Below are 72,089 nucleotides of genomic sequence, written 5' to 3' on the forward strand. Positions count from 1 at the left end.
AGAGGCAGGGCCACGACACCGGCAACACACACCAGACTTCTACCCAGAGGGCTATAAGATGAGAGATCAGCATAGGGGGTGGGGGCATTCGCATATGCAAGCGCCGTCTCTCACCCCATGTCACATGTGCGACGGGTACATATTCCATCCCGAGGTGGCAAAAAAACCCCCAAAAACAGGCGGAACATCTTGATCTACGAGTCAAAAAGCGGCAAAAATAAACAGTGGCGAAACGAAGCCTCTTCATCTGAGACCCATTCATCTTTCTGTCTGAGCGGGCCGCTCTATCTCTGTGCGCGTTTAGCGGGATACGAGTTTAATGAAAAATCGAGCTCAGAGAGGGAGAGCAGGAGAGAAAGACTGGGATAGAAGTGATCCCTTCATTTCCTGCAACAGCTGACACCAGTTAGCGCAAGAGGCCCGCTACCCCCTGAGAGAAAGAAGAGAGGGAAAGAAATAAAAGGAACAGAGACGGAGAAAAGATGAGATTTTCTTCTCACAAATGGCCTTACCTGTGATGTTTTCTCTGTTTTGGAGGAAGAAAAAGTTTCTGAGCGCCGAAATTTCCCTCGTCGCTCACCATTATTCCACTCACTCTTTCTTTCTTTTTCTTTCTTTCCCTCTCTCACTCCCTCTCTTTCTCTAGCTGAACTGAAGATTGGAGCAGGAGGGAGGGAACTAGAGAAAGAATAGAGAGAGAGGGAGGGAGGGAGCAAGCACAGGGAGAGAGAGACACTGAGAATATAGGGAAAGGGAGGGCAGAGAATAAAAAGAGGCATGAACACATGAAAATATGATGTGTTTGGCTTACATTCGATACCGCCTGGCTAGCGCAGCGGCCACAACAGAGAGAGACGAGGAAGAAAACAGAGAGAAGGAGGAACGAGAATGACAGAAGGCAAAGGAATCGGGGAGATGTTAAGTGGAGAGGAGAGAAAAGGGGGGACACAGGGAGACTGCAGTGGAGGAGACCTCCGACAGGCCACTTTGATGGGCTCTAATAAGCGACAGACAAAATTTCACATGCACTTTACTTTCACACATTATATTGTCTCCTGTCCGACTTCACAATCATTTCACGGCTTAACACACTTGAAATTCTTTAGGTAGTCTATTTTAAATTTGACGTTTGCTAGCTTGGCAAATGTCGGCATCCCGATGTGCCCGCAACACACTCATGGCGGTGTCCCTCATATGGAAATGGTGTTAGACTTCCCTCTCCTGGACATAAGCAGCCATTTAACTTATAGTACCGATTCATATTCTTCACCTCTAGATTATTTTTGGTCCATTTTGCTTGCCGTACTTCACTAAGAGAAGCTGCAGTGCTGTGTTAGGCAGACACACTCCTACTCTCTCGACACTATCCATCTGCATTCTCATGATTTATATCTGTGTAAATAATACAATATCTCAGGTACCAGTATTAGCCAACAGAGGGCCCCCAACTGCACTTTATCATTCAGGTGAAGGTCACACACACACACCCCCCTAAAAAAAAATCTGAAAGACAGACCATGTGGATGATTTATAATATCTTACTCAAAGGCACAATGGGGAAAGAGCAAGACTGTGATGTCTCAGTTCTCATTCATTCATGCACACACAAACTAAATTAGAAATGTAATAGTTTAAAATTTTCTTTGAATTACTTTGGACTAATAGATATAATAATAAAATTCAAAATAAAACACTCTCTCGAACAGTTAAATATTTTGAATTAGCCAGTACAGATAAATAAGGACAAAATTCAGTCAGATGTCATACACTACTGTTCAAAATTTTAGGGACAGTAATATTTTTTTGAAAGAAATTGATAGTTTTAATCAGCAAGAACAAAAGTGACAGTAAAGGCATTTACAATGTTACAAAAAAAATTGAATTTCAAATAAATGCTGCTCTATTTGAACTATTCATCAAATAATCCTGAAACAAATGTATCATAGTTTCCACAAAAATATTAAGCAGCACAACTTTTCCACATCGATAATAATAAGAAATGTTTTCTGAGCACCAAACCAATTTTAATCAGGGACGTGCACAGACATTTGGGGGGGCAGGGGCTCAAGTGGGTAAAAAGGGCACTTCTCATAATTATTTATTTAAAAAAATAATAAACCCTTAAATATATTAAGACAACTCTGACTTCCTTACCAATTTATTTTAATTCCCTCACACTCACGCAATTGTTTTATTCTTAATTTCTACAAAATAATCAATTACTATATCAATTTACTTTATCAATACTATTTTCAAGTAGCTATATATATATTTATAATAAATGAAAATAAATATTTTTTTTTCCCCTGAAATGTTATAATTACATTATATATTATAACAAATGCCTGCAGAGGGCACCAAAAGCCTGCTGATTTTTGTTGTTACACAGCACAGCACAGCACAGCACAGCACGATCAAATCCACAATTAAAGCCAACCACCATAATTAAAAAATGTATTATTAGTTAAATAATAATATTCATCCACTTCTTTATGATAGAAATGCTACAGCCACTGTAATTTTTTCAACAAGAATTTATGGACATCAAACATGTAAAGACAGAGCGAGGGTTTAAACTTTTATTGATGTATTATCCTGTGTAAGTGTAGATTTAAGAATAGCATTATGTAATGCTGTATTATGATTTTTTAATAGTTTTAATAAATCATGCATCCTTAGAAAACTGTCTAATAATGTGGTTCATAGATGCTCCGCTTCTGGTATTGAGAGCCCTACAGATATCTTTAACATGGTTCAAAACGCAATGCATAGCACATTTAAATAATTGAAATTATAATATGACAAATTACATTAGTATCAAATCAGGCAGAAGCGTTGATGGTGGTCAAACTATTAACGCGGCGTTAAACGTATAAATAATCTCACCCTTAAATAGCCAAAAATTTGTGAACATGCATAGGCTACCTGAAAGAAATGCATGGGATAGATCCATCTAGGGCTTTTTCTTTTTCGTTTCTCATCGGCAGACAGCAGTTGTATTTTCCCGGGAATAGTTATCAAAAGTTTTCAGCCAGCAGTAAACATGAGCATGGCGCGCGCGCGTGCGTGCGGGAATGAATGGCGTGTCGCAGAGGCAGGGCTGCTGAACTAGACAAAGCCGACCTGATATATAGTATTTATTGTTATTTTTTTTTTTTTTATTCAGTAAATATATTTGTGACAGGGAAGCTGTGCGCAAACAGGAATATTTATTCATTTATTTAAAAAAAATAAATTAAATTTTTTTTAAAAAAGCACCCCTGAAAAAAGGGCACTTTCTCTCCAGGAAAAAAAAGGGCAGGTGCTCAAGCCCCCTTTTATTTCTATGTGTGCACGTGCCTGATTTTAACGATTTCTGAAGGATCATGTGACACTGAACACTGGAGTAAGGGCTACTGAAAATTCAGCTTTGCCATCACAGGAATAAATCACATTTTACAATGTATTAAAATAGAAAACAGATGTTTTTAAATTGTAATAATATTTCACAATGTTACTGTTTTACTGTATTTTTGATCAAATAAATGCAGCCTTGGTGAGCATAAAATTCTTACCAACCCCAAACTTTTGAATGGTAGTGTAGATAAACACACAGTATCAATGCTCTTCAGTTTATAATTCCTGTAATGTTGAATAATCACTCTATCGAAACCACTCACAACACCATATAAACTGCACGGTTTGACATTTTTGATTGAGACAATTATCCTAGACATTTTTTAGCTCAGAGAATGATGTCATCAGCGAAACACATTCTCTGGTTCAAATCTCCTCCTTTAACACAAAAGCACTATTGTTTGCCAAGTGTACAAGCAGCCTTAAGGACATGACTGACAGAGAGACAAAAATAAAGAGAGAAAGAGAGCATATGAATGTCTATTACTGAGTCCAAACATCTATCAGAAATAAGGTTTTGGCAGTGAAAGGAGTGAATTAAGATGTGTATTATCTAATAATCTGAAGTTATTCATTTCACAAAAGTGCAATTTGTCATAAATATATGCAGTTTCTTAAATTTCTCAAGCTCATAATATTTCAGCAGGGTTTGACTTTGAGAACTAATTCACAAAAATAGATATTTCAGTGGTGAAAAAGTGGTCCAAATCAATCTATCTAAATCCAGATCGGTTACTCCAGAGCATTCTAAACTGTGCTAGTCTAAATGTGGTTTGGTTCTTTCAGCCTTTTTTAGCTGCAGACTTTCATTTCTGGAGCTGGTTTTTCCACACTGACGGCACAGTTTTTGGTGAATTGAGGCTGAACTCTGTACACATTTGGCTTCAGTGCACCATTTTCTCTCCCTGAGGCATTCTGGGTGGCAGAGCGCTCAAAACATTATTTATCCACACTGTGTTTCTTAAGCTGCATTAGAAGTTTGCTGACTCACATTGTTACAAAGAAGGAAACTGTATATTATGTATAATAAACTGGCTTCAAACATTTATTAAGGCTAGGCACTTAACCATATGCCATCTCAGAGGAAGCAGCCCTAACCAGACATGTGTATGGTGGAGACACCTTTTTTTTTTCCTTCTTTTTTTTTTTTTTGTGCCATTGTCAATTTTGTCCTCAGCACACAATGAGAACTATATTGCATAAGGAAATATATCGCTTTTCCACAGTCCTCATTCTAGTGAAATTATGAAACAAAATGCTAACAACCATTTAGCCCATCACCGATACACACTGACTGTAAACTGTAATTTTGATTCATTAAATAAAATCATATGGGGGTGGTTTAGAGCCCATCATACAAAAAAATAAAAATGTTACAGCTAGACCAACAAGTCATACTTAATTTTCACATGCTGATCTGTTCATTTATCTACTGACCTACAAAATCCCAAGACCAACCGGTGTAGAAATTAAGCTTTCAAATTAAGTCAAAGGTTCATTTGAGCACTTGAAATGAACTGAATTGACTGCTCCCTCAAATCACTGCTTAATGAAGTAGTTATGTGTTGAAAAATGCAACTCATTGTGCCATTGAAATTGTAGCTTAAATGATTGTTGGACATTTGTAAACTTAATGTTATTGATTACATTTCAGTTTTTACTGTATATCACTGATATTATATACATTTTTGTTTGTATTGACTATTTCTCAAAACAATTAATGAAAAAGCACATGCTAAATAATTTCTGGATAACCCTCCCTTTCAAAAGTTTTTAATGTTTTTGAAAGAAGTCTAATATGTTTACCAAGGCTGCATTTATTTGATCAAACATACAGTAAAAACAGTCAAATTGTGAAATATTATTACAATTTAAAAAACAGTTTTTCATTTTAACATATTTTAAAATGTAATTTATTTCTTTGATGGCAAAGCTGAATTTTTTTTAGCAGTCATTATGCCAGTCTTCAGTGTCACATGATCCATCAGAAATTATTCTAATATAATGGGGTGCGTTTCCCGAAAACATTGTTAGCCAACTATGTTCTGTTATCAGCATAGTTGAATGAGTCTGTTTCCCGAAACCATAGTTCCAACAAACATTCGCAAAGTTGTGTGGTTTGAACGACAGCTCTCGAGTTGTGGTTAGAAGAATAGTTTCTTGTTTGTATGAAATGCAGACTTAATAAATCCTTATCTTGAAACTTGACCTGACATTCAGTACAATCTCTATCTTTTATTTAGAATATATACAAATGTTATTTACGTCTTTTAGTTTGTGAAGAGTGCACATGTGCATACGTGCTCTAGTACGTAAGAACAAGCCTATGATTGAATCTGGAAATAAAACAAAACTGAAAAAAAGAAATTAGAAAAAGAAAATTAGTCCTCAGATGCCATGTCTATAATTTATGGCAAAGCTTTAATTCGATCTCAAACGGATTCATTAAAAGAAGCTATTACTCCACCACCTGCGTGACATCATTAACCAACGTGGTTGAATGACAAATTTGGGACAATAAGGTTTCGGGAAACAGTCGTGACTAGCTAGTTGATTTCTTCAACCATGCATCGTACTATGCAGCGAGTTACATCTTTGTACGAAAAACGCACCCCTGATATGCTTCTCAAGAAACGTTTTTTATTATCATAATCAATGTAAGAAAAGGGTTGTGCTGCCTAATATTTTTGTGGAAACCGTGATGCATCTTTTATGATTCTTTGATGAAAGGAAAGTTCAAAGCAACAGCAATTATTTGAGATATCAAATCTTTTGTAACATTAGAATTGTCTTTACTGTCATCTTATCTTACTGACCCCAAATTTTTGAACAATAATGTGAAGCGAAGTCTTCGCCATTTCGTGAGATCACAACCAGCACCTCCTCCATTTGACACAAACTGGCTATGTTTACATGCACCCAAGTAATCCATTTGTAATCGGATTGATGGCTGATTGGATTGAAAAACATTCATGTAAACACCTTAATCGATCCGACTGAGCTCGATCCGATTGGAAGGGGTGGTTTACTCCTTTTCTAATTCGATCCAACAGCAAAAAATTACCAAGTGAACGCTTGAATCCGACTACTTTCTCAATCGTATTCAGAAGTCTCTGGGGTACATGCGCAGTGCAATGTTGACACGCATTACGCAGTGTGCAAGTTCACGTCTTTAGTTGTAAAGATTTATGAATGTGTATGCCAACAGGGCAAAAATAACGACGAGCTCGGTTGGTATCACATCCAAGATTGTCTCTGCAAGTGTGACTGATATGACATCAGACGCAGAGCGTGTGTGCAAAAGTTTTAAACGGAATATATATAAACACATATAAATGGATATTTGAATCAGATTACAGTATTTAGAGTACATGTCAACAGATCTGCAATCGGATTCAATTCATTGGGATTGACGAAAATTGGCACATGTAAACATAGCCACTGCTCGATTTCCATGCACACAGACATGCTTGCACGTGTACCACTCAATCAAGCAGAAATTTACAGTAAACAATCAAAAGCACCATTGTCAAATACAACAACCACACCTAAGCAAGCACACACACCTGTGTCAGACCTCACCATGGCACACACAAACTGAAAGCACGGCACAAAGACATTGACTGGAACGACACAACATGCACACGATAGGAGTGTCATTCAAAAATATCTGCATATAGGCTGCCATGCGATCAAATATTTTGTCTGACGCAGTGACTGCAGCTGAACTGCAGATGCTGCCTCCTACAAATTGGTGGTACCAATTACTAGTTTAAATTTGCTTTTACCATCTTTTCAGGTCACCACAATATATTTTCCATGTTTTGACATCTTTTTAAAATAGACACATGCATGAACACACAACACCAAATATTTGCCCTAAAATAGCCATTGCAACAGCCTAATGTCTCCATAGTATAGCATTACGAAGCTCTTTGGTATGCATTCTGATAAAACTAAGCAAACTTGTATTAAAATACATACAAGCAGGTAGAAAGTTAAACAGATAACTAATAATCATCTACTACCATTACCTTTATGGCAGAATTTGTACCTAATCTCATTGATATCACTTTTTCACTTTTTTTCACAAAAAAAAGAAAAAAGAAGAAAGCCATTTCTCAGTTATAAATGTGTTTTCAAATGAATGATGGTCAAATAAAATCCAGAAGGAAATGGTAAAGAACATAAGGCTTTCACAGTTTCCATGTGTATTTTAAAACTTGTTTGTGGTGCAGAACACTGTAGGATACCATGTTAAACACATTGTTACAATAAATGTGTGGTCTTTTGATAGAAATTTAACATTTCTATTCTCTGTGGGGACACAATGCTGTTTTCATTAAATGCAACCACTTTCATTCTAGGCTTGCAGGGTGCTAGCAGATTCACCAAATAAAAATAATCACAGCTATGGGATAAAGCTTTAAATAGAGAGTGATTTAAAGGAATGGTTAAATTATGTACATATAGGTTCTACTGAAACTAGAGGTTTAGCAAATATGGTAGTTCTGGCTAAAAGCCTGTTCTCACCAAGAACTATATTAGTGTTCACACCAACAGATGATAACATAAGCGCATGTGGCAGCTATGCCGTCTTCCTCTGTAAATGATCCAGTTCGTTAAAGTCAACTGGCTTCTGATTGGCTGTCACGTTTTTATCTTTCATTAGCTGAAAATCATTCTGAAAGTGATTACAACAATTTCCATATTGTGTTGTAATCATTATAGTTGTGGCGCAGACTTCCCTATTTTCATAGAATTAGAGCGTTTAAAACTTTATAGTTTATAGTTCCTCCTCAGTGTTATTTGTTGTCAACACTTGCCTAAAGAAATTTCAAATTCAAAATGCTGACATTCTGTCAAACCCCTTTACATCAACAAAGACCATCATACTCCACATATAACATTTACAATCACCGTTGTACTGCTCTTTGCACGTCAGGGAAGCATGTTAGTTGCAATGCTAGTTGCATTAGCATTAGCACTGTAGCACAAGGGCGTCTGCTCGGGGAAAGCTAGGAGGCTGTACAGTTATCTCCCATGTTGTAACTCTAAACTATACAACCTACTACCTCATCCCGAGACATCGCTGTAAAACTTGAGGGGGGGAGGATAGGAGAATGTCCCCGCTGCTCACGTTTGTGCATATGCAAGTAGCAAAACCTCCTTTACTCAATGTTGAAAATAGGTGCAATCAATTCATGCTAATAAATAGATGCTAACATTCATGCAACCACCTAAAATATACTAATGGTTGATCATTTTACAGCTAAAGTGTCAACCCTGAACAGAAGTTTCTAGTCAATAGCAGTGGTTGCAGGGAAGACTGTTGCATTCACCTCGCAGACACATACCTATAGACACGAGCTTGTGCACAGAGTCACCACAAGTTCGGATCTACGGGTTTGTGGCAGCTGGCATCACTGCACTGCGTCACAGCTAGACCCACTCCACCTTTCACAGGACACCAAAAATAATATCCACTGCAACAAAAAGCTAATTCTTATGACTGTTGTTTTTCTTTTTCCTCATGTACCAATTTCAACACACTTTGACAAATCAGTTTAAAACAAAAGACAGCCATAGACGACCATGATTGGAAGTTAAGTAATTTTTTGAAAAGACATAATGGCCTCGCCAGGTAATACAGAGGAAGAAGATCATTATGTATGTCACCTGAAATTCATGAAAAGGGTAGATAGATAGAAGATAAGATTAGGAATAAACAGAGAAAGTATTGATCCTGTAAAATGAATGGCTTTTTTAAAAAAAAATATGTAAAGCATAATTACAACAGCTGCTGAACATTGAAACTATGAAAATTACCCATGTACCTTTCCACAAGTGGACAACAACATAAGCAAGTAAAATATATGTGACAGTGGAATTTATAGGGTAATAACAAAATCTGAAAAATAAATATCAGAAAAAAATACATTTGTAAATTTACTTTAATGAGCAAAGAATATTGCTAACATACAGAAATAAGTCTTATTGATTACACAAGTCAACAAATTCAACAAATTCCCAAATATCGCTGCAACTCAAGTAATTAATCAAATAATTTGATGCAGAATTATTGGGTGTGGTTCAACAAAAATGACTTGTGTGTATATTGTTTGATAACTAATTAGAGACATGACTAAAATGGGAGCTCCCACCAACAATTTTCACCTTAAATTCCTTGTATTTCAAATCAATACCGTTTAAAACATCCTTCAGAGTGAAGGTCAGTTTGAAAGACACAGGTGGTGTTTGCCGTGCCCAGATCAGACAACACCGCTACTGTTGGATCAAATATGCTGCAGTGACTGACATTTCAGAAAGCAGCATTAGCAGAAACGCTTTATTTATTTTTTATATCTACACACATTTCTTGTTTATGCAACTTAAGCGCAAGTAGAGAAATACTAAACTGTTTTTTGGGTTTTTTTTTGCAGTAATAAACCTAACATTTTCAAGTGTTTTAGTTTGTTTTAGTTAAATATACATTACGCACATTAAGTGTATTTTTTCGTTTACCCATTACTGCCATTTAATATACAGAAATAAGAAATCACAGACTGCATCAAGGGCTTTCCCAGTCTGCACTACAAGTTGTAGGTGCAACAAGCTGCAATTAGAAATGCCATGATTCATGGTACAGTGCCACTCCCTAAGGAAATCAAAGGTTATTCCAGAACAATGGAGTTAATGTTAAAGATATCTGCTTTATATACTGACCTATTTCTACAGGGAGACTCACTGTATTGTATTATGAGAAATGCCAGAGAGAAAGAAATAAGTTGTTAGTGAATCGAATCTTGAGCATACATCCAGTACACAGTCTCACATTTCAAATGTGTTTCCATGGCATCGTACGACCACTCAGAAGCCGTTGCTGTTATTTTCTTGCTGATTTTTAACCACTGGAAACAAATGAATTGAGACTTGTCAAACAGTTTGTGTACACAAATATCTGACAACAACCGAACCAGCGAAATTATTATTATTATTTTTTAAGTCATGTTAAATGTTTGACCGCAATTGACCAACATTTATTTCGGATATGACCTTAGCCTATAAAAAAAAAAGAAAAAAGGAAAGAAACAAAAATGTTTGCTTATGGAGCATAACGGAATGTGGACAACTGTGGATACGGAGACTATTTTTACAGCAATACGGACAGCTATCACAACTTTTAAACTAAAAGAAACGACAACGCGATAGTAAACAAGATGCAGGTTAAAAAACGCTCAGGAAAAGTTATGACTGAAAAAGAACTAAAAGAATGGACAGAAGAAAAAAGGGCATAGGAAAGTAGCGTACCGGTGGAGGAAGTCTGTCTATGGTGCTGACCAGTTCGATGTCCATACCAGAGTCAGCCTACACCTGGCGGCAATATGGAGTCAGGCTTAGGGTGCAGACTAGGCCAATTCTGTTGCCCGCAAAAAATCTGGAGCAGGAAAGAAAGACAGCATGTTAGAAGGAAGTATAAAAGTGCTCATTCACACGTTCAAATCATTAATACACAAACACGTCCTGACATGAAGGAAGAACACATACAGCACCTACAACCTCAAAAAAGAAGCCAAAAACGGCATCCCTAGTTCAACAAGAGCAAATCGCCAAGTCATCGACAGACAACATTGAAAAAGCCCCTGTCCCCTCTTTCGCCCTCCTGTGCGACCGGTCCTATCCGTATTTACCGTGGAAAAATGAAAATCCTCAAAAATGGGTCAGAAAAGGTTCCGTAGAAGACTGAGAAGAGAAGGCGGAAAGGTCGAATGCGGTGAGATGTGGTCGAGGAGGAGCTGCGGCACTGCCCTGGCTACAGGGAGAGTGGAATTTGTGACCATGCAAAGGAAAGGGTGGTGTTTTCTTTTTTTCTTTTCTTTTTTTTTTTTTGGCGCTTCGCTGTACTGGGGTTTTTTGGATCTCAGCAGGGTCCTTGGCTGCAGTTCTGACTCCCCTTAGTGGTGCCAAAATGTGGACGTTTCCCTTTGTCTTTAACTCCCATGAACTCCCAACAACTGAGGGGCGATTAAAAACAAGCAAGGAACGAATTGAAACAGAAACAAACTGACAGAGCAATGAAATAAAGCTATAAAAACGTTAAGAAAAAAGTTTATAATGGAGAGAAGCAGATGCAGAAAGAGGGGTAGAGCGTAGTGCAGAAAATAAAAAGCAGCTTTACGGACGACAGAACAGTCTAAAGAGTGAAGACTGAAAAGGACTGCTTTCACACCACATTACTCTTTCTGCAAATATGCCATCTCTCCGTCTACACGAGCAGCGCGCTCTCTCTTGCTCCTACTCCTCCCTCCTTCCTTCCAGTCGGCGTCCAATCCACGCCACGTAGTGAGAGAGAAAAAGAGATACACTTTTTTTCAACCTCATCAAAATGGCAGAGACAGAAAGTTGCAAGCAAGAGAGAGAAAGAGAGCGAACGAACGGGAGCACAGCTCACTGTCCTGTTCTGGAAAAAGCCACGGGCAGCGGTCTGTCTTGATTCTTTCTTTTTAAGGCACAAACTCCCTCGGATCAACAAAACGACAGCGAAAAATATTTTTGTTATGCCCCACGATCAAATATAGTGCCTGCTGCAGACGGGGAGCTGTGCCCGCCATGCTAATCGGATGCAATTAATAGCATTTTGTCTCTGTGTCTGTCCATCCATCTGTCTCTCTGCCTGTGTCTGTCTGTCTGCTTGTCTCCATATCTATTTGCTTGTTTACATGGCTGCCTAATCCAGGCATTGGCACAGTCTCTCCAATGCTCCCTGTGTGTGTGTGTGTGTGTGTGTGTGTGTGTGTGTGTGTGTGTGTGTGTGTGTGTGTGTGTGTGTGTGTGTGTGTGTGTGTGTGAGTCAGTGTGTCAGTTGGTCACAGTCTGGCTGGCGTTCCGCCGCTCCCCAGACAGTCAAACATATTTGAGTGCTATTACCTCACATTCACAGAGACTCTTTCACCTACATTATTCACCTAACAAATGTATTTTCGTTCTTCTATTTATAAATAAAACACTTTACATTTCTTTATTTCGCATCCTGACAAAAATACTTTCATGAAGAAAGGAGTGTATCCGGCATAGTTGCAGAATCACATGGGAATTACTCATGAAATGGTTCACAAGATCTCAATATGGCTTCCCTTTTATCCTTCAATGCAGCCCAACTCATCTATGGTGTGCAACATGGCAGGAGGGGAATAATTTCAGGGGTGCACATTCTGCAGCCAGCATGTGGTGCAACATCATATTCGTTCCCCAAATTTTTCCAAAGGTGCCAACGTGATGTGAACTGCATCACAAGGCAGAGATCAAAAAAGTCTAATTAATTTATAGGATCATTTTCAAGAAATATATAAATAAATAAATAATAAACATGAATTTGGATCATGTTTCAAGATAAATCTTCTACTCGACTGTCTCATGATGTCTAAAAGTGTAGAATTATATATATTTTGTATATAAATTATTAAATATACACTACAGTTTAAAAGTTTGCGGTCAGTAAGACTTTTTTATAGAAATTAATACTTTTATCAGGCAAGGCACATTAAAATGATCAAAGTGACACCCTGTAAAAAAGAATTGTTGGTTTAACTTTAAGCTTCCCAAGAATGCTTTTTCACAAGATGTAATATAAGTCTAAGGAGTCTCCTGAATGTGTCTGTGAAGTTTCAGCTCAAAATACCCCATAGATTTTTTTTATTTATTTTTTTAACTGCCTATTTTGGGGCATCATTAACTATGCACTGATTTACACTCGGCGCCGCCCCTTTAAATGGCGTGCTCCCTGCCACACGAGCTCTCGACTATATTACAGTGCATTTACAAAGTTCACACAGCTAATATAACCCTCAAATGGATCTTTACAAGATGTTCGTCATGCATGCTGCATGCATACTTTGAATTATGTGAGTAAAGTATTTATTTTGATGTTTACATTTGATTCTGAATGAATTTGAGGCTGTGATCCGTGGCTAACAGCTAATTCTACACTGTTGAAGAGATTTATAAAGAATGAAGTTGTGTTTATGCATTATACAGACTGCACATGTTTAAAAATGAAAATAGCGACGGCTCTCCGTGAATACAGTAAGAAACGATGGTAACTTTAACCACATTTAACAGTACATTAGCAACATGCTAATGAAACATTTAGAAAGACAAATATTGTCTTATGTTTACAAATATCACTAAAAATATCATGCTATCATGGATCATGTCAGTTATTATTGCTCCATCTGCCATTTTTCGCTATTGTCCTTGCTGGCTTACCTTGTCTGTGCACAGATCCAGACATGAATACTGCCTTTCCTTGTCTAATGCCTTGAACATGAGCTGGCATTATGCAAATATTGGGGTCATACATATTAATGATCCCGACTGTTATGGAACAGTCGGTGTTATGTTGAGATCCGTGTGTTTTCCGGAAGTCTTTTAAACAAATGAGATTTATATAAGAAGGAGGAAGCAATGGGGTTTGAAACTCAATGTATGTCATTTCCATGTACTGAACTCTTGTTATTCAACTATGCCAATATAAATTCAATTTTTGATTCTAGGGCACCTTTAAAAAAGTAAGTTACCTGGTTGCCTTAAAATTGGTTTAATCAACAGAAACTCAAAATATTATGTTATCGGAACCACATTATTTAAGTTGATTTGACAAAAGAAACATTTTTTTAATACTGGTTAATAAGAAATGTCTCTTGAGCAGCAAATCAACATATTAGAATGATTTCTCAAGGATCATGTGACATTGAAAACTGCAGTATCCAAACTTTTGAACAGTAGTGTATAATACTAAAAAATATAGTTAATGTTAAATAAACTAATATTAATAAATATTTCATGTGTTAAACGTCAATAAATTAGGTTGACATCTGCTCGTAAAGAATTGCAACATAATGAAATTGTCTGTAGGAGCTTATAAGAGGGTTGAGGGGGGTACAAAGTGGCTTTTTAAGTCTCTTCCACATCCTGCTCCTCTTGAATGTAAATGAGCAGATTTGACTTTCAGGTGTCTGCCAAGCCCCCTTGTCTGCCCCTTGTTTGCCCTGTGCCCGCTCTTCTTCCCTCCCCCCTCAAACCTCTTGCCTGCCTTAGCCCATGCCAAGCTTTAAGAGCAGGCCTCCAACATAAGGGTGAACAAAGAGGGCATTAGGATAGGGGGTAGTGTCCTCAGCGGCTGGTTCCAACACAGGGGAACAAAGGGGGAGAAGAGACGGATGCAAAGAGAGAGAGTGTAAGAAATATGTAACATTAACTTACTGAAAATAACAGATACATTTATAGTGTTAGCAAACTGTTTGTCTATTCCATAAACTGTCAAAATGTAGATTTTTGACCATTTTTAAACATTTTGTGTTGAAATGGCCGACAGAAACCGCTAAAAAAAGATCAGTCTGAAAAGGACCTTGTTAAAAATAAACTTCAGCCGCTCGTTTCTAACAGTGGATTCTTCAGAGGGATATGCAGAGTGGCAGGTGCTACACTCAGCCCGGAAAAGCACAAGGTTTGACAGACAGATAGGTATAGTATAGTATATATATAGATAGATTAAACACAGTGCTTGCCATATCACTTTCCTCTCATTTTGTTTGTTGCCACTACAGTTGTTTTATGTTTCTTGTAGTGTGAGACAGAGGTGCAACAAGATCTTATGACAGGGGTATGCAAGATGCCTTAGTTCTGTCATCCCTTTGTGAAGACTAAAATCTTTATTTAACAGTTATATTTAAACTGTTATGCTTATGCGCATAACAGTTTCCAAGTTAGGTCAACTTCTTTTTTTCACTTTTATCTTTTCCATTACAACAATAAATAAAAGTGCAATGACAGAACAGCCAGTTATTTATCACATAACATTAAAATTAAACACTCCCAAAAACACCTGTTAACTAGACATAGACAGGTTTAGAGAAAAGTACCATAAAATCACCTGAGGCACCCTTACCTACGTAAGTTCACCAGTGGAAAAAGCTCTGAGACACTATGGATAAATTTTAATAAAAAGCTTTGAGGCTGTATATTTATTTATATGTAATCAACTGTCATGTTAGCTTCCCCTTTAACTGTGTCCAATATTGATTTGTGAAACTCAAGATTCTTTGTTGTAATTGGTGCATGATCACTTCTATCATTCTACCCTTTCCATCCATCATCGAATGTGGAGATACTGTCACACTGAAGCAACGCCAGGTAAAATGAATAAAAGAACGAAAAAATAAGACCACCCACGGTAGTGCAGCCATAGTGAGAGAGCGCATTTAGTATAATCTGAAAACCACGGCCACCGGGGGGGAAAACAATCCATCCGTCTCCATTGACTTTGTATTGCGTGAGGCTGCCTCCTTGTCATTTCTGACTTGTTACAAAAAACAGAACAATGCCTAAAAGCTGCTGTGTGACAAGGTGTACAGCTAACAAGCTAAAAAAAAAACAGAAATAAGTTTTATAAGCTGTCGACCCCAAAAACGAATGTTTAAGGACACAAAAGTGAGACAGAGCACAACGGGTCATATTACTATAAGAAATACACTGGAGGAGAGCGTAATCGGCGACAACATATACTAAACAAACAAACAAAAACAAACCATTCATTATTTTTAATCATGTCAAAGAATTATTTCACCTCTCGCCGATTACGTTCCCCTCCATCATTTTAGAAATAACAGAGGAATGAGCCATTGCTATGCAGTTATTGAGTAGGTAGAGGATCAGAGAGAGTGTTTCTCGAAACTATATTATTGATAAAGTCACTTGAGCTTAAAGGGTCATGAAACCCCCATTTTAGCCTGGTCGTTCACACCTCTGAGCTGGAAAAACTCTGTAAAAATGGGCGTGTAAAGCTCTGGAAAAGTGGGAGTGTAGAGGGGGGGAAGAGGGGAGAGAACAACCAATGAAGCACAGACATAGAACACACTCATTATACTAATTAATGAATATGAGCATGGAGAAAAATGACAACAAACTCCCAAGCACAAGGGAGAAATGTGAAAGCATATTTAAAAGGGCTAATAATACTTTCATTACGTTTACCAACACTGCAGTCTCATGATAAACGACACATAGTTTATTTTTTTTGATCATTCTCTAAGTCTTTTGTTCATCAGAATAATCGTGTCATCGTGTTCAGATACACTTATCAGTGTCCAGTTTGCACATATATTTCATTTGAAGAGGACTTGATGAAATATGTGTTCATACACCATGCTGGTTCATGTTTGGTGCAGGAGAATGTGTGAAATATGTCTATAAATACTTTAAACACGGATGCTTTATTCTGTATGTGAGCTACAGCCTAAGCCATGTGGGTAGTGTTGTTAAACTAATCGCAGAGCTCCGCGCTGAAACCAATCATATGCGAGCTCCGCGTGTATATCATAATCTTATTTTTCATGTGTTCATATTCAAACTCCAGTTCTGACCACATTGCGGGCAAAATACAAACAACACTCATGTGCTGCTGTGCTGAGGGAAACATACACATGGCTCATGTGTCTGAATGCAGAACAGGCAGAGGTGAATGAACAGCACTTTTGTGACATTTGAATTACTGCTGTAATGTGATCTCATGCGAACATATTTTCCATTTGTGCTGGTAGCAAAACAAACCACATGCACCCAAACTTTTGCTCTGGTCGTGTCGTAGGGAAATGCATTTTTGTTTTAGCACTGAGGAAACAATATGACCCATGTCTCTGAATGAAACAGAGACAGAGGCAAGAGAAGTGATACTTCCTCATGCATAATACCGCAATTATAATCTTATGCATACTACAGTGCAGTGATTGGATTGAATGTGTTTTTTCTCATGAATAAATGCAGAAACGGTTGATGTCAGCATGTTCGACCAGCTCTCCACCAGCACTCCTGATCTTGCCGGTAGTACACAATGACGTCAGATTTTGTGACGTTGCTCCGACTTTGCTTTTCAAACCGGAAGACAGAAATTGCTCTGAAAAATGCAAAAATAACTACTGTCAAATTATAAATAAATTTAATGACTTTTTCAATGACCCCCAAATATAATAATATTGCAGGAGATATAATTCCCATCCTGAATTATAAAAGTAGCTATATTTTTTACATGTATAAAGACCCACTTATTCTGTATGAGAAAATTGCATCATGAGTATAAATAATTTTTTTTTTTTAATTAAATAACTGGCTTTTATTTTGCCACTGTACTAAAGCCAAAGCAAATTTAATAAAACATTATATGGGAATTTTTAATTTGTATTAAGTTATTTTTTCTACCTACTAGCATAAAATGAAACATATTAAATTCAGATTTATCTGTAAAGCACTTTTCACAATGAATGACCTGGAACTACTTCAGCCATGCAGTAGACTTGAAAAATAATAAATATGTCAAATTTTAAAATGTGCTGTATTTATTTATTTATTTTTATCAAAACAAATGTTACTAATAAACCAGCAACATAAAAATACTTTTTTCTTTTTTTCTTGTGGGGTAGCAGGTTGCGGGGGAGGCTTCAAGTGGCTGGGTAACAGTAAACCACTTTTTTTATTAGGACTACACCACTGATAATAAACAGCATTCGAAAGCACAAATGCCTATGACTCCATAGGGCATCATCAACCTCAACAGGAAGAACAATGTCGTCTTGTGCTCAATGGCTCCAAGCCTGTTTATGGTGACATACCGGTGAGGTCTTATTGGTTTTCAAAGAAAGAGCCTTGGCAGTGGTTCTGAAGAGTCAAATCCTCTGAAGCCAGAAGAGAGCAATATAAGAAAAAACACCCACTCAGCACAAACAAGGTAAGGAAGAGAGACAGATTAAGTGATAAAAAACAAAAATTATGAATCTGCCCATGAGACGAATAAGACAGGGGTGACCACTTGAGTCACTGAAACCTCCTGTGTCAGCTGCCATGGTCAGCAAGCAAATGACAAGCAGCATCTATTTTTTTAAAGAGGTAAAAACTTGCTTTTGCAATTCTTTTTTAATTCCCTCTCTGTCACAGAAATTAGTTTGAAGAGGTAGAAGCATTGAGTACTTCAGATTATCGGATTATTTGTTTATTATAGACAAACTCAAGTAATTCAGCATAAGGTAGAGAAAAATGCAACAATTAATTAGGAAATAACTAAATATGTAACATTAAATTTTAATTACGCATTCAGAAAACAAACTGCTCCTGCTTCAATTACCAAAAAACAGATGTTCATTTAAGAGGGAAAGAAATCTACTGAGTCTCTGAGAATTCACAGCAGGAAACCAGCTGAGTATAAAAAAAGATCTTTAAATAAAGTTGCAAGTTTCCAAGACATCAATCTAGATATTGAATCTGTGCTTCTGCAAGTCAATGAAAGTCCAGAAATTCTGTTTCAAATGGAGATTTAGTAAGATCAAAGCAAAAGTAATGTACTTATTTTATCCTGAATTCAGTAAACACATTAAATGTCACATCATATACTCATAAATATATATACACATGTATATTATGAATGAATCAACCTGGCTTTGTTGAAGTAATTTTAAATATCAATATATTAGATAAGGTAAAAATAGCTTCTTCACTTTTAACAATATAGATAGTACAATTGTTAAGAGGTTTCTAATTCCCTGTTTTTAGCTTTAGGCATCTCCGTTTTCTGTTTAATATAAAAGTATAAAAGAAAGTGATTAAACCCAACTACAGCTTCCAATATGACACAACACTTCTGAAGATAGTTGTAATTTTGTACTGGGACTGAATTTGTCCACTGCTTTTCTTCCTTTTTTTCTTTCCCATTCCAGGTCTCTCTCGTCTCTCTGTCTGATATTCTCCTCATGTGCTACTGCGGCACCCACACTACTGCATCCTCCCTATTAATCTACCACTCAGATATACAGCATGTCACTGTCTTCCATTCCCAGGATGCATTGCCACAGGCAGAACATGATTCAATGGCTGAAGATTACCATTGTAGAAAAGACTACTAATCACATTGTCATTTCAGTACCTTCAGTACTTCAGTACACGGTTTCGGTCAATAAATGTTGGTTGCTTTTCATGCTGTGCCATGTAACTGACAGGAGATTAGATCAGCAGTAAAGATACAGCACTGATCTGATTAGAGCCAGGTAAAAGTCCTATTATTACCTTTTTTTTTTAATAAACCTTCAGGACAGATGACATTGCAGCTGGTTTAAACCAACAACTCAACAAATATTTTCTGTGGGGATTATAAAGTAAGTATAATATTCCATTCAGAAAAGCCAAAAAGAGTGCCAGTAACTGAATTTGCAACCAGCACTGCAGTGTATGAAACTGTAGCTCTGTCCAAAGATCTAATAAGCTACTAATTTTTCTTGATCTTCCTGTGAAACGACAGACTTCTCTCTGGTGACGTATGCCAGATTTCTCCTATTTGTTTTTTCTTATTTGGATGAATGTCACAATATGGAAGAAATTATCTGTCGCTACTTTCCTTACATTGCAACTTGTGCTTTTTATTTTTTCTATGAGACTGTTGCAATGCATTTTGGGAACTGGGATTGCCATCTCCATCATGGATACAAATGATGCTGCCTGAAAAGTTGTCTAAAACTAGCTGAATGGGTAAAGAGGTACAATATATCCTCACCATATTGTTTCAGTGGATTGCCATGCATTTTTAGATATTTAGTAACAGTTTTGACCAATATTGTGTATTTAATCGCTTCTGCTTATTTTAGAATTTAGATCAGTATTTAGCACTAACTTTAAAGGGATAGCGATAGATTATGACAAAGATTCAACAATTTAACCAGCATTCCAGAGGTCCCTCCTCCATTATCATGAGGGCTTATTTTTTACTAATTCAAACAGTATACTTATTTCACTTTTTAAAATGAATATTTATCCATCTTTTACTTTATTTAAAGATATATTATGTAGATTGTAGATTTATAATATTGACCACTTAGCAGATATTGGCCATAATCTTAAAAATAATATGTGCTTAATTGTATACCTACCTTTTGGAACCGCCTTTGTGTCAGTAATGTAGACAACTCACTATAGAGGACACAAGAGCACGTGACTTTTCTTCACATCCAGTATGTAATGCAATATTTGCTCAATATCAATATAATCACACGATATAAAACAACAACAAAAATCTAAATCTTCCAAAGTGGCATAAACTGTTAAATCCCCTTTAGACCGAAGCAAGCAGGTGGCTAAAGAGACACAAAAATGCAGACAAAGAAAGAAAACAGCCGGAGTCCTTCTTATGAAGGCGTGAGGTTGGACCAGGAAGAAATGGGAGAGGGGGGGAACCTAATTACGATATTAATCAAGCTTTAATTTCAATTCATCTCCAGTAACCGTCACACACGCTCACTAATCAGAGGAGCAAGTAACACAGCCAACTACACAGTATTAACACATCTCAGCCCCTCGGCAGGATGGAAAGAAAGGGAGAAAGGGGCTGATGAAGAAATGCATACTGTCTCAGTGAAATCAAACTGACTGATGCCTCTCATCCAACCAGAAAATCAGCACAGCACTGACAGAGAAAAGAAGAGAGGGGGGTTCAGATATGTGGCGTGTGCCAAAGAAGGGAAGGGGTTGGTTGTATACTGTGGTGAATATCTGAAAAGGATGCATCGCGAGGAGGAACTCTGAGTGCATTATTCAACAGACATTTATCTTCAAAACCACTATAGCTGTAGGAAAACCTTTTCAGTTACATCTTCATTGAATTCTGAAACTGTCTTTATAACAGCGCCAACTGCAAGAGCTTTTATTCAATGTTCTTTTATCCTTTTGCTATACCACTGAGATTATTATTATTATTGCACAATTATACACATAAGACATTATTATGATTATATTATGATTTTACCTGTGCTTTGGCAATAAATAACAGCTTGAATTGAAATAAAAAGAAAGAGAGAAAAAGGGGTTAGAGACAGACAGAGAAAGCTGAGTAGGTGGTTGCTGGGACTCAAGGGGACACAATCTACTAATTCATCTCATGCCAGTTCCTTTTCCAGCGGCCGTAAAAAAGATGTCTCAGTAAATTTTAATAATAATATAAAAAGCCCCTCTGGCCTCAAACTCTGGCCTCCCTTCTCCCCTCTCTCTTTAGAGCAGGGGCTTGAGTTCAACTCAGATTTGGAGAGAAAAAGAGTTCAGGAATGCTCATTGTGTGAGGTAAGTGCCTCTCACTCTTGCATGCTTGCATTCTTACTCTCTCTAGTTCTGTTTTTCCCTCGTCGCTTAATGTTTTCTTCTCTTTACCTTCTAACACCGTATCTACCCTTTATCAGTGCCCCATCTCTATTTTTTGGTCTCTCTCTTTCGATTTCTTTTGTCTGCATCTCCGTCTCATCCTTCTCTCTCTCTCTCTGTCATTCTCAGAAACGAACTCACTTTCTCTCCATGCTCTTTTCCTCTTTAATTTACTCCGGAGGAGAGCGGAGGGGGCAGCGCCATGGTTACCTGGCGTTGTGCCATCTCATTACACCGCCAATTGATTCTGGAGCACCGCCACGTCCGTTACCCCTTTTCCCTCCCCTCCTTCAGTCCTCATTCACCACCTCCCCTCCTCTCCTCTACCCCCAACAGTCAACCTCCCATTATGCTGCTGAGACTGTCTGCAGTGTGGTCTGAATACTGAGCACCATCTCACATAGACACAGACCTACATGCACACATGCTCATAAAAACTAAGCTATTGGACCACTTTACTAATTGGGAAGCTCAGAATCTGTTAGATCGTTAAATCTGCTGAGTCACGCACGTGAAGTGGCGTCTACGCATCTACCTGCGGTGATGCCGCAAAGTGTTTGGTTCGAAACATGTTCAGCATGGCTCATAGGCCACTTAATCTAATTTAACGTTGGATTCTGCGCTCTCGTCCAATCAAACAGAAGCTAACTGATCATGTGACTGCTGGTCTGGTAACATAGCATGACTACCAACCTGTCAAGCTCTCTCACGCTCTAAAACTCCTTCAAACATGGCCATGTTCTCTGTCTCAGGTACCGCACACTGTTTTGTCGGCTCTGACAATGCGATGTGTTATCATTAAACTGCGAGTTTTTATACAATATACGACAGAAGATTTGTTTGCTACTTTTTTATACAAATTTAAAATATGAAAACTATTTAAAACAGTAATAATAAAAATAATTATTCAAAAAACATGAAAGTGTGTGTTTGTGTGTATATATATATATATATATATATATATATATATATATATATATATATATATATATATATATATATATATATATATATACAGAGAATATTTGTAGAATATGTGTGTATATTATATATATACACACACACACACACTCCACAGAGAGAATATTTGTAGAATATATAGAAATGTATATTCTCTGCAGAAAAATTGTAATAATTTGATAAAAATCGTTTTCTATATAATTATAATAATAATACATTTCTAAAAGACCTGAGACTATAGTCATTCATTTTAAAATACATATAATAAAACAAAAAGTATTGTATATTTATTCTAAAAATGTATTATAGAGAGATAGACAGATATACAGAGACAGATTGATGGATAGAGATTGATCAATTAATGGATAGACGAATAGAGGGATTCAATATGGGCCAGAAAAAAATTAAAATCGCAATAATTCATTTTTACTAGTACCATTAAAATCATTTTTAACATGTACACTACGAAAACAAGTAGCCACTCTAATTCTCACAATCACAAAAACATGTCTAAACAGCTTTCTGTACCGCTGTCAGAGGCATTACACTATATAACTATATTGTGGAGAGAGCAGTAGAGCTGTAGATCCTGAGCTGAGGCTGAAGTGGGCCTCCCCCAGATCGTGGCCCCTTTCCTGTGCTCAGCTCGGGTTGTCTGAGGACACGGTGAACCAGGCCACCCGATATGAAGGAGAGGGCCCTGCTAAGGGGCCTGTGAGGGACGCAGCGCCACATCTGGAACTCTAGGAATCCTGCTCGGCATGATGGAAAGAGGAGGGGAAGGACGGGGCGCTTACTGGTGTCCAAAGGAGCAGGATTGGGCAGTGTGGATGGATGAAGGGGGGTTAGAGAATGGGCGAGGGGAATAAAGATGAGAAGGGAATAAGAGACAGAAGAACAATGAATTAGAAGGTAACGTCACAATGGACAAGCTAATTTGATGGTAAATAATCAAGGTACAATGTATCCCAACCCATACTGAGTAGGGTACTGGGAAAGCTGGATGATAATTATACTTTTAATACCTAGTCTGCAAAAACCAATCTGGGCTTAATTCACAACCATTTTTTTTGCTGATCAGCCATTCATAATGGTAATATGAATGTTTGATGTTTAAGCCTCCACAATCTCAGTTTGATCCCCTGTACTCTTTCTCTCTCACTTTCCCTCCCTCCCTTCATCTCTTTTGTCAATGCTAGGAGTATATGAATACCCTCACTGTGAGACTTTCTCTCTTTCTGTTCACACTGCTCTGCTCCGCACAGGGATGCCTGAGCGGTGAGGTAAGAGGGCACTATACCTCAGTGAGCCAGAACACACACTTACTCACTCACTCACACACACACATACACACACACACACACAAAATTAACAATGCTTCTCATGTTAAATGTCTCACACACACACAAAAAATTTCTAAATTTTCCTGACTTCATCTCCAGGACCATCTATGTATTGCTGCATTATCGTAAATGTTATCCCTCACACTTCAATAAACACCAAATACAACAAGGAAACACACTCTGGATACACATGATTGGGTATTTGAATACTATGCATGCACACACACAGACACACAAAGAATGAGTCATGCAGTGATGAAAAGGCAGTCTTTTCAGAATGAACCCTCTGACCCATTCTTCATGTCCAGGAGCCCATTCTCTTTTATCAGGCTCTGACAGATTTCCTTTTCAATAAAACCCATTTAGACACCCAGCACTGGCCCAACGTCCACCGTAACAATGCAGCTACCTTCTTAACTGAAACTGCTTCTTTTGTGAAGATCCAGGACCAGATGCCTCGACGCAAATCTTAACCTTAGATAGATATATAAAACACAAAAACTTAAATAAAAACTGAGATTAAAGGGGAAACAATAAGTCAGAGGAGAGGCTACAAAAGAAGAAGTTGTGGCAACCGTAACTATAATGACACAGTAACCACAAGCTCTTGTGGTCTGATTGACAAATGACAAGTTATGATTGACAAGAAGATAAAAGTTAGTCGCAAGACATAATAGTTGACTGATTATGTGCATGTCTAGAAATGAATGGGCACTTCAAGAGAGAGAAAAGAGTTTCAGAGAAAAGCCAATCATTTCACCTACTGAGGCAATCCATTGCAAACCCCAGAATAATAAACAAACTCTGACCCATTTTTTTTCACACATGATCGGCTGGCTAAAGCGACATGTGTGAAAAACCTTGTTATTCAGATGTGATCACAGCATCCAACAATTTAAATTAAATCAGTTACGCTTTATGTTCTCTCTGGCAGCCACTTAGGAAAGGTTGCAGTTAACTCACAAACTGTATGTTACAGTACAGTACAATACAGCAAAACCTCTCTGCCAGATTTTGACAAATCTCTTTCAAATTTCTCTTCAGAAAACAAAGAAAAAAGAAAAAAAGAAAAGCTTGTTTGCAAATGGAAACAGAGTAAATGAATGGACAAATTGGAACATCTCCCAACAAGTTAACAAACACCAGAAGTGGTGGATAAAATGACCAACACTCTCAAATATCTTAAAGGAGTCGTTTATCCAAAAATGAAAATTCTGTCATCATTTATTCATCCTCATGTCATTCTAAAACCATACACTGTTTTTCCATGAAGGACACAAAAGGAGAGATTTGAGGGAGGTTCATATAGATAGACCGCAGCTATCACGGTCTAGCAAAAACACAGTAAATGCACCATAAAACTGGTAATTACAATCTTTTTGTCTTCTCAAGTCATTCAATAACATTATAGAAGGACCACATTCAAAAAAGGATGTAGTGATGCATCATATGGACCACTTACATGGTAGTTTTATAATGTTTGATCACATTTCTAGATCTTGGCCGCCTGTGAATTGTTGTTGTATGGAAAGGAGCTGTGTGAAGACTCCTTTTGTGTTCCACTAAAGAACAAAAGTCATTCAGGTCTAGACCAACATGAGGGATGAATTGTCATTTTAGGGTGAACTATCCCTTTAAAGCAGCCCTTAACATTGAGCACTACTCACAAGTGAGAGGACTTCACAACTTGAGAGGGTGTGCATTTACCGCAGTGTGTGTTACTGTGGCTGTAACTAAGAAAAATTAAAGGAAAAACAGGATGACATGTGAGTTTTGAAGTGACACTGTAGTGCACTACAAAGAGCTTGAGTGAAAATGGAGGGCAGTGACACACCATTTCCCAACACTTTGGAATACATTAAGAAACCTATATTTGTAAACACATTTAACATTTCTGGGACGGTGATTAAGTCACCAGTGCGGTCAGTGCTTACAGTACCACTCTGAGATCTAAGTGAGTAGGGGTGTTGACCAGAGAGAAGAGTCAATCTCAGAGTGTGTTTACACAGGCTAAAGAGTTGTAATGTTTCAGCTGAGAGGGAGCAGAAGTGCCTGCCGTCCCCCTAATGGGCCTCAGAAAAATATCAGGCAGAAAGGGCCTAATTATGACAGGACCATGATCCCTCAGCAACAGATGAGGAGAGGAAGAGAGAGAGAGAGACAAAGTGGGAAAGGATAAAAAGGGGAAAAAAGAAATATATATATATTGTAAAGCACTGTGTTTAAAATGTGCTATTCTATGTAAATAAACTTAAGACAAAAACAGAAAGATAGAAAATGTCAAAATCTTTTCTAAAGTCATGAACTAGAAAAGTTAAACGGGATAAAAGGAGAGAAAATAGCAATTATCCACTGATGAAGTAACAAAACAAAATAAAAACCTTTTGGTTTCATTTTTTTTTTCATTTTTGCATTTGCATTTTACGGTCTGAAAACTGAATGGTGAAGCATTACATGAGCGAACTCCACTAGCTGACTCAAAAACGTGATTTGGGGGATGTCACACCTTCAACTGTTTTCGCTGAATTCTCATCCTCTTCTTCTGTCACATTCACCAATTAAGAATGGAGGAAGGGTGACAGACTAAACAGCTGCACTAAATTGATTAACATTTTGCAGCAAATCAACGTGAATCTTGCTGAAACAAGCAAAAGAGTATCCTGCCAACATGAACAATAGACCAAATTATGTGCAAATCATGACCAACTCTACGGTCTTCTGAGTCACCAAACATAATGTTCTCAAACAGGTTTTCTGAATACTGCCCTATTTTCAATTGGCTTGACAAAAAGATAGTCCAGCCCAAAACTCATGCCATTAGCTGAGATGTGTTGGTTTGATCATAGTGTTTATACTTTTTGGTGGAATCAACCCTCTCCATATGGTCTCTGCATACTACACTGTGAAAAGAAACAGTATGTTTTTCAGCTTTAATTAAGGGTTCCCACACTTTTTGAATTTCCATGACTTTCAAAATTCTGGAATGCACAATTTTAAAATGCTCAAAATAATATTTCTTTGACCATCACCATCTTTGAAAGTATGAAAGTATCACTTCACAGATGGCCTGTCCTGTTTTAATCATATCTTGGCATGAATCTCATGTCTAAAAGCCACTTATGTTTGTTTTCTCTTTAAAGTTTACAATTGATGTAGTCAAGAAATGTTCCAATTTTGGCACATTTTGGGAACTCAAAAAACTAATCCAGCCAAGAGACTTGAGTACTATTAATTAGACATCACTTCAAAGATTTATATCATAACTGTCACCTTTATCATGCCAGCTGCAAAATGCTCTTATGCAAAGCAAACACATATTTTGCCTTGATTAAATAGCAATTCTATTAATGTTAAATACAGTTACTTCCTTCGTTGGTGTGATTTTATAACAAAAAGTTCAAAAAACGTTAGTTTAATTCATTTAAGAACCGTATAGAAAAAAAAGAAAAAAAAAACTGTGTACCAGTAGTTATGCAAGTGTCAAATGAATACTACTTCAATAAAACTGTAATTTCAAATACAAGTCTATCTGTTCCCTGCACGTATTACATGAAATTTTGGTTAGTCTTTTTATATAATGCACAAGGGCAGACAAGCACACGCCTGCAATCTGTTCAGGAACGGGAAACACTCTTTTTTAATCAGCTAGTAACCAAAAGGTGTAACTTGGGAAATGCAAATGTTATTTGTGTTATATTTAAGTATTTGAATTGTCACACTTTGTGTGTGCACAATTAGGCAACGCAAAAGCAAAATGAGTTTGCAATCACATCTGATTTTTGACAATATGCTAATAACGCTAGTCTTCAGACTGAGTGCTTGTTATCTGTCTGGATTTCTCTTTGTGCATCTCATCACATATATAGAGAAGTTGTACTTATCTCATTGATATATTTGTGATATCTGGCTGGCAAGCTATCACAAATCACCTTTACCTTTATTTATATAGCGCTTTTAACAATGCAGATTGTGTCAAAGCAGCTTTACAGTGATAACTGGTATATAATTTTGGCTGCACAGCAGCTCTTAAAGAAAATGGTATCAGTACAGTATCCATCTTAAGTAAATTCAGTATTGATTCATTCCGATGTAAGAATAAATACTTATTAATTTAGTTAATTTACCTATATCAGCACTGGAGTAAACAGATGTCATCATCCAGCTCAGTTCAGTTCGCATACAATGGTGTCAATGCAGGCAGATCAAAGCACTGTTGAATATCAAATGTCAAGTGTCCCCAACTAAGCAAGCCAAAGGCGACAGCGGCAAGGAACCCAAACTCCAACAGGTGACATCAGGTGGCAAACAGGTGTTAAAATGGAGAAAAAAACCTTGGGAGAAACCAGGCTCAGTCGGGGGGGCGGTTCTCCTCTGGCCAACAGCGAACAGTGCTTTATTATGATTTAGGCAGCTTTCATAAGTCCAATAGGATCGCAACAGTCAAAGTATTAATTCCTGTTCCATCCAATTGAGGATCGTATTCATCACGCCGGTATGGATGGTATGTTGAGGATATAATAAAACAATATTAAATTAAAATTTACATACATGCTGCATTTTCCATTTTCACGTTTCTGTTTTCAGATCTGTTTTCTGTGCATATTTTCAGCCTTTTCTCTTGTGAACGAAAAAGTTATTTTATGGTAATCCTTTGGTGCAAATTTGCTTATTTTCAATTATCAAGCTTGGAAAGTGTCAAAAACAGAAAAAAGTACTGAAGCTGAGTACAAGTATATTAAATACTGAAAAAATGACCAAAACACTGGATAAGTGAATATACTGTCAAGTATGTGTATACACTGCCAAAAATTTTCATCATTTTGTTGCAACATTTTCTGAACATTAAATACGTGTACGTTTATGTTATCTTCTCTTGGGAGAGTGGCCTTAGCACATTTTACAGATGAAAGAAACTATCTAGAAAAACAAACAACCATGTAAGGCGTTTTCCCGCTGAATTATCTCATGTTTATAGCAAATTATCTCACGTTTTGCGAATGACGGCCCTTGGGGTTATATTGTTTGTGTGTGAGCTCCATCCTGCCTTTCTGTATGAGTCACAGAGCACTTTCACTGCTGGCTCAGACTACTGAACAATGTGATTACTCCAGTTGTCATTAGATCGAGCGATTTACACTGAACACCCAGTGCATGCCTCCTGAGTCACATCCTCTACACAAACCCGCACACATACCTCATGCCTGCTCATATCCGACTCTGAGTCATACCTGCAACACACACACATATTAGAAAGAACACACCTGGCCTAGCCGAACCCACACACACACTATGATTAAAGAGTAATGTGCTACTCATACACATACTTTTGCAGAATCATACTAACTCATCAAAATCAGCACACACCTGTCATTCATCACTCAAACCTCATATCTTCCCACTCAGACTTTATGCTTGAATTTACCGTAAAATCTTGCATCTTTTTCTCAATTTCTATCTTCTTTGCGGTTGGTGAAAAAGAGATGGTAGAAAGTCAGGCAGAGGGACATAGCGGGGTGGAGGGTGAGGGATGTGTTGCATTCTTCAGCAGGCATTCAGTGGGATAATGTGTTGGTATGAGCAGTATGTGGCGATCTGCCCGAGTGGCTTCCAGTGCTGCTTTAAAGAATCATAAAGTAATAATAAAAACCCTGATCCACATAAGAACAAAGATTTAAGTCTATAGACATGCAGAACTATCCAAACAAACACATATATGCCTAGTCCAACAGTAAATATAGTGTGATTTACTAATATGAATTATTCTGCATTATGTGGTGACATTATAAAGGTGCCAGGCATATAGAAGCATGACATCATGGGCATACAAACAGAAGCATTAAAAATATCATCTAAGGCAGTGGTTCTCAACCTGGGTGCCTCAGCAAACTTCCACAGATCCACAGTGTGACTAAAATTATTTAATTATATATATAAAAAATTAAAATATTAAAAATATATTAAAAAATATATATATATATATAAACAGAAATTTCCCCTCAGTAACTATTGATTTTATAGAAGAACATACAGAATCAGAATTTAGAATCTTATGGGATCACAAAATGAACCATGGATAAATTAATAAATCAACACTCCCAGTTTCTGTTAATAAAAAAAATAAAATCAAGAAGCATTGGCATCCAGAGGAAATATTGTGGCCAACATGAGAGGCTTTTGAATATTTTGTTGGACAATGGGGGGCCTTCAAGTTAAAAAGGCTGAGAACCAATTGATCTTATTTTTAACCTTTTTGTAATATAAATTATGAGTAGGTTATAGCTTGGCAAGCTACAGTACTATTTCCAAGTAGCATCCCAACACTGATATATTAAGAGTAGCGCTGAACCAAAACAATTAATTAATAAAATAATATAAAAAAGTTACATTCACAAAAATATTTGCCAGTATGTGTGTGTTTCTGCATGTTGTTTATGCCAACTCAACCCAAAACATCTCCTAAACCTATGATGGAGACAATCCTACTGAATTTTGTGGATCAACCATCTTTTACTATATTTTACCATTTGAAGTGATACCAAGTGGTAGATGAACCAAACTGAATATTGTTGAAAAATGTTAAGGCAGGAACACACCAAGCTGACAGTCGGCCGTCTGGCAGTTTTTGTTCATCGGCCGACTAAGTTTTCTCAGTGTGTTCCACACCGTTGGCTGAAGTTGGTCCTCATATGCATTTTTTCGGCCGATTCGAAATGTTGAATCGGCATCGGAGCTCGTCGGCCCCTCGGTCCGTCTGATCATTCTGATTGGCTGTTCAGATACTGCCACCTGCTGGTTTGGAAAGACATTTCATCTCACGCAGGCGCAGAACTGACGTGCTACTTGGCCGCCGGCTGTCTAGCATTGGTTTGGTGTATCAGGGCAACTTTGGACACAGACGCTGCCGATGTGAGCCAACCCCGCAGTCTGCTTTCGTCTCCACTAGTTCATCGGCATCAGCTTGGTGTGTTCCTGCCTAAAGATGCCATGAACCTTATAAAGTTTGATTGAAAAAGACTGAATTTGCCAAAGTCTTCATTATAAGAGCCCAGTACCTGGTAAACACAATGACTTTGATTCCTGACAAGCCTTATAAAAACTATTGCATCCTGACTCCCGGAAATTGCATAAACCCATCCAGTCAAATTCAAGCATGTGATTCTAAGAAAGCCTTTAAAAGAAGCTGGTCACAATGGACAGTAAACTGATATTAATAGTGTTTCATGACATGTGCATGTGAAGATCTCCTCTAACATAGACAGGATGAAGTCTGCGTATGTATTGCATGGTATGCACCAACATTTTACCATTATGAAAGTGCACCAGGCAGTGCAATGAGAAATTTCAATGGAACACACATTTATAGACAAAAATATTACAGACCACAAACTTTTGTATGTATGAAAGCTCAGATTGTGGGAATACCCACACTCAGCACCTTACGAGATATTTTCGAGCAGTCCATGATTCAGCAAGTCAGTAAATTTTATTAGATTCTTCACATGTGTTGCATTCTGAGTATATGCTGATGAACCCTGGCAGGAGATTCAAGGTCCGTTATGCATGTACAATCAGTCATGTTCACAAGTCCGTGAGGTCAAGTCTCAAGTCTTTGAGGTCCAAGTCAAGTCAAGTCTCAAGTCTTTGAGGTCCAAGTCCAAGTCAAATCTCAAGTCTTTGAGGTCCAAGTCAAGTCAAGTCTCAAGTCTTTGAGGTCCAAGTCCAAGTCAAATCTCAAGTCTTTGGGGTCCAAGTCAAGTCTCAAGTCAAGTCTTTGTTCTATTTTTATCAATATATTTTTTTTTAGCTAGTTGTTATTGTAATTAACAGTGTATTTAAATATCAAAACAGATTACGTTTACTTTAAAATAGTCTAATCAAGTACACAAAATACTACTTAATTTCAAATCATTACTTTCTAACTTTATACAAAATTATACCATTTAGAACCACCACAAGGAAAAAAGTGCTGTGTATTTTGAGCTATATGAGTAGCCGTAGTTTGCTGTAGATCTCAAGCAATGCTGGAAAATGCAGTCTTCCAGTGAGTGCCTGCGGTAACAAAACCTAGGTATAGACAAGCGTTACAGTAAACAAAACAATGAACAACATTTCCATCTGTGTGTCTCGTTTGTGATAAGGTGATATAATAAAGCACTGTGACTTAGCAAACTGATCTGTGGAAATGAGTTGGACAGACAGGGTCATAAAATGCCTATGGAAATGTTCGTCCAATCCAATCCAATTTAACATGGTAAATCTGGATATTATCAAATACTTGGGCAAAAATAAATAAAAAAATGAAAAGGACATGTACTTCTTGAAAATGGGCCACAAGCAAGCCTCTGCAGCAGTGCAACACCACAGCTTCCCGTCAGATTAATTGATTGCTTTTCAAATTAAATGACAAAGTTTATTGCAAGGTAAGGCTTGGCTATATTGTTATTATTTGTTGCTAATTTAACGAGTTTTCTAATGGGTGATGAATTTGCGTGCCTTCAGATGCATCACGCGCTCGATGGCTTGGTGTGTAGATGATTTGAGATATTCGCTGCTGCAGCACATATTCGGGAATGAATGGATAGTAAAATGTGGTTTTTCGTGCCATCATGTGGTGTAATAAATGGAGAGCGTAATCTGGAATATCATGCCAAAAGACTTGTATTTTTCACAAGTCTCTGTCTTGAAGTCCAAGTCAACTCTCGAGTCAAGTGTCGGGTTAGTAGTTCACGAGTCCAAGTCAAGTCTCCAGTTAGTAGTTCACGAGTCAGACTCGAGTCGCAAAAATAAACAACTTGCGACTTGACTTAAAGTCGCAGACTCGAGTTTCCATCTCTGTGTACAATCAATATAAATACTTTGTCAGTCAAATTGATCAATGAGCAATTCCAGCAGGAGAGGGATACTAGTAGGGGCTGCTGAGATAATTGTAGGTACTATCAACTGCTTGTATTTTACATGCAATTGTCATGATTTTCAAGTAATTTATGTTTTTTTTTTTTTTAGGAAGTTTTCATAAAGTGTGATGGTGTGTTAATGTCTGTAGTATGTATGTTTTGTTGGTTAATGTTGCAGCAGTTCTCTCATTCAAAACTAATTTCTCCCATGGGAGACTATAAACAGTACCTTGAACCTTGATTATATATTAATTACTATTTGGGTAAGATTGCTTTTCTCAGAGGACCCCAGAGTTAGTTAAAAATAAAGGAACACTAACAAAAAACAAAACAAACAACAACAACAACAACAACAACAACAAAAACGTACCTTTAGGGGTGCAACAGCTTGTCATGTTAAAATATATTTTATACAATTTTAAATGGTGCAATTATAGTATGGTACCAATATGCACCAGGTGTATACCCTTGAGGGTTCTTCCCCAGTGACAAGCAAAAAGTGCAATTTTCCACTGTGTTTTCCTGAAAATTTAATTTGCTCTGTAATTTTTAATCAAGTTTATTTGTGAAAAAAAAATGAATCTGACCTTCTTCTTTAGATAATGTTGCCCCACTAGATGTTTGTGTATTTTAAGTCCATGTTCCTTTATGTGTTGTGTGTGTGTGGTGTCTGAGAGGACTCTTGAAGAGATAAAACAATGGTCAGGAAATGGAAGGAAGACAGAAGATGAGAAGATGGAGAGATGAACAGACAGAAGGATTCTGCAGTCCAAAAGCAGAATGCAAAGCAATGCAGCTGAACTCATTCAATCACCTCTCTTCCCTTTATCTATGGAAACAGACAGACTCTCAGTGTGTGTGGGAGCTCTGCTCTCTGCCCATTCCTCCATCACCTCTGCTTCGCCTGGGTCATCTGTCTATTGATGGCTGGAAAAGGATGAGCGATATGAGGCGGAGGAGTCAGTCTGCTACACTAACCAATTTCTCACTGGTGAGTGAACTTGGCGAATCTTGGCAGGAAGACGCATGGAGTGTGTCTATCTCCTGCCCTGAGGTCTAGAATTCACAATGTAGGTGTTACTATTCAAAGAACACAGGCAGTTACAAAGGTTGTTACAAAATTGCACAAATGTTACAAAATCCGCACCACATCTGGGTGTGTGCACATGTGAAGAAAAATGACACTGTAATTGTTCTGGACAAACAGAGTTTGAGAACGATCAATAAGTCCAGCAGCAATCGATACTCGTTGCTTCCTCTCCGACAAACAACATGTTCTTTTCTCCTCTATCTCGATTTCTATTTTTCTGCCTTGTGCCAAGTCAATCCCTCCATCTTCCGCTTCCTTTGTCTTTCGCCTTGTCTCTCTCCTTTCCACCCCCCACCCACCTGCTTGCTCTACTGCAGTGCGCTCTGATTGGATGAAAGCTTGTCTCGAACCATTTTAACTTTGTCCGAGTTGGTTATACCATTGGCTATCTCGAACAGGCCTGGGCGAGAGAAAGAGGGAGGGCGGGGGACATTCCCCTCACTACCGTACCCGCTGCAGGGAGGGCGCAGTGGGCATGACTTCGCAAGCGAGGCCCAGGCAGACTGGCGGCCTGCCTGGATAGGACTGGATGGAGCCGGACCGGCCTGTTTGGCCTGGAGGCCTTTAGAGATTAAGGTTTATTTGATCGGGCACATCCATGGGCAGCTATCCCACAACAAAGATGGGCTCTAAGAGGGTGCCAGGAGACTGCTGAGTCATGTTTTCTTTCTCTTGCTTCATGCACAGATGTGCCGAATCCTGACACGATTACTGTGGTTTCAGAAAGCAAATACTCTTGCAGTTTTATAAATGCCTCTTTATTTATTGGATGCCCGTTTCCGTCTCAGAGTAAATTGCAACTTTATTCTCATAATTCTGACTTTTTATTTCAAAATGTGACTACATTTTACAACTGCAACTCTATTTCTCACTTTTTCTACTGTACATCTCACAATGGCAACTTTATTTCTTCCAAACTGTGACTTTATATCTCACAGTTGCAACTTTGTTTCTCATAGCATTTCACAATGTATCTTTATTTCTCCCAATTTTAATTTTTTTTTTTTTTATCAATGTCGCAATTGCAACTTTCATAATAATTGCAACACAATATGACTTTGTATCTTATGTTTTTCATTAATGCAACTTTATCGCAATGTGACTCTCGCTATGTGACGTCATTTGACTTTTTATCTCACAATTGCAACTTTGTGGGATAATAAAAATCTCCAGAGAAAGAAAGTCACAATTAGGAGACATATTGTCACATTGCATTTTGTGTTATGTAACACAATCTCACAATGTGACTTTGTACCTTGCTATGTGACTATGACTTACATTCCAACAATTACCTTTTAATTTTTTACTCTCAGGTGTTTTTCCACCTGTACAGTGACTGAATGCACGTTCGTGCTGTCCACATAGACTGTAAGAGATGGAGAGTAGAGTGTAGTATGTATGTGGAATACCTTTCCAACTATAGGATTACACAGGGGACTCATGCACAACCGCTGTTCTTCTACTCAAATTATGATGATGATATCTGGTTGACTCATGAATTGTGACTACAGAGGGGCGGTGCCACCAACCACTCCCTTATTATAACACTGTTCTGCTGGGTCATGTTTTGAAGACAGTTGAACAGACAGCTCTAACAGGACACTGGAGTGACAGTCTGCCACCTCTAGGTTCTCTACAGTACTGCAACCATGCATATCAAGGGGCATATAACATTGATCTTACCTCTATGTGGGAAATATTCAATTCCATGTTGAATTTGCAGGTTCATCTGTAAGGGACATACAAAAAATACCCCAGTTTAGTGAAAGAATATTATAGTTACATCTTTAAAGAAATGTTCTCAGAAGTGTCTCAGAAACAGACACTGCGGTTCATGTCTGAACTCAATGCCTTCGGCTGACGTAGACATGTCATGATCTTTACTCTACCCCCCATCTCTCACTCTGCCACAATCTATCTTGATCCCTTCATTTATTTCTCTGTGTACTCTGGAATTATTCTTTTCTCCTGTTCTAAACCTACCTTAGTCCCTCCCCTCTGCTTTCCTCCCTCCCACGTTGTCCTCAGATGCCCCGGCCTGGCGCCCTGTTTAGCTCATGTTGGTGCTTTTCCTGTCTGTGTGTGTGTGTGTGTGTGTGTGTGTGTGTGTGTGTGTGTGTGTGTGTGTGTGTGTGTGTGTGTGTGTGTGTGTGTGTGTGTGTGTGTGTGTGTGTGTGTGTGTCTTAATGTTTCAGTTTTTCCTTGTGCTTCACTGCATGACAAATATTTACACATTTTTATTGCCAAAGCAAAAGTGGGTAAGGCAATCATTATTAAAATGAAAGAATATAAAAGAAAAAATATATATATAATGTAGGTAATATATTTCCCTACTTGCAAATTACAGTTTTTCATTATTTGGCATTGTGTCAAATTTGTGAAAAACCCGTTTAATTATGTCGGACTTCATTTCACGTACTTCATTCAACTTCTCACATACAGAATCGAAATCCGGATTTGTCTCATTTCCTTTTTATTTGCATTGTAGGCAAAGTCTAACCTTTTATCTTGTAGAAGCTATGCTTTTCTCCCCCCCCCCACCCCACTTTCTCTTTCCTCACTCTCCGGTTATTCCCTGCTTCCATTTTAATTAACGTTCTATCGCTCTCTCTCTCTTTCTGATGAGGAAGGGGGTGGGAATTGGGGTGGATATCCGCATTGGTTGCCATGGCACCAGACAGCTCCATTTCTACCAATGCACATGAGTAAAGTGTGTGTGTGTTTGTGACTGTGAGACACTGTGCAAATTGTGAATGTCTGTGTCTTAGTCTGTCATTCAACTGTAGTGTGACTAATTCACAAGCTACATTTAGTTTTTTTGTTTCCTAAAACAATCAAAAGTTCAATGACAGATTAAAAAGAGGCCATCAAAAATTGCCTACAAGCCAAGCTAGTGTGCAGAAGAGGGTGGGGATAATCTCAATTTTGTGTTACTTTCCTGAAGATGGATTTAACCATTTTGGATTTCACTATTTTGGTTTGGTGTTTCACTTCCATTAGGGGCTATTATAAGAGCACATCTGCTGCAAAGCTTTCTATTCCTCTTAGCGTCTCTGATCTGTTGCTGGCCTTATTCTGGCCTTTTCGCTTCTCTCTTCCCAGAAGAGGGCAGTATTGTTTTACAGACACCCCTTAAACAGAATTCTGAACTATGACCACAGATCTGAGGTCTTCAGGTTCAGTGCTATTGAACATGTGGCCCTTGTCACTGGGAGCTGAGAATGATTATAACATTGAGAAATAAAAGAAGCTTTTGGATACTGATGTATGATCAAGTCCTTTACAGGAAAACAAGCAAGTATAGGACAGTTTTTCAGGAGAAACAACAATGAAAAACTCTTCATGGTTCCTCATTTAGCATAAAATGGAACAAATGTTTATTTGTTTTCATATGTTTTTGTAAATGATGGGACTACACATTACATAAAAATACTGTTTAGAATTATCAAGATGCAAATAAAATAAAAGTTCATACAATAGTGGAGTTTTTTGGTCTTTTGGTGAGAAACAACTAAAAAAAAATCTTCATGGAATCCACATTTAGCATAAGCAAATTTTAAAAAGCTGGGACAAGAAACTGGGGGAAAATACATCGGTCTGGTTTCCATGTGCTTTTGTGAATTTAGGGACTCTACATTAGGGACTCTACATTGGAAACACCAAAATGCAAAATGCATTTAAAATTTCCAAAAAAGTACATAAAATAAATATGTTTGCTTCAGGTGGTTAAAGTATTTTTCAGTAAGAAGACATGCATATTAACCACGATTTCAACACATTTACAGAATAAATTCCTAAATAAGCATCACAGAAGACACGTGCTTTGCGGCAACAAGTTTGTATAACTAAATTAAATTGCTCAGAGAACAAAAGGAAAAGATGTTTCTCTGGTCATTTAAAATGTGGGAGCCAAAGCCAGTCCACAAAATGTTTGCCAAACAGTTCTGAGAGAAAGTAGCCAATTTCCACAGTGATGATTTTGTTCTCTTGAGCATGGGGTTGGAAATGTCACGATTTTTATTTGCAAACGGTTTTTGGAACATTCCTTTTTCTCACCTAAATTAATTTCACAACTTGAATGTAAACACAGCTAATAACTGTAATAACTAAGCGGGGCCACCGCTTGCTGTATCCTTGGAGCGTAGGCACTAAACAAACTTGCAGAGACACAGTGACATTCGCGCACGCACGCACACACACATACTCTACAAGCACATACACTGACTACACCTCAGTGTAAGCGTACAGTACTGTTGAGGGCCTTTGCTTTGAGGATGATCCTCTTCACCAAGTTAAACAAAAGGGCCTCTCCAGTGGCCTGTAAGACAAACACTCTTCCTAGAGAAAACACTGACACAGTTACACTGTAACCTATACTGCGTAAGAGAACGCCCGTGCATGCACACACACAGCTGTGCAAAGGCCCCATGGAGAGGTACAACTATGCGGATGTCTTGAGCCCAGAGCAAAGTAAAGACAATAGAGCCTTTGACAGTCTGACTGTTTCTGTATTTCACTACAGTCAAAATGTCTGTCTCAATTTTGCCTGTAGTTGTCCTTTCTTTTTCTCTTTGGCCTCAGACTTTCATGTAATTTATCTTTTATAAAGTTTGTTGTTGTTTTTTCTCCACTCATTTTTAGAAAACTATGCAAAATTCAGTTAGATTTTAGTTGTTTCAAATCAGCTCAAAGAGGTTCAAAATTGTTCAGATTTACATATACTTGACAATTTTACTTGAATTTTACTTTAACTTTTTCCATCTGTTCGATCCACCTATTTTTGGCTTTACTAGATTAGAAAATGCTCGTTACAGGTAGGTTTAAAGGAATATTCTGTACAAGTTAAGCGCAGTTGACATAACTTGTGGGATAATGTTGATTACCATAGAAATTAATTTCCACCTTAAATACTCACTAGCTGGGTTTCCATTAAAGATTTGCTAAATTATTACTATTAAACTATTGCAAAATGACAGTGTTTCTGTTAACTAATGTTATGCAAGTAAACAGTAATTTTTGTGGAAAATCATTCTAAAAATCATGGCAACGGATGTTCGTAGGTTTAAGTATATCGCAGCCACTGCACTAGCTATTATTTTTAATAGAAGGAGACTTAGGCGTGTTATACAACAATTAATGGCAAAAAAACATCTTCTGTCCAAACATACCGCACCATCTTTAAAGAATGATCGACTTTTACGTACACCAGGTGACCTGTAAATGCGGAAAAAAACTGTTTCCATTAAAGTTTTGCAAAATATTCCTTTTTCGAACTGCCTGAAAAAACACACAACCTTTTTGAGATATATGGGAGTTTATGCGAAATTGGGTTTCGATTGGGCATATTTTCAATTTGTTTACTGTTTCAATAGCATAATCACAAGATGTAAACAATGTGTGTTAACATAATTTCAGTTTGAAAATGAAAAAAATCCAACTTCATTGTCATTACGCCTAAAACCGTAAACACAACAACTTTACAGCTCAAATAATACACAAGTTTTAACTAAAGAATTGCTTTTATTAAATTAAGCATCACTTTTTTTTGCTTTTAAAGGTGCAGTAAGTGATTTCTAAGAAACGCTGTTGATATTTGAAATCACCAAAACAAACACGCCCGTACCCAAAATGATCACACCTCTATCTTGATAGCTCCGCCTCCAAATCCACAAATATGCAACACAGGCACCTCCCTAATGAATGTATATGCCCCTTTACTGCTGAATGGTTTAAGTGTGTTTTGGTACTCTCTCTGATCCACTTTCAACAGCGCTTCTCAGAAATTGCTTACTGCACCTTTAAAACCTCAAACATTGGTCCCATTTACTTCAATTGTAAGTGTCTAAATGTAAAAGTGTAATGTAAAAAAGTTCAAATAATTTTTTGTGGTAATCAACATTATGCAACAAACACTGTGATTGAGATTAACTTGTATTGAACCCAGAATATTCTTTTAATTGGACAACACAAAGAATCAAAATTGCACAAAACAGCCATGGATTTTTAGAGAGAACAAACTTGGTTTCCACCCTAAGAGGCCTCTCTGGGTAGGTGAGCATGTTAATGTATGTCTCTGAATGTATGTGCGTGAACACTGTAAACATACAGTACTGCTCTGAAAACGCTGCACCCTGTGACCCTGGAAACTGCTGCAGTGCATCAAGTTCATTCATATACATGCTTACACATACGCTCAGCGGAGGCCTCTCTGGGAGGAAACACACATGCCTTCTCCATGTGACACTGCCAGCACACACACACACACACACACACACACATGTGCACGTTTGGCTCCTTCCTTTCCTGAGCGGCAGACAAATGCAGGGAAAACACGGACCCCCTGCTAATTATTGCGCTAGTAAAAACATAATTTCTGTCCATTAGGGTGAAATCATATGTCCATTATACATACAACAATGATCGTGCTGAAAATGGACTAGGTTTGAATTTAGAACTAAAATACAGTTCTAAAGCAAAACAGTCCTAGACACTGTTTGTACTCTACAATATCTTTTGGTCAAATAAGAGACATTCTGTGGCTCTAGATGTCCAGTGAACGGTGAAAAAAAGAAGAATGAAGAAAAACATCCCTCAAAGTGTTGCTCAACAAATCCTTGTTTGGACTGTGGCCAGATGTCCTGAAACTGTATCAACATACATGTTGCCTGTCAAGCTACATTCCAGACCTGGTCTTTCTCTTTCTGGCTTGAGAACGGACACCTCAGTCATCTACCTTTTCATGAGAACCCACAGCTCTTTCATTGTTACTGGTATTCTGGCTTCTCAGTTACCACTGAAATGGATGTCTTAAGGGGGGTTGGGTTTCCAGTCTCACATTTTGTCATATTTTCTGACTGAAAATAGGAAGCCTTTTGAGAAAGAAGCTATTCAAGATGTCTCTTCAACCAGAGAGGTCTAAATATGGCCAGAATAGCATTTAAAGTCAATCAAAATGTATTCTATTTAGTTTTTAAATGTATGCTCCTGGTCTTATTATGAATGATTTATCAGAACATATTATTCAAAAGAAAAAAAACAGTCTTTCTAGAACAAATTTCCCTTTCTGCTGACGTCACTAAGTCCTTGCAAGCTATTGGATAATGTTAACAAACAGAAAAATAGCTGCGAAGTAATTGTTTTCGCAAACATTTATTCTGGTCTGTAACGCGCACATTTTATCATCCCAATGGACAAAAAGTCATACACACTGTACTGAACTGTTAACATCAACATGAATTCCTGTTACTTGTATAATGACGTACATTATAGAAGTAAAGTGTTGTGAAAAGCACTTCATGTTGACTAACGGTTGAGTACAGTGTGTGTTTTGTGTGTGTACAGCTACATGACTTACCACATGCTTCTCTGGACTTCAACATATGAAAGTATAATAAACACAGCGGCCACTTAGCTTTCTTCAACTGCATTGGCTGACTTTCAAACACAGTCTCATTCTGTCATGTGTAATGTACACAGAGAAGCACTCATGTTTTGCTAAGAAATGCTCAAAGTCTAACGATGTTTTGAGACATTTCTGCTGGATAAAGTGAAGAAAGACAAGGAGAACGTTTCATATCTGCAAAATAAACCCTTTCAGCTGCATGACAAAGGGAACACGAAGGACTTAGGCAAGAATTCATAAACAGATGTTTCTGAAAACCATTACGCTGTGCTCTGACGTTTCAGAGATCATTTACTTTACCAAAATTAATCCATGAATTAACACTGGAATGTGATTTCTCTCAGTGGTTGGATTTACTACACAGAAGAACGACTGGAACGTGTTCTATGGCACCTCCCTAAAGCAGTGCTCCAGGAAGCTGGAAGAAAACTAGGAGTGTGCTATTTCCAAATCGTTTCACTGCTATCTGTGTGGTTCTCATAGGAAAGAAAAATAAATAAATTAGATCTCTTTAACATGTATATAAGAATATTATAGTTGTTTCTACCAGACAGCATTAAGATTAAATTGAAAGCAATTTTGTTTGCTTAAGCTTGCTGCTTCTTTGCTTCTTTTCTCCCGAGAAAAAAAAACCCTAGTAGTATCTCATAAATTTCAGAAGATGGTCACACCCTGCAAAGATTTGTCAAAACATTAAAAGTCAGTGATTTCAATTATCTTTCAATCTTTCAGTAGAAACATCTAAGACAAAACTGAAGCTTTAATAAAATATTTAGCACACATTAAAATTGTGGTCAATAATTGTGAAGGACAAAAATCTGTTTTGTCTGAATTATAAATTAAACACTAAAAACTACAATCAATAATTTTTAAAGCAACAAGTTCATTTAGGCACCAAAACATCAATGCACAGTGTAAAATATTGTTTTTTTTTTCTTTTTTTTTTTAGAAATTTAAGAACATTTAGATGACAGCATAGCTAATCATAATGTAAAAATAGCGGAAATTAGCATTTTCCAGTAACGCATATATGATACCAATATATTACAGAAAGGTTTCCTGAGCTATGAAGAAACAATCTCTTGATGTTTCTCTGAATTGCTGTCATTAGGTATTGAAAAACAAAAACTAAAAACACAAACACATAGCAAAAGGGAAACGTTTTACAATACAAAATACTCATTTGCCTGACTGTCAGACTGTATTTACATATGTGCTAATTTGCATCACTAAAGCTTATAATGCACAACCATAAATATAAACATGCCTGAGCAAAGGAGTAGTGAAGAACTGTGTGTTCTTGTCACACCATTTGTCAAATGTCCCCAAGAAGCTGTGTGCATGTACCATTATAAGCTGCTCAAATTCTGTTCCTCCAGTCTCCAGTCACACATACAGTTGACCTGCCTGACCCCTGCAACCGTGGCAACCCACTTCCTGTCATTCTTTAGACTATTCTGGGATGCATGTAGATGCACTATTCTAATCTCTGTAGAACCATTCACAACCATAAAATCTAGAATAATTGTAGTAAGAGAAAATCTTTTTCGTCACCATAGCAGCAGCCTTCCTCTCAATACTCATATAATCTAATAAATAAAAAAAAACCAAAGCTAAAAGAACACTGTCAGGACTCTATAGTGTAATTTACAGCACACTACTTCTGATCTATTTCTGGATGGAGAGTTGTGTCCCTGTTTTGGTTGGAGGCACAGGGAGATAAACAGTATCTTTAGTAGACGAGAGTGTATGAAAAAATAGATGGTATTTTTACACAGCTGGGTCAGACTTAGCCCAAGGCATCTCTGTCTCAGACTCTCTTTCTTCATCTACCACACGACTAACTGTGTCAGAAGTCTCTCTTTCTGTTTATCTGTCCTGTTTTCTTCTGAATTCTCCTCTTGATCTTACAGCTCTTAAATCTGTCAGCTACTTGCATCATTAATGTTTGTGTTTGGCCAATTATAATGAGGTCACAAAGTCTACATCTGTTTAGTGCGTCAAATGAAAGAGAGTGTGGAGAGATCTCTGAAGAGTTCCTCATGCAATATATTGTACATTCTGTTCTTGTGGTATATGGTACTTAATATTTTGAGTCACTTTAAGTTTTGTTAAGTATACTATCTTAGATTAAGACTACTAATAAGACACACAACCATTCAAAAGTTAAGATTTTGCCCCTTTTCTTCTTTTTATTAAAGAGAACACTTTTATTAAACAAGGTTGAATTGATCAGAAATGTAAAGACTTTTATATTTATATATTCAAAGAATCCTGAAAAAGCACGTTTCTACAAAAATATTATGCAGAACAACTGATCTCAACATTAACAATAAAAAGAAATTCTTGAGCTTCAAATCAGCATATTAGAATGAATATTGAAATAGAAAGTTATTTATAGGGCTGTCCCCGAATATTCAACTACTCGTTAGTTGACTAGAAGAGGCTCAGTCGACTAAAAATTTTATTAGTCGTAGATGAAAAAAAAAAGCTTGTGGCGAAGTCACGCAGTCCGTGAGGAACAGATCGTTAATGGCGGGTCCTCGTGGTACATTATGTCAGGCAGGAAATCCAAACGTTCGTATAATCCATAGACATGCAAGTAGTAGCAACTTTACATGGCTGTGCTTTAACCTGGATAAATATTTACTATTATTAGCCGCACATCCATGTGTTTGTGCGGAGTGTGGAAGCTGAAGTATATCGCGATTACTGCAAGACATGGAGGTGCCGGTGCCATCACTTGCATTTTTTTCTTGATAACAGCGGAAAGAATTCAAAATACATTTTTGGTCATACAAATACAACATTCGAAACGGTAAAGGGTCTATTTTTATTTGTGTAAACTCATTAACAAGAAAACGTTCTGCCGTTGTAAAATAAAGAAAACAAACAGGATGCGCTTTCTGCCGTCTGGTTTTCTGTGAACTTGAGCAGGTCAAAAAAATAAACTAAAACTTTGTGTATACTTGCCTCACAGACATGAGAAATAGTCATGTATAGAAAGCTTGAAATGTCAAACGATTGTCAATGAATTAAAGTGGAAAAAAAATATTCTCAAATTGTGTAATCTGTACGAAACGTGCACTACTACGGAGATTACGAGTCAGCATCGTTGACTTAATTTCTGCAGTTGAAAACAGAAAACATTATCAATAAATTATTAAACTGTTTAGACAGATTCCTTGCTGTTTTTTCACAACAATCATTACTTTTGCCGGTGTGCTGTGGCAAGCTTTATGTGTGTGCTTGTGCTATGATTAGGCTATGTATTATATATAGGCAATTAAAGGCTCATTATTATGCTTTATATGGCTTATTAATATACAAGTGTGATTAATCGACTAATCGCTTAAATTAATGATTACTAGTCAACAAGAAAAATCTTTAGTCGATGGCAGACCTAGTTATTTAAATTTATTTTAAATTCCACAATATTAGTGTTTTTATATATATTTATTTATATTTATTATATTATTTATATATTTATATTATATTTTATATATATTTTTTATATATATTTTATATATTTTATATACTTGATCAAATAAGAGACTTCTTTCAAAAACATACAAAAAAAAAAATCTTACAACCCCACACTTTTGAGCTGTATGTTCTGACCATATAGATACTAAAAACATCTGTGATCTGTCATAATGGCAAATCGAAAACCAGATATAGGCCTAGTACTCAATGTATTTTCAACATTGCTTCTAGTTGCCAGACACTAAATTTAAATACAGACTGTCAGACTTAATCTAGCTCAAACAATCTCATATGCTCCTTTGCATTTATAAGCTGAGAACTGAATTTAATGCACAGGACAGTCAACTTTACATGTGCTGATAGTCGAGAGCTTCAGTCGGCACATTCTTCTCTTCTGACTTTAGCAAGCAAAATGCAAAGCACTTGCTAATTATGGATTGAGCAATATGATGCTTGCACTTTTTTCTTCATTAAGGCAACCACAAGTGAAGTGCTGCTTTGTATCCCAACAAATAAGTAGATGAGCCCACAAGTGATAAACGTAATTATGATACTGTAGGCAATTAAACATTTTTACTGGTATTAGCAAGATAATAATATAGCTTAATTTTACTTTTATACTACTAAACATGCTATGAATAAAGACTCTGGATGGATTAAAAAGTGGATAACATCATTCAATTGAGCTAATAAAAAAAAATTGTATTATAAAATACAATACAAATGGGAATACAAGTGCCCACACAAAAGCGCACTGACTACAGGTGCAACTCTTTTCTCTCTCCCTTCCTATGAACTGACAACAGAAAGAAAGCAGAAAAAGAGTAATATAATATGGGCAAGAGAGAGAGGTTGGAAAAGGCACTTTCGGTTAGTTAATTTGAGGCATGGCGGTTTTGGCAGTTGCTCTGGGCAACATGCCATTGTTTACATGTGGGAGGGATTAAAGCAGTTCTGAGCGACGCCATTGGCTGAGGTCAAGTTACACTCTATCAACAACTATTTTGAAATCTTGTTGTGAACCCAGCAGTGCTTCCAATTCACCTCACAAAGCCTGAAATGTAAAATTAAAATAACTTAACTAAATGAACGCTAGTGCCATGAAATGATCAGACCTCAATTTTCTGACACAATTTGAAAAAATTTGATATTGATATAACTGGGTTCATACACCTCAGCATCACGTGGTGCTTTTCAAATAGCAATAGTTCATATGCACCTTAGACAGTTTCTCATTAATTATATATGAACACTGTGCTTTAAATAATTTATTTTTTACAAAGCAGAGTGTGAAATCTTCAGACATTACGCAACAGCGCAGGAAGTAGAGCAAAGGTAAGGAGGGGAGGAGAGTATTTACCAAAACAAATAAAAAAACTCTTTCTACAACATCTAAAAAAACACCATCATCAATCTAGAAAAATTTAGAACATTTAGTTCATTCACATCTTCTAACAAACTCAGATCTGCAAAAAAAAAAACCAGTTATTATAATGTAATCTGATGGGTTCTCCAGTCATCATCTTATTCAGTTCAGCCACTACAAAAACAGCATCCAACCAAGAACACAGCTTGCCCGTAATCTGAACTTTGACCTCTGAAGGACCAAAGTCTCTCATGACCTCATCGTCTCCTTTCACAAAAACAATGGGAGTCACTGTGACCTCTCGCTCCTTGGTATGAGCCAGCTGAGCCAGCAGAGCAAAAACATGAGAACTAAAAAGAGGAGGAAAGGGAGGAAATCTGACTGAATCAGACACAGCAAGAAACACTTTTTAATCACATATGCCTCCTCTGTTTGATTTTGGTCCACTTTTCTCATTCTCTTTTAGTGTAACAGAATCAAGCAATGAAGACTTGAAGTTGGAGTTTTCATCAAGTGCTAAGAGACAGGCTTGTGAGCGAAACAAGTGTTGAAAGTCCACTCTGTGACCAGTGGTGTGTGTGTGTGCAAGTGGACAGTATGAGAGGATGATGATGACTGAATGACCTTCACATGTGCCTGTTGTTATTTTCCATAGGGGTCAGCCACTAAGAATGCACGGCATGCAAAGACTGCATGTGTCTCTCTTCCTAGTAAGCCCTTTTCTCTCCCACATTCTCAGTCTGTATCTCTACCTCCCTTTCTGCTCGTTCACTCTGTTTTCTTTCTGTCGCTTATCAGTTTCTCTGCCACATATTCTTTCGTTCTCCATAAGCACAAAACTTGCGACAAGAGATTGAAATGAAGTTCAAAAAGTATGGCTATTTTAGGCGGTTTCCCCTCAGGATATCCTTTTGAACATGTTGTATATTTTCAAACTCTTGTGCAGATTACCACCCAACCACCCCTGAACCCGTACGTAAGCTTGTGCAGAAAGTTACCCGACAACTTTTCCAGGCTGTGCGCACATTGCTAATGCAGCATAAGCATAAACAATTCAAAGCCCTTTAGCAAGTAACTGATGAGCGATTGTATGGATTACAGAGCGATAAGAACAAATCAGAGCTTTTTCTTGCATCTCTTGGCTTATCAATCAGTCGGCAGCATATGCAGACAGCTGTGAAGAACTGCTTTGAAGCCGTCTGAAACTATGAATCTGTATGTGCCCCCTCAAAACACTAGGGAGAGGAAGAGAGAGAGTCTCTAATTCTGGATGCAGTAGATGTCTGGACGTCTGAACAAAGGAGACACAGACGAGACAGACGAGGAAAAAGACGACAGCTGAGTCCATCATACACTGCAGCAGTGAGCAGCCCCTCCGTTAGGATTAATACACTACATCTACAACACACACACGAACACTCCGGATGAGTATACGACACACACACACACACGCATGCATGCATACAGACTCGTATGATATTCATTATATTCAGTATATAAGCATAACTCACATACAGCACATGCACACAGATCCCAACAGATCTCACTTTTATGGATTTTATAGAGTAGACATAATGTCAACAGTACTTTTATCAAGTATGTACATGCAAATCAAACATTCTTGTCTGCACAAATATAGTCTTTTTACCCTTGTAAACTGATCATATGCTTCCCAAAGTTACATTTTTGACATTTAAATCGCCATGTGTTTAGATGAAGAAAACCTGTGTGCTAACTTTAGACCCTCCCATTGCCAAGAAGTGAAAAACTGTACTGAGAAAAACATGCTCATGGTATCCAAACTTAACCTCACAAACACACTCACACACGGCACTCAGCCAGACTCCAGAAATCTACTTACCCACTACTCCACAACTTCAGCCATCCGTTCAATGTCTGAAAAATTCAATGTCTTTTTCAATATCTGAAAAACATGTACAACATACTGCTCTGCGAGTCTATTTCACTTTACTTTCTTTCCTTTAGGAGTCAGTTAAATCCAGTTTCAACCTCCACCCTGAGCAACAATAAGAGCGAGAGAGAGAGAGAGAGAGAGAGAGAAAGAGAGAGAGAGAGAGTGGTAGAAGCTAGTGAACGCTCCAGACACAAACGCTCAGTGAAAAGACCACTGCCACTTTTCTGCATACTCTTCCACCCCCCACCCTCCTCTGCTCCGCTCTCCTGCCCTCCCCTCTCAGAGACTCAGTCCTGTAGCAGAGCAGAAGCCATCTGGTACAGTCCAAAGTCCACTGCAAATGCAGCGCGTGTGCGTGTGTGTGAGAGAGGAAGAATTAAAATTTACTGTTTGCACTGTATTGCGTTTGCATCCCCACAGCGTGTGGAGTTATGTGAGCATTCAGTATGTTTTTTGTTCAGTTTTTTTGAGAAAGGACCAATGGAAGTCATGGCTTACTTAGTGCTATTGGCAAGTAAAAACATGGGGGAAAAAGAAGAAATAAAACACTTTTTAACAACTTAGTAGTTCTAGTTTAGTATAACAGTAGGCTACAGCTTTCAATTAACGTGCATGGGGCATGATGCTTCTGCATATATTTATTTGTCTATTACATGTTTGTTTTCTTTTAAGGTGCAATTGACAGACATAAAACAGTGTGAAAATAGCATAAAACTTACCATTAAAGTGCATCTTAGCTATTTTAAATGTCCCTAACTTTGTTTTGGAGGTCTCCTTTAATAGGTTTAAAAGGTCACACTTTAATTTTCTACATTGCAGCATCAACTCATTTCTGACAGTATCTGAAACAGTTCATTAAAGGATTCGATCTCTCTAAACCCCTCCTTTCTGATAGCCTACTCTGCTCTATTAGGTCCAATGGCCCAGTCGGTTGTGGTTGGTGAACTGAAATGAAATGAAACAGCCATTAACATATCTGAATTTAAGATCCAGAGGCTTCCTCAGCACTTGTACACGGTGATACAAACAGTAACGATGGTGTCGGTTTTACCATATCAATCTCATCCTTTGGAAGTGCATGCATAGTAAACTTTCGTAGTGCATAAAACAACATGAACTTTTCAACATGTTGACAACGTGAACCAAACTCTTCCTCAACTACAGTGTTTGAGGGTGGGTCAAAGTAGACATTGTTCACGGGCAGCCAATGAGGTCTATGATACAAACCAGGGGTGGTTCTAGGATTTGATTTTCAAGGGGGCTCAGCCCAAGAGACCATCGCAAAAATGTTGCCTCTTTAAATTGCCACCACTATATTACTATATAGAAAGTCAAAAATAGCCTACAGGTACTTAAATTGGTACTAAGTCATTGATTACAAGTTATTGATTCGGTAACCTTACGATACCAACATTTTAGATCCCAGTGAAATTTCACAATTCTCAAATTACAAGCAATAGCACAAATAAATACAACAGATAAAAGATGCAAATTAAACACTTCACAGCAGGCCTACAGAAGTTATTTAGTTAAGAGCAGTGAATAATTTATCTATTTTTTCTTTTGGTGTTTGATTAACATTATTGAAACATAAGGCTGCTGTCTGTCACTTTAACGCCTAATGCATGGATCCGTTATAATGACACACACATAGCCTATAACTGTTTACATTCAGTTAAGACTGTATTTGCTCAAGAAGATGTGAAAGATAACTCGGTACTCCAGTGCTGTCTTTCAATCACAAGACGCTGTGAAAGAGAACTTGCGTACTGTCAGTCAGATAGTTAAACTTTCTTGAGGAAGCAGCACTAGCCCGATCATTCAGATAGGTTATTATAGTTTTAGAGGGACTGAGACGTTTTCAGATCAAAACCCAAACTTATTGTGTCAACACAACTACAGTCATACTGTATATGTCCTCATATGTGAGAGATTTCATAATTACCCCTTTCAACCATGGTCATCTTCATCTTCAAATAGCATTATCAACTTCCTATCACACCCACTCTAATCCAAATTATAACACCAGTTATGCCTGAAAGAGAAAAATAGTGCACAAATTGCATTACTCTACACTCCTACAACAGTAAGTCAAAACTTTGAATGTATATTTCTCCTGATCGTGAAGACTTTCTAAATGCTTTAGATATAATGCAATTTTTAATGCATTATTTTTAAAGATGGTCACTGAATAACCCCAAAAATCAAAACAAAAAAACATAGTTCCCAGCCTTCCTCACTTTGTGTTATTTCATAGTTTTGATGACTGTACTATTATTCTAAAATGCAGTCATAATGTAGAGTTAGTCCAACATTTATATATGTATATTTCTAAACTGTACCTGCATTATTGTCAGGAGCATTACACATATAGCAATGGAAGTATGTTGCATATGGAGAATGAATGAGGACATCCTGAACGGTGTGTGTGTGTGTGTGTGTGTGTGTGTGTGTGTGTGTGTGTGTGTGTGTGTGTGTGTGTGTGTGTGCGTGTGTGTGTGTGTGTGTGTGTGGTTGAGGGCAATCTGAATGTTCTCTGATGTCTGTCCTAGAAATCCCTCAATCTAATATATCCCACAGCACTGTCACCAAGAGCGGATCTGTCTGCACATAATCTCCTCTTTTTTTCCTGACCCACATTTACACATTTACATACTAGTCTATATATACACACATATAGCATACAGTCTAACTATGACAGCAGATAAAGTACATAACGTCCCACAGTCAGACGCAGTTAGGATGGTCACACCCAGAGCTTGTCACCATGGATCCACATCTGAAAACAGGGCTGCCATTCACTGTGCTTTTGATCTGATAGGTTCTTTCATCAGACTGAACAGGTCATGTTTGCTGTATGCATAAGGAGTCCAGCATCCAGTAGAAATATTACAGCATTCTAGGATCTAAGAATTTATGCATCCAAAAACTGTCCAGAGCTCTTTTGGATTTATAGACATATAGTCAGCCATCATTGCTTTCACACATGAATGTATAGGAGCCATGGCTCAGTGAGCCTAACTCAGAGAGGCACAGCTGTCCCCAGAGGCAGACCGCCCTTAAAAACCTTGTATGTGTGTGTATGTGTGGCAGAAAGAAAACTACAGAGTGCTATCTGGAAATAGCTCCAGTAATCCAGCAAGCAGACAGAACATTCTGTCTGTGTTTTGTACTATGCTTCGCTGGCTTTGCTGATTCATAGCAATGAGCAGAACACTGAGGACAGCTACACGCAGACTGTGACTAGTGCAGCTGGGATGACATAGCAGCTCTAAGGGTAATGCTAAACCGTGGTCAGCCTGGGAAGTCCATGTCTAATCTTATGATTTGGGTAAATATAGATGATGCATAGGTGTGTGTACATTATATATATATATATATATATATATATATATATATATATATATATATATATAAATATATAAATATATATATATATATGTATATATGTGTGTGTGTGTGTGTGTGTGTGTGTGTGTGTGTGTGTGTGTGTGTGTGTGTGTGTGTGTGTATAAACCAAAGCGATGAGAATACTTTTTGAGCGCAAAAACAAAAATAACGACTTTATTCAACAATTTCTTCTATTCCCTGTCAGTCTCCTACGCTGTTGACGTAGTGAATGCAGTGCAACGCTGTAACAGTTAACGCATATCCACTCACGCACTCTATGAATTTTATGTCAGATACATTCATCAAAGAACACAATATCATGCTAACGGACTGTAACTCACAATTGACAGTGAAGGCGCTAGACGGAAGGCCAATCAGAGGGGGAAGAGTGGCGCACATCACCGCTGAACTCGCTCTACAAGTGGGAGTTCTCCATCACGAGCACATTCGATTCTATGTCATCATTCACCCAACAATCCAGTCACCCTTGGTCTCCCGTGGCTCAGAACTCATAACCCACAGATTTCCTGGAAGGAGGGCCAGATCGTTCAATGGGACTCAACCTGTCACGAACGCTGCCTGAAACAAATCACTCCCCTACCAGTTCAAACTGTATCAGTTCACGAGACCGAAGTTGACAAGCCCAACATTCCTGCTTAGTATGCTGATCTGGCGATCGCTTGCAGTAAAAGCAAGTCGACCGAATTACCTCCTCACCGTTCTAGCAACTGTGCCATTGATCTTCTACCTGTTACCACGCCCCCTAAAGGCAGAATATTTCCCCTGTCACAGCCAGAATCAGCAGCTTCAGGGGCATTGCGGCCCCATTAACTTACATGACTAAGCGGCAATCCACACGCCTCTATTGGTCCAACGAGGCGGTGCACGCCTTTCAAGAACTGAAAGAACGTTTCACCACAGCACCTATTCTCTGTCGTCCAGACCCAGAACTCCCTTTCATTGTTGAGATCGACACCTCCAGTACAGGCATCAGGGCTGTACTCTCCCAGCGCCAAGATAATCCTGCAAAGATGTTCCCATGCGCATTCTACTCCAGAAAGTTATCAGCAGCAGAGCGCAACTACGATGTAGGCAATCGGGAGCTACTGCCGATGAAGGCGGCTTTGGAGGAGTGGCGTCATTGGCTGGAGGGAGCACAGCATCCATTCACCATACTCACGGATCACAAGAATCTGGAATACCTCCAGTCTGCTAAACGTTTGAAACTCAGGCAAGCTAGATGGGCCATGTTCTTCACTCATTTCCAGTTCACAGGTACTTATCGACCAGGCCCAAGAAATGTCAAGGCGGATACACTGTCTCGTCAGACAGAGGAGGTAGAAAGGATGGAGAATGAGCCCCCGCTGGTCTATTACAGCCTCTGCCCATTCCTCAACCTCCCTGGTCTCATATAGCCATCGACTTTGTCACCGACCTCCCTGAGTCCCGTGGTCATACCACTATTCTCACAGTCATTGATCGCTTTTCCAAAGTGTGCCGACTCATACCACTTCCCAAGCTACCCACCGCTTTTGAGACAGCAGAGATACTATGCAACTACGTGTTCCACTTCTATGGCCTTCCAGAGGACATCGTGTCTGACAGAGTCCCACAGTTCATATCCCAGGTATTTCTCTTTAAGCAACTAAATGTCAACATCAGGGTACCATCCCGAATCCAATGGACAGACCGAACGCATGAACCAAGAACTCACCAGATTCCTACGCGCATACTGCCAACAAAACCAATCAGATTGGAGCTGTTACCTGTTGTGGGCCGAATACGCTCAAAATTCCCTGCAGAAACCTGCCACTGGTATCACACCCTTCCAATTCGTCCTGGGCTTTCAACCACCACTCTTTCCCTGGTCTGGGGAACCATCCAATCTGCCGTCAGTAACAGAGTGGATGCAATGAAGCGAGGAGATCTGGGACCTGGCTCATCATCATCTACAACGCGCTATAAGAAGGCAAGAGGTACAGGCCAATCGCCCCAATCCTGAATACACCGTGGGACAATGGGTCTGGCTGTCAACATGTCCATGCAGAAAGCTCAGTCCCAGGGTTGTAGGGCCTTTCCAAATTCTCAAGCAAATTACACCTGTGTCATTTTGTTTAGACTTACCTGCTAATAAACAGGTTTCTCCTACTTTCCATGTTTTGCTGCTGAAACCCTCTGGTGGTCCGAGAGGAGAGGCGGAAGGAGCCGAATCCCGCAACCCCCAACCCTTGATGATCAAAGGCGAGGAAGCTTATCAGGTTCAAGAACTGCTCGATTCCAGGCACCGGGGTAGGAGACCACAGTATTTAGTCGACTGGGAGGGGTACAGCCTGGAGGAGTGATCCTGGGTCAATGCGGAGAGTTCATCAGACACATCCAGAGAGACCGGCCCCGTGACCACGTGGTAGACCCCGGCGTCCGCTTCCTCGAGTCTGGAGCCGCTCGCGGCTGTCACGAATGTGGCTCCCGCGCCTCCTCTTCCGCACCACCAGAGGGAGCCGTCACCTGAATATTGACTTTCACCCATCCGGACTACGTCTCCCATAGGCCCTCATTCCTGGGACTGATTGTGTATGCACCTGCTCCACATCACACTCACACTATTTAAGACACACACACGCACACACTCATTGCGAAGTCTTGATTTGCCCCGGTGATCATTTCTGAGCGTTTTCTTATGGACTGTTCTTTTGCCGTTTGGACTGTTTACTTCCTGTGATTCTCTGCCGCCTGCCCTGATCTCTGCCTGTGACCCGACTCTGTTTGATTGCCACCTGCCTCGACCTTTGCCTGTCCCTGTTTATGTCATTGCCTTTGCCCCTGATACATTGTTAATTGTCAATGTGGTGGCTATTCAAATTAATTTATCCATGGCACATGCATTTTTATTCTTTACACTTAAGTAATGTTGTCCAATGACCTATTTGCATTATTTAGGCATTATTTTATTTATTTGTAAGGCAATAGATTTATTTATTTATTTATTTTTTGGATAAAGAAAGATGGCCGTAGGAGTGTAATGTTAATTTTAAAACTTAAGCTGGTGCAAAATAGACTAAAGTGCTGTATTTGAATGATATATGTTGAAGTGTTTGGGACATGGTTGGTGACATGGTGAGACTTTTGCTTTTGCACTTTAAAAAATGTAATAAAAATTTGGATTTAGGCTTATCAGCAGAGGTGGGGGACTCGAGTCACATGACTTGACTCGTGTCTGACTTAAGTCACACACTTTAGGACTTGAGACTTGCTTGACAAATATTAACAAAAGACTTGAGATCAAGTGTCATGTGAAAGATCTTAAAGTGACAGCAACCAATCCTGTCTGTCATTGAAGAACTAAGGTAACAGAGAAAATAATCACATTTAATTTTTTTGCAAGTGCATTGTAAATGGTTAGTCACTGTTTATAAACAGTATAAATAAGGGAATGTCAGCTTTTTTTGCAATAGCACAATATGTGTACAGTCTAATAATTGATCTTCAGTTTGAGTGAAAAGCCTATGGATAGTTTATGAGGATGCACATAAATATATTGTACACACACACACACAGAGAAAAAAAGAAAATCATACAGGCTTGCGAACCCAACCATGCACATGCAAACAATACTTTTCACTCACTCATGCACGTACACACATTCATTTATTCATTTTTATTTTAAAGAGGTGGTTCAGTCTTTTTTTTTTAGGCTTGGTTGTGTTTTTGGGGCGCAGTTTAACATGTCTTAATGCTTTGTTTTTTAAAAAAAGCTGTATTTTTCATATATTTTAGCTTTCTACACCTCTGTTTCCATTGTCATTCGAACGGCTCATCTGACTTCCTGCTTCTATGATACCACTCCCTCCAAAATACACAATGTGCTCTGATTGGTTAGCTGGCCCAGTGTATCGTGATTTTCTGAAGCGTCCAGAAACGCCACACCCCTTACCATTAGTTCCCATTCAGTCGGTCACGTTCGACGTACGTCGGACAGACCGACGAATAGGAATCTCGCCAGAGAAGCCAATCTACTTCGAGTGTAACTAAACGAGCCAATGCACATTGGCATGCAATCATCTGCATCAGCTGCTCACCTCGCAGCGCGGGTATATAATGAGCAGCAGGTGCGTTGCATCTTCAGCTTTTCGCTTCGGAGCCGAACTACTGCAAACAAGGTGGTTTCTACGAGCGAGTGTTTGAAGAACGGACTTCAACGAGCCAGCTCTCTCTCTGACTGCTCTTCTCGTCCGGTGCAGGAGGAACAGCACAGCAGCGGGGCCGATTTTTTCTTCTTTGCTTTGTGTTTTGCCTTTTTTATTTGAGCAAATTAAGCTGTGTATCAGCGTGAAGGCCGTTTTCACGGCTGGTGACGGTGCGCTTTAAGAGCGCTAAAAAGCTGTTCTCACAGCTGGTAAGAGCAGCGTCTGCAAAGAGAGTGCACACGACAGGCTGCACATTCCCTGTCTGTGCTGCAGCGGCTATTCCCCTGGGTGCTTCAGCACCTAAAAGAGTCAGTCCTTGAAAGAGCTTACACGAGTAGTTCGCGTCTTTTTAAAGATGTCGTTCTACTTGTGTGCTGCTGGATGCGGTCGTTACCTGGCGCCCCGGGATGGTCACCAACGCTGTATCGCGTGCTTGGGCTTAAGGCACGCTGAGGCGGCGTTTGTGGACGAGTCATGTACCCATTGTGGGATGATGACCGTCGCGGAGTTGCGGTCTAGACTCCAGTTCCTGCAAAGGGGCGGAGTCCCGGTGCCGTTGCCTCGTTCCAATCCTCCTCAGAGGGTTGCTTCGGGCAGCGGCACTGGTGACCTGAGGATCACGGTGAGCGCGCTTCCTTCGGGGAACCAACCCCCTAGGAACCCTCATCCCTCCTGCACTCCGCAGCCAGTAGAGCTGCCGGGGGAGCGTGGTGGACCACCCCAGAGGTGTGTACCATCCGTATCCTTCAGAGCTCCCCAGGATGACCGGATGTCGATCGCTGCATCGGAGGGTGAGCCTGATACTTCCGCGGATGACGATTCGGCGCAGCTGCCTCCCTCGGGAGTGACAACTGTGCCCGATTCAGACCCGGAAATGATGGCTATGCTTTCCCGGGCCGCCAACAGGGTCGGGCTCGTGTGGAATCCTCCACCGTGTCCCGAGCCCTCGAGGTTGGACGATTGGTATCTCGGGGTGGCAAGGGCTGGTTCTCAGCCCCCCACCCCAGTGCCTTTCTTCCCGGAGGTGCATGAAGAGCTCACTTGGCACGTGGACGGCACCTTTTACTGCCCGAAACCGTGTCGGTGGGTCCTCCTCCCTCACCACCCTTGACGGCGGGGCAGCGAAGGGTTATACGCGCATACCCCCTGTGGAACGGGCCGTTGCTATGCAACTGTGCCCTAACTCCACCTGGCGGGGGGAGCCGTCTCTCCCTTCCCGGGCCTGTAAGCACTCGTCGGATCTTACCGGCAAGGCTTACCAGGCCTGTGGGGAAGCTGCCTCTGCCCTACACGCTATGGCGTTGTTGCAGGTCCATCAGGCCAAGGCACTGAGGGATCTGCACGAGGGTGGTCATGACCCACAAGTTCTTCAGGAACTTCGTGCCGCGACGGACCTCGCGCTTCGTGCGACGAAGGTTACGGCGCGGTCAGTGGGTCGTGCGATGTCCACACTTGTGGTCCAGGAGCGCCATCTCTGGCTGTGTCTCGCGGACATGAGGGATACCGACAAGGTCAGGTTTCTTAATTCCCCCGTGTCCCAGACCGGCCTCTTCGGCGACGCGGTCGAGAACTTTGCCCAACAGTTCTCGACTGTACAAAAGCACCTCAGACTGCTCGTCGCCGAGGGCGCCCCCCTGCGGCCGCCCCCGCTCCCGCGCCCCAGCAGCAGCAGCCTCCGGCTAAGCGGCGCCGTGGAGCCGGTCGCGGTCGGGGCGCCCAGCCCGTCCCGCCACCCCCCAAGAAGAAGGGTGGCAAGGCCAAGTCCAAGCGGCCCTAGGACGGGCGACCCGGAGATGGAGAGGACTGCTCTACAGGAGGTGGTGACCGCACCGCTCCTTCCCCCGGAGGAGGGCCGGGTGGAAAATCTTTTGTTTCCTTTTGTTTTTGTTCCGCCGCTGGCCCAACAGCCAGCGGTACCCAAATTCTCAATAAAAGAGCAGTTTCCTCTATCTCCGGGTCCGAAGAGGGCTCGGAGAGCAGTGGGAGGGCAAGAACCTCACCACTCTCATCCCCCTCTTCTCTCGCCAGCGGACAGCAGCGAGCAGCAGGCAGTCAAAGCCTCGACTGCTCCCTCTGTCCACCCGTGGAAGCAGGTAAGTGTTGCACAGCACACTGTGACGCCGCGTCGGGCCGCCTCGCAGAGAGAGCCCCCCGGGCCGCGTCCCTGCGTTCCACCTCGCTGCCCCGCTGCGGGTGCGCCTGTGGTTCCTCTGGTCCCGCTGGTACGGTCTCTGGGGGCCTGGTTAGCGCTCACCAGTCCGTCCCGCTGGCTCATTCGGACCATCAGGCTCGGCTATGCGATTCAGTTCGCCCGGCGTCCCCCCAGGTTCAGGGGTGTCCACTTCACTGTAGTGAAAGATGTCGATGCCCCTGTCTTGCGTGCGGAGATCGCAGTCCTACTGGCGAAGGATGCGATACAGCCGGTCCCTCCAGCCGATATGAGGTCAGGGTTCTACAGTCCCTACTTCATTGTACCCAAGAAAAGCGGCGGGTTACGACTGATCCTGGATCTGCGCGTCTTGAATCGGAGCCTTCACAAGCTACCGTTCAAGATGCTCACGCAGAAACGCATTTTCGAATGCGTCCGTCCCCGGGATTGGTTTGCAGCGATCGACCTGAAGGACGCGTACTTTCATGTCTCGATCCTTCCGCGACACAGGCCTTTCCTGCGGTTCGCGTTCGAAGGTCGGGCATATCAGTACAGAGTCCTACCCTTCGGGCTTGCCCTGTCTCCCCGCGTCTTCACGAAGGTCGTGGAGGGAGCCCTTGTTCCCATGAGAGAACAGGGTGTTCGCATTCTCAACTATCTCGACGACTGGCTCATTTTAGCACAGTCCCGGGATCAGTTGTGCGAACACAGGGATTTGGTGCTCAGACACCTCAGCCAGTTGGGGCTTCAGGTCAACTGGGAAAAGAGCAAACTCGCCCCGGTGCAGAGGATCTCTTTTCTCGGTATGGAGTTGGATTCGGTCGAGCAGATAGCACGCCTCACAGAGGAACGTGCTCGGTCAGTGTTGAACTGCCTGAATACGTTCAACGGCAGGACAGCGGTCCCACTGAAATTCTTTCAGAGGCTCCTGGGGCATATGGCGGCTGCTGCGGCTGTAACACCGCTCGGTCTGCTTCATATGAGACCGCTTCAGCACTGGCTTCACGGCCGAGTCCCGAGATGGGCGTGGCAGCGTGGCACGTTCCGGGTGTCAATCACTCAGGAGTGCCGCCGAACCTTCAGTCCGTGGTCGGACCCCTTGTTTCTTCGGGCAGGAGTGCCCTTAGAACAGGTGTCCCGGCATGCTGTGGTGTTCACAGATGCTTCTGCCACCGGCTGGGGTGCCACGTACAACGGGCATGCAGTGTCAGGGGTTTGGACGGGACCCCATCTGCATTGGCACATCAACTGCCTCGAGTTGCTGGCAGTACGCCTTGCTCTGAGCCGCCTCAAAGGCCTGCTACGGGGCAAGCATGTACTGGTCCGTACGGACAACACTGTGACCGTTGCGTACATCAACCATCAAGGTGGTCTACGCTCCCGTCGCATGTCGCAACTCGCCCGCCATCTCCTCCTGTGGAGTCGGAAGTTTCTGAGGTCGCTTCGCGCCATTCATGTCCCCGGTGTGCTCAACCGTGTGGCCGACGAGCTATCACGAGCTGCGCTGCCAGGAGAATGGCGACTCCACCCCCAGGTGGTTCAGCTGATCTGGAGAGAGTTCGGAGAGGCTCAGGTAGACCTGTTTGCCTCACCAGAAACCTCCCACTGCCAGTTGTTTTACTCTCTGACCGGGGGAACACTCGGGACAGACGCACTGGCACACAGCTGGCCCCGGGGCCTGCGCAAATATGCGTTTCCCCCAGTGAGCCTACTTGCACAGACTCTGTGCAAAGTCAAGGAGGACGAGGAGCAGGTCTTGCTGATTGCGCCTTACTGGCCCAACCGGACCTGGTTCCCAGAACTCTCACTCCTCGCGACAGCCCCTCCCTGGCCCATTCCTCTGAGGAACGACCTTCTTTCTCAGAGACGGGGCACTCTTTGGCACCCGCGTCCAGACCTCTGGAAACTCCATGTCTGGTCCCTGGACGGGACGCGGAGGTTCTAGGTGACTTACCCCCCGAGGTACTTAACACCATCACTTCGGCTCGCGCACTGTCTACGAGACGTGCTTACGCCTCGAAGTGGAACCTGTTCGTCGAGTGGTGCTCTTCTCGCCGGGAAGACCCCCGAAGATGCTCGATCGGTGTCGTGCTTTCCTTCTTGCAGCAGGGGTTGGAGCGTAGGCTGTCCCCCTCCACCCTCAAAGTCCATTCTGCTGCTATCTCCGCTTACCACGACCACATAGATGGCAAATCTGTTGGTCAGCACGACCTGGTCGTCAGGTTCCTTAGGGGGCGAGACGGTTAAATCCTCCTCGTCCCCCTCCATACCCTCTTGGGACCTTACTCTGGTGCTCAGAGCACTTCAGATTGCTCCCTTTGAGCCTTTGCTGTCAGCAGACTTAAAGATTCTGTCTATGAAGACTTTGCTGCTGGTGGCATTGGCCTCCGTCAAGAGGGTAGGGGACCTGCAGTCATTTTCGGTCGACGAATCGTGCCTACAGTTCGGGCCGGGTGATAGCCATGTGGTACTAAGACCCCGGCCTGGCTATGTGCCCAAGGTTCCTACCACTCCCTTCAGGGACCAGGTAGTGAGCCTGCAAGCGCTGCCCTCGGAGGAGGCAGACCCAGCCCTGGCTTTGCTCTGTCCAGTTCGCGCCTTGCGACTGTACATAGACAGAACTCGAAGCTTCAGGACCTCAGACCAGCTCTTTGTCTGTTACGGAGGCCAGCAGAAGGGAAAGGCTGTCTCCAAGCAGAGGATGGCCCACTGGATAGTGGATGCCATCGCCCTGGCTTACCAAGCTCAGGGCGTGCCCTGCCCGCTCAGGTTGCATGCTCACTCCACGAGAGGTGTGGCATTCTCCTGGGCGCTGGCTCGTGGCGCCTCGCTAACAGACATTTGTAGAGCTGCGGGCTGGGCGACACCTAACACGTTCGCTAGATACTATAGCCTTTGTGTCGAGCCGGTCTCCTCCCGTGTTCTCGCCTCAGGTCAGAGGCACGGAGAGGCCCCGGCTTAGTGTCGGCTTGCTGCGCTACATGCGCGTTCTATTCTCCAGAGAGTCCCTACGGGCAGACCCTGTTGAGTCCTCCGGTTACCCTTCGGCAGCCGACGTGGCGGAGCGTCTGGCGCCAGGCCTATACTCCGTTGTATCCTTGAGAACCGGATTTAGGCTGGGTTCCATATGTGTGACCCTACGGGGATCCCATATGGCTTTTCCACGGCTGCTCTTAAACGAAGCCCGTGTCTTTCCCTCTGGGAGAACCCATCTCTATCGAGTTGGAGTCACCCCAGTTCTTCCATATGTAGCACAGCCCTACAGGGTTAGTCCATATGTACTTCTCCACATAACTCCTTCGGGGAAGGATGTGGCTTCCGCAGCGTTCCTTCAAACGAAGGTTACGCTTTCCCAGCGTTATCCAATAGTCTCACTGAATGGGTTTTGGAACAACAGTGATCGACCCTCTCTGTGTGTTAGCCCTGTCCCACCGTCCGCAGGCAAGGGGGTTCAGGTGGCTTACAACAGAGCGCTGGAGGAGGGCAGCTCCTGTGGCGCTTTGGTAGGGATTCCTATTCGTCGGTCTGTCCGACGTACGTCGAACGTGACCGACTGAATGGGAACGTCTCGGTTACAAAGGTAACCCTCGTTCCCTGAAGGAGGGAACGGAGACGTACGTCCCGTCGCCACAGTTGTTGTCCTGCTGTGCTGCCGCCTGCTTGGTTCGGCTCCTCAGCGAAAACCTGAAGATGCAACGCACCTGCTGCTCATTATATACCCGCGCTGCGAGGTGAGCAGCTGATGCAGATGATTGCATGCCAATGTGCATTGGCTCGTTTAGTTACACTCGAAGTAGATTGGCTTCTCTGGCGAGATTCCTATTCGTCGGTCTGTCCGACGTACGTCTCCGTTCCCTCCTTCAGGGAACGAGGGTTACCTTTGTAACCGAGACGTTATATCTGCTTCAGTGGAAAAGTAATAATGGTGTCTATATTGCTGTAGAATCAGACCCAGATGAAGAGGGTCAAGCAGAACCTCTGTAATCGTGGCTTTTAAAGGAAATTTCATTTGTCTAGATATGCTGTTACTGCTGTTTGTTAGCTTTCAATATCCAGTTTTAACCTGATTAAAGCTTTACTGTAGCTGCATAACTTACATGAGTAGTAGCATTTTTGTAAAGACAGTGTTTAATTTATAGCATGAACAACTGTTTGTCTATGAACAGACGTTTTGGTGTTTGTTGGAGAAGTATGCAATAGAATTTAGCTAACTGGCCTGCAAAGCAAAAAAGCGTTGGTCTTTGTTTATGTCCTTGATGCAACCAAAAAATAGCAACAACTATATATTTAAAAGACATGTACAAAAAAATAATACGTACTTACAGTTTGGGGCCGATAAACAGCTGCTTCTGCTTCTAAAACCACCCCTTTAAAAATTGTATTGACAGCTCACCCTTGTGTGGACACCTTTTGAGTAGAAATGTATATTGCTTTTTTTTGTTGCAAATAAAACTCCCATAGTCCATAACTACTGTAGATTTACTTATTTTAATATAAATTCAGTTAAATCATCAAACATTTGTATGACTTGCCAGTGACCCAAGCTACGACTTGACTTGATTCTCACAAAAATTTACTTGGACTTGCTTGAGACTTGAAGGTTAAGACTTAAGACTTACTTGTGACTTGCACATGTGTGACTTACTCCCACCTCTGCTTATCAGCCAATATATCAGTTATCGGCTTTCAAATATAAAGAATTAGTGGTAATTGGTATCAGCCAAAATTGTCAGTGCATCCCTCAATATCTGGGCGCTAACCCAATTGTATCCAAAAAACATAAAACCACAGCTGCCCAACTCACTGCAGAATTAAATGCGCACCTTGACTCTCCTGTTTCCAAACCTTGGTCATTCGTGCTAATGCCAAACAACAGAAGAGGAAATCTTGGGCTGTGGAAAACATGTATTGTTCTCTGAGTCCAACTTCAACCCCTTTATTCCCACTTCTGGGAGAGTTACAGTGTGCAAAAAGCCCCAAAGAGGCTTAACACCCAGACTGTTGCGTGCCCAGAGTGAAGGATGCGGATGGATCAGTGATGGGTTGGGCTGTAATATCATGGCATGACCAAAATAGGTGCCATTCTGGAGAACGATGTGCAACTAATGGTTCAAATATTGTTCCATGTATCAGCATGATAACGCACCAATACACACAAGACTTGTGACAGAGTGGTTTGATGAACACGAAATCTCCCATCTCCCATGATGGCCTGCAGTCACCATATCTTAATATTACTGAGTCACTTTGGGGTGTTTTGGAGGAGCGAGTCAGGAACCGTCTTCTCTACCAGCATCACATAGTGACCTGGGCACTGTTCTGGAAGAGGATTGGCTCTAAATCCCTCTTTGAAGGACTTGTATCTGTCATTCCAAATACAAACTGATGCTGTATTGGCTACAAAACGAGGCTCTGCACCATATAATAAATTACTGTGGTCTAAAACCAGATGTTTCAGTTTCAATGTCTAACCCCTCTGTGTGTGTGTGTGTGTGTGTGTGTGTGTGTGTGTGTGTGTGTGTGTGTGTGTGTGTGTGTGTATGTGTATGTGTATGTGTATACACTGCATATTAGCATTCTAATATGCTAATTTATTGCTCAAGAAACATGTCTTCTAATTAGCAACATTGAAAGCAGTTGTGATAGTTAATATTTTTGTGGAAACTGTGAAGAATTTTTAGCAGGATTTTTTTTAAAGAAAATTTAAGATAACAGCATTTATTTGAAAAGAAATTGTTAGAAACATAAATGTCTGTTAATTTTGATCAAATGACCACATCGTTGCTCAAAAAATTTATTAATTAATGTTTTTTTTTTTTTTTTAATGCTGTTCACTAAAACAACTTATTTTCATTCAACAGCATTGTATTAGGAGTGCACAGCATAAATAAGTACACCCCCTCTGAACAAATACAAAAGATGTATTTTCTTTATGATCACTAATACAATTCATGGAAAGATGGCAAAACTAAAATGTATTAAACATATACATAAAAACTGTCATTAATAGCCATAAAATAAGTAAATTAGCCAATTTTGTTTAAATCAAGGATTGCAGAAATGAGATTTAATTTAACAAATGTATAATATTCTAGTACTTAGTATGCCCTCCATAATTTTGAATATACTGCTCTGACCCTTCTTGGCATGGAGTGTACAAGTTCATGACAAATTATCATATCTGTCCTGTTTAACTCCTGGATGATGAGCTCCTTAAATGCCCTGGGGCCGTATTCACAAAACATTTCATCTTACCACTAAGGGTTCTCCTAAATAGCAGTAAAAGTTCTTAGCTAAGAGTTTTCTCTTAAAACCTATTCACAAAGCTGCTAAGACAAACTTTTACTAAGGAATAGAGAGAAGTCTTAACCTAAGAGAAAGGGCGGGGTTGACCTCATTGCTATGGAGAATACACACAGTGATTGGCTGATGGGGAAGGAGTCAGCGATTTAATCATAGAAATATTGTAGAATGAGGTGTCATGAGGTGTCACACAAATGTTGCCCTATTCAAATAAAGATTTTTTTTTTATAAAAATTGTCCGCCTCTTGGATGTCTGCATTTCAAGAGAATGCAAAATGCAAGCGACAAAGAGCCGACTCGCCTGTTTGTCAGTTTTCTGTATATTTTCTGTATATATGGGGAGAACTTTAGGCTTGGGCTGAATTCCAAGCTCGCCGCCCTCGATCCCGTTGGACAGCACACCAAATACTCTTAGCCTATTAATAGCCTATTTTTTTACTCTATTCAATCATTTGTAAATGTGAACTCATGAAAACCACTGCCACATGTAATCGGACAATATTTATTTATTTGTTAAAGATTTATTTTTGGTGTTAAAGCTATTTTTAGCCTTAAGATGTTTTGTGAATACGGCCCCTGATCTTTAATGGGGAGTGTTGCTCAACTCGTCTCTACAGAATCCCCCACAGGTGCTCAAGAGAGTTAAGATTGAGTGCAATACATGTCCACAGAAGGGTTTACACCTTGGGAGAATGCATACCCTCACTGTCATGTTGAAAAAATGCCCAACAATGCAGGGAATGAGGAAAGGGTAACATCTTCTGTTTCAAGTTTGTGTATTAAATTACACAGTGGTATGGGAATTCATGACAGCATTGATAAAACACAACTCCCACACCTTCAGCACTCATACATCCCTATATAAGAGCTTTACTACCACTGAACTTTACTGTGGGAACCAGGCACTTCTCACTGTACTCCTCCTCTAGCATCACCATAACATTTTGGATGCTGTTAGATCCAAAATGATTGATTTGGTCTCATGAGACCAGAGTATTGATTCCCAGAATCTATATTTTGTAAATATGGGCTTTGGAAACGGCTAACTGACTTTATTGTGCTTTGGCGACAGTAGGTAGTTCCAGTGAGAACAACAACCATGCATGTCATTTCTGCAGGCTGCATAGCTTTTGCTGGCTCTGAGACACTCGCTTGGTATTTCTCCTGCTCTTTGTCTACCAAAAAAAAAGTACGTCTCGGTTACGTATGTAACCCTCGTTCCCTGAAGGGGAACGTCAGTAGTACGTCAGTACGTCAGTAGTGACCGACGAATTGGGATATCGCTTAGAGAGCCCTATCATCTTCGTGTAAACTAAAACAAGCCAATGGAATTGGCGTGCGATATTTGCATAATGCGCACCGTCCCCGACAGGTGTATATAAATAGGAAGCAGATGCAATCGCACTCTGTTTTTCGCTGAGGAGACAACTGGTGTCCGCACTACAGCGAGGGTACAGAAACTGTGGCGACGGGACGTACGTCTCCGTTCCCTCCTTCAGGGAACGAGGGTTACATACGTAACCGAGACGTTCCCTTTCAGTCGGTCACGTTCGACGTACGTCAGTAGTGACCGACGAATTGGGATCCCAACTAAAGCGCCACAGTTACGAAACCCCTTCCAGTGCCCAGCGCAAGCTCAGCCGCCCATAGCACCGGCTGGCGGTGAAGGGGGCGAGCTTACACCGAGAGAGTCTATTGCTGTCTAACCAATACCCACTAAGTAAACTAGACACACTGGGGAAGCGAACCCGTAAGGGACGCTGCGGAAACCACTACCTACCCAATGGGGGAGGAGTTTACGTGGGAATACACACATGGACTGGCCCGGGGGGCAGTACGCATATGGAGTCCCTGGGATGGCTCCACCTGGTAGGGGGAGACTCATCTGACAGGTGACAGCAGAGCTGGCTCTGCTAAAGGAAAGACACGGACTCGGCCCGTAGGGAGTTTTAAACCGTGGAAAATTACACATATGGGACCGCTCACGTAGAGGGGTCACGACATATGGGCCCCAGCCAACAGACAGCGTCAGCGACGGATGTAGGCATGGCATCAGACACTCCGCAATGTCCGAGCCGAAGGGGGAGGCGGAGGAACTTGACAGGGTTCGCCAAGCGGGGAACACGACTGGAGTGAAGGTATGCACGTATCCGGCCAGTGGCGGGAATGGCATTGCAAGCCGACACTTAGAGTGGGTACAACACGTCTACCGACTAGTGGATGCGAGTACACGTGAGGATACCGGCTCTACACATAGGCTATAAAACCTAGCGAACGTGTTTGGTGTCGCCCAGCCCGCAGCTCTACAGATATCTGTCAGCGAGGCGCCATGAGCCAGCGCCCAGGAAGAGGCCACCCCTCTGGTGGAGTGGGCTCTCAACCCGAGCGGGCAAGGCACGCCCTGGGATCCGTACGCCAAGGCGATGGCATCCACTATCCAGTGGGCCATCCTCTGCTTGGAGACAGCCTTTCCCTTCTGCTGGCCTCCGTAACAGATGAAGAGCTGATCTGAGGTCCTGAAGCTTCGCGTTCTGTCCACGTAAACGCGCAGAGCGCGGACGGGACAGAGCAAAGCTAGGGCTGGGTCTGCCTCCTCCGAGGGCAGCGCTTGCAGGTTCACTACCTGATCTCTGAAGGGAGTGGTAGGAACCTTGGGCACGTATCCAGGCCGGGGTCTCAGGATGACGTGAGAATCACCGGGCCCGAATTCTAGGCACATTTTGTCGACCGAAAATGCATGCAGATCCCCTACCCTCTTCAGGGAAGCCAATGCAACCAGAAGAACCGTCTTGAGAGACATTAATTTTAGGTCAACTGATCGCAAAGGCTCAAAGGGATGACCCCGGAGAGCTGTGAGAACCAGGGTCAGATCCCAAGAGGGTACGGAGGAAGGGCGAGGAGGATTTAGTCTCCTCGCCCCCCTCAGGAATCTGACGATCAGATCGTGTTTCCCCAGGGACTTACCCTCAACTGTGTGGTGATGTGCAGCGATAGCAGCGACATACACCTTCAGGGTGGAGGGAGACAGCCTTCGCTCCAACCCTTCTTGCAGAAAGGAAAGCACGGATCCGACCGAACATGATCGGGGGTCCTCTCGGCGAGAGGCGCACCATTCGACGAACAGGTTCCACTTCAACGCATAGAGACTCCTAGTGGAAGGAGCTCTAGCGGAAGTGATGGTGTCTACGACCGCTTGCGGGAGATCACTCAGAACCTCCGCATCCCGTCCAGGGACCACACGTGGAGGTTCCACAGATCGGGACGCGGGTGCCGCAGGGTGCCCCGTCTCTGAGTCAGGGGGTCCTTCCTCAGAGGTATCGGCCAGGGAGGGGCTGTCGCGAGGAGAATGAGGTCTGAGAACCAGGTCCGAGTGGGCCAGTACGGAGCCACTAACAGAACCTGCTCCCCGTCCTCCCTGACCTTGCACATGAGTTGTGCGAGAAGGCTCACTGGGGGAAACGCATATTTGCGCAGACCCGGGGGCCAGCTGTGTGCCAGGGCATCCGTGCCGAGCGTGCCGCCAGTCAGGGAATAAAACCACTGGCAGTGGGCAGTTTCCGGGGAGGCAAACAGGTCTACCTGGGCCTCGCCGAAATGCTGCCACATCAGCTGGACCGCCTGGGGGTGGAGCAGCCACTCGCCCGCAAGTGGAGGCTGCCGTGACAGCTCGTCGGCTGCGCGGTTGAGCACACCTGAGACACGAGTGGCCCGAAGGGACCTCAGATCCTTCTGACTCCACAACAAGAGATGGCGGGCGAGTTGCGACATGCGACGGAAGCGTAGACCACCTTGACGGTTGATGTACGCAACGGCCGCAGTGCTGTGTGAGCGGACTAGAACGTGCTTGCCTGACAACAGCTTCCTGAAGCGGGCCAGCGCAAGACGAACCGCTAGCAACTCGAGGCAATTGACATGCCAATGCAGCTGAGGCCCCGTCCAAAGACCTGACACTGCATGCCCGTTGTACGTGGCCCCCCATCCCGTGGCAGAGGCATCTGTGGAGACCACAGCGTACCTGGACACTCGTTCGAGGGGTACTCCGGCCCACAGGAACGAAGGGTCCAACCACCAGACAAGGGTGCGACGGCAGCTCGGTGTCACTGGGACACGGAGTGTGACGCACTGCCACGCCCATCTCGGGACCCGGCCGCGGAGCCAGTGTTGAAGCGGTCTCATATGGAGCAATCCGAGCGGCGTTACCGCGGCTGCAGATGCCATATGCCCCAGGAGCCTCTGAAAATCTTTCAGTGGAGCCGCTGTCCTGCGCTTGAGCGAGCTCAGGCAGTTCAACACCGACTGGACGCGCGCCTCGGTGAGACGCGCAGTCCGTGCGACCGAGTCTAGCTCGAGACCGAGACAAGAGATCCTCTACCCGGGGGCGAGTTTGCTCTTGTCCCAGTTGACCTGAAGACCCAACCGGCTGGGAGCTACAACCATGTCGGGTAGGACTTTGTACTGACATGCCCGACCCTCAAACGCAGACCGGCCTAGGAAGGGTCTGTGTCGAGGCAGAATCGAGACATGAAAGTACGCATCCTTCAGGTCTATTGCTGCAAACCAATCCTGGGGACGGTCCAGGATTGGCCGTAGCCCACCGCCCTTTTTCGGTACAATGAAGTAGGGGCTGTAGAACCCCGACTTCATATCGGCTGGAGGGACCGGCTTGATTGTATCCTTCGCCAGGAGGACAGCAATCTCCACCCGGAGAACAGGTGCACTGTCCAACGACACCGGAGTGAAGTGGACAGCCCTGAAGACCGGGGGACGCCGGGCGAACTGAATCGCATAGCCGAGTCTGATAGTACGAATGAGCCAACTGGACAGGCTGGAGAGCGTGATCCACGCTTCCAGACACTGAGCCAGCGGGACCAAAGGCACCACAGACGCACCGGGGGTGGGGCAGCAAGGCAGAGAGGGACCCGACTCGGACGGCTTGGGGGCGGCCCGGAGTGGGGTCGGACTCTGCGAGGCAGCAGTGTGCATGGGAGACGGCGCACGGGACGCGGTCTGCGCCATCACACTGCCGCCTGCTGGCGAATGGAGAGGGAGCTGCCAGCGGCGAGGCGGGGCCTGGCATACTGGCAGACACATCTAGTTGTGACCTGGAGTTTGAGGAAACTGCTCTTTTTGTGGCAAAGTGGGTACCGCTGGACTCCGGAGAGCCAGCGGCGGTAGATGGACAGCCGCCACAAAATCCCCCCGGCCCTCCTCCGGGGGTGGGAGAGCAGATGGAATACTCTCCCAAAGGGCAGGAACCTTCCGCTCCAGGTCGCCCGTCTCAGGGCCGAGTTTTCCCCGACCGCTTGCCACCTGGCTTGGCAGAGACGGGCTGGGCACCACGTCCGCGACCGGCACCCTGCTGTTTGGCTGGTGTAGGCTGCTGCTTTGCCGACTTAGCAGGGGCGGAGGAAGACGCAGGCGGGCGCCCTCGGCGACGAGCGGGCTGAGGCTGAGCCACGGGCGGCTGGGTGGAGGCAGCAGCGGACCGCCGTGGCATGACATGTCTGATAGCCTCAGCCTGCTTCTGTGCAGCGGAGAACTGTTGGGCACAGCTCTCCACCGCGTCGCCGAAAAGGCCGACCGGAGACACGGGGGAATCCAGGAACCGATGTTTGTCGGTCTCCCTCATGTCTGCCAAGGTCAGCCAGAGGTGGCGTTGCTGGACTACCAGAGTAGACATCGCCTGGCCAACAGAACGCGCTGTCACCTTCGTTGCCCGGAGGGCAAGGTCAGTGGCAGCGCGCAGCTCCCCAAGCAGCTGTTGGTCAGGACCTTCCTGGGGCATCTGCGACAGCGCTTTTGCCTGATAGACCTGCAAAAGGGCCATCGCGTGCAGGGCAGAGGCAGCCTGCCCACAGGTACTGTAAGCTTTCTCAGTCAGACCGGCTGAGAATTCACAGGCCTGGGACGGGAGACACGGCTCACCGCGCCAGCCAGCGGCCGTTGGACACAACTGCATCGCAACAGACCGCTCGACTGGCGGGATCCTCGCGTATCCCCTGGCTTCCCCGCCGTCCAGGGAGGTGAAGGCGGACGAGGGACCAGGCCCTGTACGAGCCCCATACGGAGCTTGCCAAGACCTGGTCACCTCATCGTGTACTTCCGGGAAGAAAGGCATTGGGGCGGGACGCTGGATTTAACCCCCCCCCCCCCGGGAGAGCACAGCCGTGAGCTCGGGATCAGACTCGGGCAACGCTACCGTCCCGGGCGGCAGCGCGTCCGAATCCTCCCCCGAGGACTCAGGCTCACCTTCCGATGCAGCGATCGACATCCGATCCGCCGCCGGCACACCAAAGGTAACGGCTGGACAGTCCGTAGAGGGCCCAGCGGAAACCAACGGTGGCACGATGGGTTGCGGTGCTGATGAGGCGGCAGGGGCCCGAGGAGCGTTTCCGCTCGGCGGGGGAGCCCTGACCGTTCTCCTCAGGTCGCCCTCCCTATACAGCGCCGTACCGTCATTCCGGTTCCCGGGGCCGGAAAAAACGGTCGTACGCGGCATAGGAGAGGGGACTCCCGCTTCCTGAGACTTCAGGAAGGCGAGCCTAGACCTCAGCACCGCGATGGTCATGTTCCCGCAATGGGAACACGAATTATCCACAAAAGCTGCTTCAGCGTGCAGAATGCCCAAACACGAGATGCAGCGATTGTGCCCATCAGCAGGGACCAGGGAACGACCGCACCCAGTAACGCACAGACGAAATGACATACTGTCAGGGTTCGTCTGTAAAGCTCTTTTAGAAGGGGAAGTCAACTCACTCGTGCTGAAGCACCCAGGGAGCGACGTGATGTGTCAGGTACACCACTCCCTGGCACACCGAGGAACCGGCCCAAATCGCTACACACACACACTCTTTGTGTTGCTGTGAAAACAGCAGTTTTAGAGCTTATAGCTCAGCTCCTCGGACACTCGCGACCTCGCTGAACGTGCCCTCTTCACCAGCACTGAAAGCTCGCTGTAAATCCTCTTCTGAGGCAATGTTTTAGAATAAAACAAACGAAGAAAGGAGTCTTCTGAACAGGACACCAGTGAATGGCTCCGAAGCGAAAGACAGAGTGCGATTGCATCTGCTTCCTATTTATATACACCTGTCGGGGACGGTGCGCATTATGCAAATATCGCACGCCAATTCCATTGGCTTGTTTTAGTTTACACGAAGATGATAGGGCTCTCTAAGCGATATCCCAATTCGTCGGTCACTACTAACGTACGTCGAACGTGACCGACTGAAAGGGAACTGATTATTTCAGGGGCCTTGTCACAAGTCCATTGTTTTTGAATTTCTGTGTTACTTTTGCTATATTTTATTTATATTTGGTATTCCTCTTGTAGCACTGTCCTCTTTTGTGCTAAGAAATAAGTCTCCTGACAGTTCTCTCCCAAGTGATTCCATTGTTGTCAGCATTAAGTCTGAGAATGAATCAGTGGGCTATATAACACTTTTAATTGTCAAGAAATTACTTCTCTTTAAATGTTGTGGTTCAACATTCTTACCTGTTGATCAAACAATGCCTTAAACTTACACCAGAACATTTTTATTTTGTTTTATTTAGTAACTTTTAGGAGGGTGTACTCATTTTTGCTACACAACATTTTATCACTTTGATAAGAAAATTTTATTTTCCTGAATAATTTTGACATGCTTCTTTGGTAATTGATTAAGCAGACTTGCTGGAACATTATATCTCTAAAGAACCGTAACATTTCTTTTAAGTATTTGAGTAATTGCTCACTTTCTGAAGTTTCAGAGGGGGTGTACTCATTTATGCTGTGCATTGTATATATTATTGCTGTGCATTGTATATATATTATATTATATGCACAATATATATAGTATAAATATCTAGATAAATTTCCTAATACTATGAATATTATTAATATATTAATAAGTATTGTTTTGTCTAAAAAGTAACATTAAACATTGCATACATAAAATATTGTATTACCAGGTCCATGCTGATTCCCCCCTTAAACAGCAAACCTCAATT

General features: G+C 41.6%; 1 long non-coding RNA gene across 1 annotated transcript; it reads right to left on the reverse strand.

The window, feature by feature from the left end:
* Window positions 1–8,893: 8,893 nt before the first annotated feature.
* On the reverse strand, window positions 8,894–48,259 carry LOC137034888 (uncharacterized). Its single transcript, XR_010897003.1, has 4 exons — window positions 48,024–48,259; window positions 35,592–35,637; window positions 10,708–10,834; window positions 8,894–10,307 (listed from the first exon to the last, which is right to left on the reverse strand). It is a non-coding gene; the product is annotated as an uncharacterized lncRNA (long non-coding RNA).
* Between the last annotated feature and the right edge of the window lie 23,830 nt (window positions 48,260–72,089).

The sequence above is a fragment of the Chanodichthys erythropterus genome, chromosome 13 (genome assembly GCF_024489055.1).
Source record: "Chanodichthys erythropterus isolate Z2021 chromosome 13, ASM2448905v1, whole genome shotgun sequence".
Classification (NCBI taxonomy): Eukaryota; Metazoa; Chordata; class Actinopteri; order Cypriniformes; family Xenocyprididae; genus Chanodichthys; species Chanodichthys erythropterus.